Source organism: Tachypleus tridentatus, chromosome 8 (genome assembly GCF_004210375.1).
Source record: "Tachypleus tridentatus isolate NWPU-2018 chromosome 8, ASM421037v1, whole genome shotgun sequence".
NCBI lineage: Eukaryota > Metazoa > Arthropoda > Merostomata > Xiphosura > Limulidae > Tachypleus > Tachypleus tridentatus.
This window is the reverse complement of record NC_134832.1, coordinates 31,724,848-31,775,603: the sequence shown is the minus strand read 5'-3', so window position 1 is coordinate 31,775,603 and position 50,756 is coordinate 31,724,848. Positions and strand designations below refer to the sequence as shown.

At 32.8% G+C, this 50,756-nt stretch overlaps 1 protein-coding gene across 4 annotated transcripts; it reads left to right on the top strand.

Annotated features, from left to right (window-relative positions):
• The first annotated feature begins 459 nt into the window (after positions 1-459).
• LOC143222105 (protein saal1) lies at positions 460-45,089 on the top strand. 4 transcript variants are annotated; one of them, XM_076448050.1, is made up of 15 exons: positions 460-684; positions 2,064-2,164; positions 3,354-3,399; positions 5,308-5,366; positions 11,901-12,028; positions 23,128-23,289; positions 27,378-27,461; positions 29,006-29,085; positions 30,935-30,994; positions 32,344-32,459; positions 37,308-37,431; positions 39,879-39,964; positions 41,963-42,133; positions 42,721-43,001; positions 44,935-45,089. In XM_076448050.1, exons 4-15 carry the CDS (start codon positions 5,357-5,359, stop codon positions 45,028-45,030), a joined length of 1,398 nt encoding a protein of 465 aa, XP_076304165.1. In that variant the 5' UTR covers positions 460-684; positions 2,064-2,164; positions 3,354-3,399; positions 5,308-5,356; the 3' UTR covers positions 45,031-45,089. The 4 variants fall into 4 exon arrangements, with proteins under 4 accessions (XP_076304165.1, XP_076304166.1, XP_076304168.1 ...); XM_076448051.1 differs by lacking the exon at positions 3,354-3,399 and having other exon boundaries at positions 461-684; XM_076448053.1 differs by lacking the exon at positions 42,721-43,001 and having other exon boundaries at positions 461-684.
• The last annotated feature ends 5,667 nt before the right edge of the window (positions 45,090-50,756 follow it).

The window sequence follows — 50,756 nt, the reverse complement described above, 5'->3', positions numbered from 1 at the left end:
AACGTTTTGAAACTTTCTACTGTTAAATACTAAGTAAAGATTTGCTGATTTCTGAAAGCTTTCAATCTCCACTTTAGACACTGATCTCTGTATTCATTCTCGAAGGTTTTTTTTATTGAATAAAGATAAATTTCAATGTGTTTTACCTTGTGTGGAATCTGTTTTGCTACTCTAAACAGCCAAATGAAAATAGTTCGGTTTAATTAGATTTTCTTCTGAACTTCTATCGCAAAAAACAATTTACCGAATACAAAAAAATTAACATATATAGTTTATACAGAAGTACGCAAAGACATGATATTGTCAGTTTAATTGTATGACTTTTATAGTATGTGCACTGAATACGTGTATTTGTGAAAATTTTTTGTCAGTTTTGGTAAGCTAAAACTGTACACTTTGTTAAGTAAAATTAGATAAAACTAGTATTTTTCGAAATACCATGTGTGCTATTTACAGAATTACTCCCCAGGATAACAAGTAAAGAAATTTAAGATTTATGTATTTGTGTGAGTAGCACCCAAAAATACTGTAATATATCATATGTCAGTTTCTTTTAGTTTGGATATTCTTTTAAAAACATTTATGTTTTTCCTCTACATTTTTTATTGTCCAGATTCGTTTTTCGCATTTTACTTACTTCGAACTCCTTACAGTTTCTTTTTTTGAAACTTGACAACCCAATCGGTGAGTTTGTCACTGTTTAACAGAAATTTGAAAAGACATATAACTATTATAATATAAACTAATTACTGTTGTAATTCAATTTTACTTTTAGTGTATTTTTGAGGCAGTAACAATGTTGTTAAGTTTAAGTTGAAGCTTATGACTATGTAAATCTTTATTTTATTTAGTAATACAATTACTAGTAGTAATGCAAACAGTACATACGTTGATATATACATTATAGTATGTCATGCTTTCGTCTGCAGTTGTTAAACAATTTTTAAATACTGTTTTTTCTAATTTGTGTTTGTTTTATGGCATAGCAACTTTTAATTAATATACCAGTTACCATTATATTGAATTCAAACTAAGAAATAACTAGAAATTCTAGTAGAAGATAGAGGTATATTATTGTCGGTGCGATTCATTTAGCTTATGACTTGTAAGCTGTACACGTTAAAGGATGTGCTGATATAATAATGTTTCAAATGTTATGTAAAGTACAAACCTGTAATGTTTCATGTAGCTATCAGGTTATGAGGATGGGGAGAGGGGGATGCACTACTAGTATATCTTGAAATAATTTCTGAAAGGCTTAACTTTCTCAACCTTGTAAGACTGTTACTAACAATAGCAAGTAAAATTAATCAAGGGTTTAGATTTTTGTTGCTGTAATTAATTACAAATAGGTCTTGTTAACAAATAACATCAGCTTTCAGAAGGGTTCTTAAAATTTATAATTTTCATAAATCCATTTCAGGCTTTTTAATTTATAAACTCAAGTAAATCACAAAATTTCATTGCTAGTTGAGAGTATGAAAGTGATGGTTAAATATACTCATGCCATGCATGGTTACATGTTTTAATTTTTTGGTACATTGATTTATGATGGTAAATATTGTTTGTATTACTAATAATTGTGTTATACAAGATTTTGGTAATTAATTTACAAGGCTACTTTTAAATTACTTTGTTTCTGATCTTTATAATTAGCTTAATTTTGATCAGAAGGTCTTAATATCTTTTAAAAAATATTTTTGCATATAACTTTTTACAAGTGCATATTTTTTGTAGTAATAAAGTTTATATTAAAAAAATTGAAAATAAGTGGAGAACAAATTGGATGATTTTATATGTATGTGTATGTACAGTACTTCATTTTGAATGAGATAAAATATGGGCAACAAGGGACTATTTGATCTTTTTGGAAGACAATCACCCTGTTATAAAATTTAAACTGTTCTAGTTCGAAGTGAGACTGTCTTTTCAGAATTTTTTCTCTTTCTTACTATCTTTTAAATGTAGCACAAAGAAAGTACAAGCCTTTATCTTATTTATTCCTTGGATAATCTTGTAAACTTTGATCAATGAGATCATGTCTTACCTTTTGTTTTTTCAAGGAAAGAATAATAGATATAACCGTGTCACTATAAGGCAACCTCTCCATGCAGTAGTAATACTCCTCTGGACCTTTTCCACTCAGTCAGTAACATTTTTTTAGGTAAGAAGACTAAGATTGTATGTAATACTGTAAGTGAGATTTAACCAGTGAATTGAAGAAAGGTATCATTAATGTAAACAAAGAGTAAAGATCCAAGTATTTATCTTAGAGGTGATAAGTTATTAACAAGGGCTTAGTTTGATCAGACTCTATTATTAACAAATTTTTGTTTATTCTTATCCAACCAATCAGCAGTTCAATTTGCCAGTCTTTCTCAAAACACCTCCTTTGTGACTTTCTTAGCTAATCTTTTGTGTGATATCTTATTAAAATCACCAAGTCCATACCCATTCTGTCATCCAAATAACAAGTAAGAATTCTTGAAAAAAAAGAAAGAAGAAAAGAATACCAGATTGGTAAAGTGAGATTTCTCTTTGGTGAATTTATTCTGTTTTTTGTTTTGTTTTTGATGATACTGTATTTCATGAAAAACTTCTTTCATGAGACAAGTGTTTTACTTGGGATATGGACAATGCCTCACTCAAACATTTTTCATATAGTCCACATTTTAATTTAATTTTTATTAATTTTTAAAGACATTTTGAAAGTTTGTTTGCAATTTTAGGATTGTTTTTCTCCAAGAGAGAATTTAATTATGTCAGGAAATTTACTTCAAAAGAGTTTGTTTCCAAGTGAGAATCTCATCAGGTAGGTAATTTGGTAATTATATATAGCTTGTATTTTTCAAGATTAGAAATTACACATTCTTGCAAAAATATTTGGCACTTTGTTACACAAGATTGGCATCTCATTAGAAATAAATGGTTCTATCTCAATAATACATGTCAAACACATTTATCAGTTGAATAGAAGAGACCAAAAATGATTGGAAAGTACAAAATATACTTGTATGGAAAAAACAATTTTGTCTGAACACAGAACAGAAAATATGACAATTCAATTTATGTGAATAAAAACGTAGAACAATTGCCCACAATTGAAACATTCTTTAAAAAAAACTTCTTGAATGTTTATAAAGAATAGAGAAATTTTGGTGGTCAATTTGATTTCCTTACAGCATTCAAGTCATAATTTTTCATAAAATAAGCTATTGTGCTATTATGTATTGTAATGTCTTATAATCTGTGTTACTATGTGTGACATATCCTGTAATGTTATATAATTATTATTTTTGTGATGTATAATTCAAGAAATAAAGTAATAAAAGTATCTAATGTATTTCTGTAAGGTTTTGCTCTGGTGAGACATTGTCCTGGATCTGTTTAAATTTCTGAGTAAGCAAAACTAACTTATTAATAAAAAACTAACTTAATAAGTGACTTATTATTTCCTAGGCAATTCTTAAGTATTGTTATTCCTTTAAATGGACTGACATAATCAATTCTCCAATTGTTAGACACATGCCCACTGTATGTTTAGCTACCAAAAGTATAAAACAGATGCTTGCGTATTTGACCTCATTTAATCCTCTTCTGTCTGGCCTTGCTGTTTTATTTTTAATTTTTTATCTTGGTACCTGCCATTAAAGGATTAATATTTGCACCATACATGTCATGACCCATATTTACTACAGAATGCTCAGAGTTAGGAACATTAGTTTTTTTTTGGCTTTTTTTAGCGCAGATAGCCCTCGAGTAGCTTTGCGCAAAATAAAAAAAAACAAATTATATTTTTTTTAAGCAAAAGAGAAATTTTAAAACACAAATTGATATATTTTAGTCTTCAACAAAACGTTTGCCATCAGTATCCTTTAACAGCCTAATCTCATCTTACTGCATTGGTACATTTTACCTAATTCAGAAGATTAGTTTTTCAACATTATAAGTCATTTGTTTCAAGTAAACTCTTTTTGATTTTCCTAATCTCCCATTTTTTTTTAAATATGTAGCTTAGGTTTTATATTTATGGAATTTTTCCAACTTTTCTATCAGTTTAAACTTTTAATACTTATGGCACTTATCCCTGATTTTTCTCTTTCATGTATATAGGATTCACTTATATTTTTCCACTAACATCATATGTGGAAAAACAACAAGAGTAACCATTTCACAATTTTCAATCAAAGTCCTTCAATCTTTAGATTTTGTATTCTAACATTCAGTTGCCCTTTAACATACATAAAAAATGTAAATGATCTTAATAGGTTTTATTAGAAATAATTAGTTTGATTTCTTATCTGGAAATTGTTTTTAACTATTGACAATTAATTTCAAAGGTATAGATATTTGGCTGTTATAAAAGCTTCTACACTGAAAGTTGGTATTATAACCTATTGATCAAAGTATTAACACTTAATATCTTAATAGGCTTCTGAAAGGTATTATGTCTAATTGAAACAAACTGAAAATTTTTCATGGTAGTAATTTCAAGTAGCAAAATAATTAAACTATAAAGTCATACATGTTCAGCACCTTTAACATTTGTACATGTACTCCATTTTAACATTTATCATGCTACAAAATTGTTATTAAAAACACTGTTTAGTAACAGTGAATTGGTTTATCTTATGTTTTTATACACCAGTAATGAAATCATTTTTGGGGAAATTATAAGGTAATTTGTTTTGCCGTGAAGGAATATCTCATCTTCAATGATTTTTCAATAAGGAATATTCTAAATATTAATGGGAGAAAGATGAGATGTTCATTAAGGTGTTCTCCATTTGAAACATTGTGAAAAATATCATGAGATGTTCCCTTGTAATCCATGTGTCTTCTGGGGTTAGTTGTCATTAAACAATTTAATTTTAGGTGCTGGAGATTAGGGGCAGTGAAACAACTCTTAATTATTTGGTTGCATTCCTGATTTTTTAATTGTTTTATTGATTTTTTCTTTCTTAGTGAAATCTTACAGAAGGTTTTCTTTTTCTATCACTTGAAGCTCTTTCTTGATGACAAGAAACCCACTTGAAATAAAAATGTATCTCAGAACTTCTGGTATAGGTATTCACACTTTTACTGATAAGCAAAGATCAACATTTGTTAAACTTAAGATGACCTAGGAAGGTCAAAACGTTGTCCTCTAATTATCAATAAAAGTGTTAATACCTATACCAGCCATTCTGAGATACATTTGAAGCTCTCTGTAGTACTTGTTTTGCATTAAATAAGTTTCTTTAGTTTTTTTTAGCCATAATGTGTTTAATTAAATGGTACATTAACATGTGAATGTTTCATTTGCAGGTACATTTAGACTTCATGCAGCTCTTTTTATGTGTTGAGGGAAAAAAAAATGACTGAAGGTTAGTAATTAAGTTTTCCTTGACTACAAAAATATAAATTTGAAATTGGCATGTTAAATAGGTTTTTAAACCATTTTTGTGTATTTGTACATTAGAAATTATTAATTTCATTGCATTATTATGTATAACCTTGCAGAAATTCCACTTGAATTCGATAACAACTCAACTAAAAGTGAGAATTTGTCTTAAAATCTCACATATACTCTACTGTTCATTATTGGTGCAGTTACACAAAACTGAAAATTGTACATTCTGGACATAAAATATAGATATGTATCCCTATCTGTAGCATGGTGTGTTTGCAAGGTTTTTGTTTTATTATGTTCTTTAAATTTCATATAGAGGTAAAAGTGATACAAAAACATATTTCATGCAAAGTTTACATAACGCTTTTAAAAAACAATGTGTTTCTGATTCTTCAGGAGCTTTACTGCACTCTATAAACAACTTGGTGGATAATTAATAAAAATTAAGATTTTTAGGACCTAAGAACTAAGTGGTATTTTTGCTTCCATTTTCTATCTGTTAAAGTGTTTGACAGTTATTCAGGTTGCATTTTTAATTTTGGTGTTTGTATTTTATGGCTAGTGAAAGATTTAACATCAAGCAGGGGGGCATTTGTCCACCAGAATTTTTACCTATGTAGAGCGAATATAATGTGTATAACAAGAAAAATTCGGGACATATGTACTATCATTTTACTTGATTTTTAAATTTTGTTTTGTATACTAGATGTCCACCAGATACAATATTTTCATGTAAACAACCCACCCCCTGGTGTACATCATGCCTAGATAAAAAGTGGCTCTAAGAAACTTTTAGGCATTTATTACTTGCACTTATGTATAACTTGTAAACCAGTGACAGACAAATTTTGGAAGACAAAAAAAAAAATTAAAGAATTCCTTTACACTGTGGTAACACAGTAAAACCTTTGCTAAAGAGAGATTTCAGTTTAGAGGTGAGTAACCATTGGTTGAATCTACAGGAAGTATTTACACCAATCAGAAACAAGAATAAATTACCCAATCAGAATGCATCCTCCACAGTTCATCAGAATAATGTACAGACAGACAATACCATACCTGAAGACGAAAAGTGGAAACCTTTGAAACTTCGTTCTCTACACTTGTGTTTCTACCACCAGCAGTTGCTGTCTATTTAATTAAATTCATTGTGCTGACTTTTGAATTTTATATTAATTTATGAAGATTATTGTAAATATTATAAATTGATATAAAAATCAGTCATACAATGTTTGCTATCAACAATAAAAGAAAACATAAAAATTACATGGTTGAATGTAAACTGAAAGTTTCTTGTTATGGGAAGAACATAGCAGCAGAGAGGCCAGTTGTGTGTCTGAAGTGGACAATAAAGTATGTGTGAGAGTGGCAGAAACAAGAGCCAAAATTAAAAGAAATACCAAAAACTAAGTGAGCCATTAGGAAAGGATGTGCTGAGTGGCAAACATTGGAAGAAAATGTGATAGATGTTGGCCATTCAATATCCACAATTCTAATATGCTTTTGAGCACAGCAAATGACCAAGCAGCTGGGTATCATATGAAACAGACTATTTGTTGGATCTAGAACTACTATTGGCCAAAAGCTGCTTATGGATTGGGAAGTTAAATTGGAAAGCTTCTTGGAGTTTGTTGAAAAGCAGGAGACAGATTTGGATATCCATATGCAGTATTTGCCCTGTAACATGAACGAAGTGCCCAGCAGTTACGATGCAACAATGTCAAAGGCTGTTGAAACAAAACTCATAAACCATCAGCATCATAACTAAGGAACATGAAAAAATAAATTTCACTGCTGTACTGTCCTGCCTTGTTGTGGTCATCTTCAAAAAGAAAAGCACTGCCCAAAGAGAATTTCTCTACTGGCATTTTTGTGAGGGCAAAAAAAAAAAGGGCTGGATTAAATGGAAGGGTGGGCTAAAAACTGTTGGTGGTGGCATCTAGGGCCTTTTTCACCCTAAAGAAATTACTCCTAGTCCTTCTTGTCCTTGACTTATGTCAGTCCATAAGTGTGACTCACTCAAAAAGAAATAGAAAACAATATTGATGTTGAAATAGTTGTGATTCCTACAGAACTCAGAAAGAAACTACAACTACTTGACCTCACCATAAACAGTGTGTTCAAACTGTAACTCCTCAAATGTTGGGACAAATGGATGACAGACAGACATACAGCCTCTAGAAAATGAAGAAGGCCATCTGTACTAAAGTTCACTGTTGGGTCATAGAAGCATGGACTGTTGTCAAAGTATCAACCAATTTGGTTGCTTTTAAGTAAACTGAGCTGGTATCTGGAGAAGAGGAAGATGAGAGCTAGGACAATGTGGAATGCAACCTGTGAGCTTGCTCACTTAGAGCTGCTTCAGCTGTTTTCTAGCAAAACAAAAGATGGGGACATTGATGGCATTATGGAATGTGATTTATCTTTAAATGTGATTTAAATAAAACAGTGCCAGCTTGTGAACATACATTTGTATAGCTTCATTTGAAAGATGTAACTTTATTTCCCTCTATTTCTATCATCATTCAGAGAGAACTAAACTTCTTCTGGAAGAAACTGTAATGTTTATTATAGTAATTTAATTATTTCATATCAGATTAGGTATACATATATAACATATCCGAAGGAACCATTGTTAAAGACATTACAGTTAAATTTGCAAGAACATCTTGCATTTCATTGATATAAAATTTAACCTAATACCCTGTAGTTCTTTGTGCAAACTCTCTTTGTTAACCTTAAGATGACCAAAGATAGTTGAAACATACTTCTGTACTTTATTCTAATTAAAGTTTTAATACCCATACCAGCCATCTTGAGAATACCCTGTAGTTATGTCATGTGGTGAATCCAAATTGCAGGTTAAAGATTACTGTGATGCTATGGGACATGCTGAAAGTGAAACCTACTAGTATTGGAATATGTGAGCAATTAATTAAGTTGCAATTGTAACCTATTCAAATGCTGATAAATACAGTCAAAAGTATTTGTGTTTATACTTTGTCTTTTGACGAGAGAATAACAGGTCACAATTAGACGTACTTATTGGTTGATTGATGAATCATTCCATGTGTTTAACAAGAACAACATAAATAAATATTAGTAATGGAAAATTTGCAATTTCAGGCTTAAAAATGACAACAACAAAAATTCTGTATTACCTGCTCATGAGTATACTACCCGTGCAGTTGGCATTTTTGAAAATTAATTTCTTATTGCTACAGGTTACAGGTGAAAGGCCATGTCATTGTGTTTTTTGACTTGCATTCAAAATTGTATTGAATTACTATTTTATGAACTTATGCCAGTAAGTATGGTATCAAACTGTAGGTTACAATTCAAATTTTTGTATTATACATTACTCAATTTCTTATTTTGAAAGTAAATATTAAAAAAATACTTAAAACATCAATCTTTGTATGTCATGTGTTATGATAAATGTAGCACTGGCTAAAATGTTTTTGATGTCAAAATACAAAGTCTAGTTTTGTATTAATTAGGAACTCAAATTACTAAAATTAATAAGCTAGAATATAAAATAAGATCCTTCTATGTTTCCTATTTGCTGAGATATTGCTTATATACTGAATCAAACATAGTGGCCCTGCTTACCTCTTTTTGTTTTTGAAAATGATCCCTTGTATACATTTACTTGCATACATGGCATGTGAATAATCAATCAAAAGTTTAGAATATACCAATTGTGACTTTCTCAGCTATTTTCTGAAACCTGATTGGTTAGTGATATGATGGCACTGTTTTCATGAGTGACAAGTTCTCTGGAGTTCAACAGACAATGAGACAAATCATACCTCAAGCCATCTTCATTCAGTGTTTTGCTTATTGTCTTAATTTGGTAATTTTAGGAAGTGTGAAATCTGTTACTTCTGTGGCTGACATTTTCTCAGTGCTTCAGACTTGCTACAGTTATTTAAATGGTTTTAACATTCATGCACATTGGATTGCTTTCCAAAGAAAAAAAGATACACACTTAAATGAAATGCCTGTAGAATATAAAACAATGGGCTTGTCAGGTGCATTCTGTATGTTTTGTAGCAAAGTTTGATTGTTTTATTAACTTTCTGCAGCTTGTTGACATAAGTGACAGCAATCGAGACCATGCATTAAAGCCAAGACATCGAATGATGGTTCAGGTGTGACATTTGGAGCACTCAAAGGGTTTGCAGAAAATCTCAAGCCTATATGTATGGCTTTTACTGAACTTTACAACTTTATAATGATAGCCATTTGCACAGCTGACTGTGAAAGGAGCTTAAAACTAATATGTCAGATAAGACACTAAAGAGTGAAGTCTCACAGTAACAAGCTTATACAGAGAATGTGCTTTTTCCATTTAACTTAAGATGATGTTTATAGGTTTGTTGTTAAGATTTTAAATACATGGTTAATGTTGGATAAGAGAATCATTCTGATTGGTGTCTTGGCAAGTTCATGCTTTTGACCATTATTCATCAATCCACTTTCAGAGAGGCTTGTCCCCTCCCCCCAGAAAACAAAATAACAATAAACAAATTGCTAGATATGCTTCAATGGTCAAAACAATCTTTCAAAATTCAATACAAAATACTTGTTGAAACCCAAAGCTGGATGAACATACAGTATAATTTATGGGGAATAGTGAGTCTCTTTAGAATTACATGTGAGTGTAAGATGTCTTGTTTTGTCATCCCTTTAGTATAAATGCAAGTTTGGCTGGAGTAGGTAATATGAATGATTATTTCTTATTGAGTTCACTTATAACCTACATTGAATTGGAAGCAGTGAAGTATTATTTGATTTTGTTAATTAATAAGATCACTGTTGTTATTATTGTAAACTTAAACCATTTAGTAAATGTTTGTTAACTTCTAAGACTTTGGTCAGATAATGTTTTCATTGTTTTAAGTGTATACACTAGACTTTGTTCTCTTACTTTTTTTGAATAATGAAAAAGAACCTCTCTAACAATAGAAACTGTTAAAAATTATGACAATTGACAAAAACAAAAATAGATGTGTTACAGGAAAGATAACCCTAAACCTTTAATATTGGACTTAATTCATTAGGCCTGGACGGAAGTACTTAATTTAATGATGTATGTTCTATGAATCTTTTATTCACGGTACTTTTGGAAACATTTGCAACATATGGACTTTTAAAGGATGTATATTTTTGTTACTTATTAGGTATTGTAATATAACTTTGTTTTTATGGGTTTGGTTTTATGTACTTTACAGCTGTAATAATTTTATATCTTTTAACAACTGCTTTCAGTACAGTCAACTTAGAATTGTTTTTCCAAAACCTTTCAATTTTTAAGCAAGCATTTTAGAAATAATGACATAAGCTGTACTTGCAGTTTTGTAAATGCCATAATCCCCAAATTTTATCTTAGAACAAAATTAATTGTATATATTGGTTTCTTTATTTATGGCTTGGAACCTAAGTTGGACAATTCCCAAGACTGCAGTATTTATATGGAACTATTTCCTTAACTTGACTATTTGTTGTTTGGTTTGATTTATTGAAAACCATGTTTATTGTCTGGTTGTATCTTTTGTATTTTTTAAATTACATGAAGGTTATTCCATTTCTAGTTGTATTTCTTATGCATACATGTACAAATGTATCTGTGTATATTTGGGTGGTTAACACGTGTGTGCTATTAGTGTTAAGATCCAATGTATTTTATTGAGGCAAAATTAAAACTGCATGTCTTGTTTAAACCTTGCAGATCACCATTTGTTGTTATCAAAACAAGCAGAATTATTAAAATAATTTCTTTGGCAAGCTACATGACAATATAAAATTATTGTGAAATATATCTGACTGGAAGAATGAAACTGACAATAAAAGTTTGGGGTAAAATAATTACATAGTTTGTTTGTTGTCTAGTATTACTTGCCTGTCATCATTCAAGATGCTTGACATTACACCAGTTGATAGTAAGATCTTGTACAGATAAGCCATAAAAAACAATCGAAATGTGAGAAACTGAAGACCTAACTTGAGTTAAGCCTGAAAATAAATGTTTAATATAATGTTCTGTGTCATCTATTTCAAGATAATGTATCAAGTGAACTGCATTTAAAAACCATCATTTTAAGTTTTTTAAATGTGTGTAGGTTTTCTTACACCAAGAGCAAGAACAGTTTTAAGCTGCAGCAGTTTATCTAATAGTTTAGAGTTTTTATGATATTTAAACAATTTATATATCTGTACAAGTAATTTCCAGTGTAAAAGGTGTATAAATTAATAAAGTGATAATGAAGATCTCTTCAAATCAGATTGGAAAATACTTTTTTCTATTTATTAAACATTAAAGTTTGTTATTGTTTTTTTTAGTAAGGTTCACAGAATTTATGGTTGTGATATGTATACTGTTTTATATGAACTAAAGATATTGGTTTAAGCTCTGTTTACTGCTTCCCCATTGAAATCATCTGAAGTTTTCAGCCTATTAAGGAATACATTGTTCTGATGTTTAGTTTTGTTTGCTATTCATCAGAATGTGATCGCAATCCATCACCACCTAAAGAACTTCTGGAGAGCAGTGATGATTTAGTTCCAGATAAGATTGGAGAAACAGTGTTTAGCAAGCACTGGGTCTTTCAATGTTTAATACATGTTATTCAGGTAAAGAGTTTTGATCATTCTAATTCATATATATTGTCTCGTGTGTAAGTGTGTGGTGTTTATTTACGTATGTGTATAATTAGTAATATAAATAAAAATAGAAACAGTATTTCATCATTTGTTTGAGGGAGAAATTTAAGACCCCATAACAATAAATAATTATAAATATTTATTTGTTGTTTAAATAAGTTAAATTGAACAATTAATTAAGATGACTAATTAATAATAATTAAAATCCCCAATTACCATTTCTCATTCTCTTATTAACTGCCTGCATTGGTGGTTAAACATGGACAGCACAGTGAAGAGATTACCACTTCCTTGGATTTGCATTGAATCACAGATGATTCTCTCCAAAGTTGGGGAATGTTAATGTTGTCTGTTAGCAAGAAGATTTTGGGCAATAGTCTCAGATTGTAATATTTTACAATTTCAATATCTTGGATATTATAGTGGTACAGTGTGCTTTGTTTCATTTTATTATATTGGTACAGTACCAACACATCATGTTTCATTTCTTGCAGTTCCACCATTTTGACCTATTTCAATCAATATGGTGGCAGTTCATGTTCCTTTTGTGGTCAAACATTAGACCTTCTTTATTTGGACTACACAGTGCACATAAGTCTTCTTGTGTGTTATGTTCTGGGTGTTTTTCATCTTATGGCAAATCACTTTTATAATTCCAACCAGTTTTATCTCATGGAGTGGATTTTTGGCCCTCAGGTGTTCAGGTGGTTATGCAATTAGTGGAGTATTTCTCATCTAGATGTTTGTGCCACTTCACTCCAACACCAGGTTATATCTTTTTTGGTTTCCAGTTTATTATCCTCAGACCATGGCAGTGGCTTTTCTCAGTCACAACTGGAATTTCTGGTTTCATTTATGCTCCCTCCAGAATCAGCGACCTTTTTGTCCAGCATGTCTGTTCATTGATCCAGTAGTTGCATGACTTCCTTTAGTGGTTTTCATTTTTATCTTTTCATTACTTGCTAACGTTCATCTGTACGTGTCTTTTACTCTTATATTTTGGGATTGTCAACTACTTCTATTGATCTATTCCTCCCTGTCTTTTAATTCCCAAATTCTGTTCCATGTGTCTTTGCTTAAGATCAGGTACCATCCATTTTGTTTGGAGTCTCACACCATTTTCCACTGGAGGAGACTGTTCAGTTAGACATGTAGTCTATTCCTTGTGTGTTCATCTCCCACTGTCTTCATTGGGTAGCTATTTCTTCCTTACCTTCATGCTGCTTTTTGTTGTCACCTTTCAAACTTCAGAGAAACTGTAACTGGTTAAGGTATCTTATATATTTTTCCCCTTCAAGGGCATGCCCCATATAGGACTTGGATATTTGGATCAGTGGTAAATATTTCTTGTCCATATATGCTTCCTATATTTCAAATCTGCACTGTACAACTAAACAATATACCCGTGGCCAATAATGCACACTGTTGAGACGAGGTGTTGTACAAAATTGGTAGTAGATGTTTCCCCATAATATCAGGTCATCCCTTAAGTAATGTCCTATTTTAGGTTCAGAAAAATATAAAAGATTTCAAATGCTTTTAATGTTATTTAATCAACAATGTACATTCCATTATTATTAATTATTTCTTGCCAATGATTCACAAGCTTCTGAATGCCACTTCTATAAAATTCTTGGGGTTTGGAGGAAAAGAATGTAGAGGGGGTAGTTTTGACATCTTCATGTGTTCCAAGCTCTTTTCCATCAAGATACTTTTGCACACTTCAGAATAGATTATAATCAGATGGGGCAAGGTCTGGAAAATAAGGAGGATGTGGAAGTTTTTCCCAGTCTAGCTCTTCAATTTTTGCTTATGTGATATTTGCTGTATGGGGCCATGCATTATTTTGGTGTAACATAATACCTTTAGGAAAGAAAAGGCTTCTTTTCTTTCATTGCAACATTCAAGTGCTCTAATTGTTGACAGTAGAAGTCTGATGTAATCATTACGTTCAGTTGCAGCAACTCAGTGATCACACCAACAATATCCCACTAAATGCTTAACAAGGCTTTTCTAGGGTGGAGGTCCATTTTGGGCTGTGCTTTAGCCAGTTTACCTGCACTGAGCCATTGTCTGTGGCACTTAACATTTTTATAATATATCCGTTTTTTGTCTTCAGTCACTAAACTGTCCAAAAAAAGGTGAGTTAAGTTCACGAGAATGCAGAGAAATAAAAATGTCCACTCTTACTCTAAGGTTGGCTTCTGTCAAATCATGGGGGACCCATTTTCCAAGTTTTGACACCTTTCCAAGCTGTTCCAGATGACAGTGAACTGTTGAATGGGTTGAATTAAGCTTCTGTGCTAGTTCTTCAATTGTTACAGCATAATCTTCATCAAGTTGAGTCAGCAGCAAGTCATCATTAAACTCGACAGGATGACTTGAACATAGTTCATTTTTGCACCATAAACACCTTGAATGCTTCTTGTAGTTTCTACTGCACTATTGCCCTTTTTAAACTCATAAAGCATTATATGCCTAATGTGCTCTTCAGACACATCCACTTTCATAAGGGTTTATTTGATTAATGATCTGAAAAAGTGGAGTTGGGTTAGTTTCTTTTATTTATCTGAACATTTTTATACATGCTCGACTACACATTTTAGTCATTAAAGCCTTCTACAAAAATAGAAATGATGATGTGCTTTCTGTTATAAAGTTTCAGACATTACTTATTGGGTGGCCTCATGTATTTGCTTTATTAATATGCCTGTTCTCAACTGTACTAAACATGGACTTGCATGTGTAAAGCAAAAGGGGATAAATGCTTATTCCTTCTATCTCTTCAGTTGAATAAATTGGGAGCAGTCTGCTTTCTAGTATGTAGTTTTGTGGCCACCTGTTGCATTGTCTCCATTATTGGTTTTCCTTCGGACTTTTCACAGTGTCTTATTCCTGTTGTTTTTATATTGGAATATGAGAGTTCTTACCACTTACCAGTCCTGAATTGCTGGGCTGGTGGACCTTGGAGGAGTCCTCCTGAATTTGTTTGCTTCTATTCAGTGTTCTGCTGGTGTAGATGACATGTGATCCGCCAGTCAAATGCAGCACCTCCATGTGGTGTGTACAGGAGATTGATGTTGCTTCTAGATACTATGCAGTTTTACCCAGAGTGTGAGGTTGCTTATATTTTCTAGATGTGATTCACTTCCATGCAGTGGGACACAGAGGATGATATTGCTTTGGAGTACATCTGTCACATTTCAGTTCATCCCATGATTAGGATTTATCATCCTACTGTCACTTGGATGTCAGTTTAAAGTGAGTGGTAGGTAGGTAGGTATTCAATGTTTATTGGCACAAAGCTACAAGGCTATCTGTGCCAGACAAGATGTGGTACAGTATAGGTATAGAGCAATTAAGGTAAAAAGTAAAATATGTAAAATTAGGAACTGCCAGGAAGACTGAAGCAAGAAGTACACCCTTGCTGTCAGTCACCTGAAGTTGGCCTTTTTAGTCCTGGGTTCAGTTCAAAAGAAAAAGAAAAACTAAAATGGGTAGAATTAAGACTTGCCAGGAAGACTGAAGCATAAAGATCGAATTTGCAGTCAGTCATCTGAAGTTGGCCTTTCCAGTCTTGGGTTCAAGTCAAAATAAAAATTGAAATGTGTAAAAGAAATCATGTTAAAACACTATATAGTCCAATAAAAAACCTTAAGTTAAGTGTAAAAGACCAATGGCTCTTAAAAGTGTAAAAACATGAATGAGATGGACATTATCACCTATAACATGGGCCAAAGTCAAGGGCAAACCTGCCTTACAAATATCTTTAAAATGGTGTCATCGTTCTAGGTTGTAATGACGGCATGATAATAAAATGTGGATGATTGTAATCTGAGTGCCACATAGACTACACATTGGTGCAGCAGTACCAGATAAAAGGAAGTGGTGGGTTAAAAAACTGTGACTAATGTGTAGCCTTGCCAAAACAACCTCCTCTCTTCAATCCTTACAGAAGCAAGAGGGCCAAAGACCTAGAGAAGGTTTGATTTGAAAAAGCTTGTTATTGTGTTGCTCATTCCAGGTTGCCTGCCATCTGGTGTAAGTCTGGATTTGATAACTGGACCATAGTCCATATATGGAATGGGCACTGGGATGATAGATCCAGAACAGACAGACTTTGCTGCTCTGTTGGCCAGCTCATTCCCACAAATACCAACATGACCTAGCATCCAAAAGAATTGGACAGAGACAGACGAGAGAGAAAGATGGTCCAGTTTGTTTTTGATAGTGATGAGAACAGGGTAGTGACTATCATGGAATGATTCCAGGGCTAATAGACAGCTGAGTGAGTTTGTATATATTGTACAATTTGTATATTGCATTATTTCAATATGATTTAGGGCAAGAGAGATGGCATACAATTCAGCAGTGAAAACAGAAACTGTAGGTGGGAGTCTCTGTGCCACAATCGAACTGTCACAAACCATGGCAGAGCCCACTGAGTAACTTAATTTGGAACCATCTGTATATATAGGAATGGATGGATCATATGAAAAATGTTCAGCAAAGAAAGAGTGATATTTCCAAACAGGTGTATCTGTTTTCCTCAGATGACTCAAAGATAGGTTACAATTGAGGACAGTAATCTGTTATGGTGGAATAGGCTGATTTGAAGAAACTGCAATGCTATACAAGAATAAATTCAATTCTTCTAATTGTGCCTGGATATGGATATTAAAATGAACAATGGCAGATTTTCTGTTATTAAAAAATGTGGTCCATTGTGGTTGGAAAACACAACTCCAGGTAGGATGCTGTAGTAAGGATCGAAGTTTGGAAGCATACGTTAGAGACAGTTGCAAATGGTGAATATATAGAGGGGGTTCATGAGATTACACATACAGACTTTGCATGGGAGAAATACAAAAAGTTCCAATGCAAAGCTGAAGCCCCTGGTGATGGACAGGATCCAACATTTTCAGTGCTGAGGTTCTGGAAGAAACATAAACCACAGACCCATAGTCAAGTTTGGATTGGATGAGGGCACGATAAATTTTGAGTATGGAGTATCGATCTGCTCCCCAAGAAGTAGAAGAGAGGACACAGAGAATGTTCAATGCTTTTAGACATTTGATATGAAGTTGCTTGATGTGTGATATAAAATTTAATTTACAATCAAATATAAGATGTAAGAACTTTGCTTCAGGGACGACAGGAAGTACAACGTCATCAAGAAGGAGTTCTGGATCTGGGTGAATTCTCCATTTGTGGCAGAAATGTATACAAACAGTTTTAGAGAGTGAAAGTTTAAAACCATTTGCCGTGGTCCACTTCAGTATCTGATTGATTGCAGTTTGTAGCTGCTGCTCAATAAACCTCATGTTTGATGACTGACATGAGATGTGAAAGTCATCAACAAAAAGACCATTTGCAACTGTAGGGGATTGCTGTTTACTGATGGCATTAAACTTTATAATGAAAAGTGTGACACTCAGAATACAGCCCTGAGGGACTCAAGGTTCCTGTAGGAAAAAATGAGAAAGTGTAGAGCCCACACAGACTTGGAATCTGCACTTCATTAAGAATTGCTGAATGAAAAGGGTAAGTTGCCAGGCAATCCATATGAGTGAAGGTCTCGTAACATGCCATATCTCCATGTTGTATTGTAAGCTTTTTCTAAATAAAAAAACAGTAACAAAATGTTGTCACCTTAAAAAGGCTTCTCTGATTGATGTTTTAAGGCGAATTAAGTGGTCTATCATAGGGTGTTGTCTTCGGAACCCACACTGAGTAGGTGTGAGGAGGTTGTTTGATTCAAGAAACTAAACGAGATGGGCATTGATTATCCTCTCTAAGATCTTACTGAGACAACTTGTCAGAGCAATGGGACAGTAATTCAAAGGAATCGTTGGATCTTTCCCAGGCTTCAGAATTGGGAGTATGATAGCTTGTTGCCAAGTATCTGGATAGACTTTTTCCTGCCATATCTGATTAAAGACAGCTAGGAGAATAGTAAGAGAGTTCTGGGAAAGGTGGCTTAACATTTCATAATGTATATTATCAGGTCCGACTGATGTATTGCCAGACCGATGAATTGCAAGAGGGCGATTGTAGTCATAGGAATGGTCAGTTGAAAAGGAAAGAGGCAGATGCTCTGCCTGTGTTTTAATAGCTAAAAAGGAAGGGGATAAGTTCAAAGAGCTAGATACACAAGAGAAGAAGTCCCCAAGGGTATTGGCAATGCTCTGTGCATCTGCAACTTTGTGGCCATCAGATATTAAAGTAGAGAGGGAGGCAGAAGTATATCTTCCACTCACTCTCTGGATCTTATCCCATATAACTTTTGTGCTGGTGGTTGAAGAAATGCTGAAGAAATCCAAAATTTCTTCTGGCTTTGACGTCTAACTTGCCGAGCATGTGTACAGGCTTGCTGAAATGCAATGCGGTTTGAGAGCGTGGGGTATCTTCGAAATTTATCTCAAGCACGATTCTGAGTTTTCCATGTTATAGAACAGATAGAATTTCACCAAGGGTGGGGATGCCGTAGAGAACATAGAGGTTTTAGGGATGCATCGAGTAGCAGCTTGTATAATACTGTTGGTTACTGCTGCTATACAATTATCTATGGATGATTTATATAAGATGGCAGGATCAAGTTTCAGAGAGTAGTGAAAGAAGGCCAGTTGGCCTAGACCAACTTCCACTGAGGTACATGGGTCAAGTGGTACTGACCTAGGCCAATCTTTTGTAAGATGATGGGAAAATGATTGCTACCTCATGGATTGATGTCAACCTCCCAGGAAAAGTGAATGAATAGCAAAGGGGAACAGACAGAAAGATCTATAGCTGTAAATGACTGACTAGGTGCATGAAATTATGTGTAAGAGCCAGTATTGAATAGAGCTAGCTTGTGGTTCAGGAGCATATGCTCTATGGTGCCTCCTCTCATATCAGTACAGGAGCCACTCCAGAGGGGATTATGCCCATTGAAATCTCCCAAGATTAAAATGAGGGTAGGCAGTTGCTCAATGAGGGTATGGAGGTCTGATTGATTACAATGCGTTTCAGGTGTAAGGTATAGAGAGCAACTAGTGATGGTACAACCCAAAGAGACACCGATGGCTACAGCCTCCAAGAGTATGGTCAATGACAGGGATTGGGTGGGCACATGCTGATCAACCAGCAGTGCAACTCCCCCCATGTCTCTGTCCTACATATAGCCTGTCGTTTTGGTATAATGAATAGTGTCAGATAGTAACCGTGTTTGTAGGCTGTAGAAATGTTTCCTGCAAAGAAAGACATATGGGATGATATCAATCAGATCTTTGATATCAGTCACATTTGGTTGGAAAACTTGACAGTTCTATTGGATTAGTGTGGCCATGTGTAATTACTTCAGAGGAGAAGACTGTAAAGAGCCCTTCTGCTTATGACCGTGTTTTTTTTCTTTATTGAATGTGGGTCTGTCGCCCTCTATGGATCCTGCTCTAGCTTGAATGGTCGGGTCTGAATTTATCGGTACACGTACTAATGACTGAGGGCACAGACGAGTGGTTTGTTTAATTTTTGGGGTATCAGGAGAGTGAGACCCCATGGAAACATCTTGACTTGAAGAAGGTGAAGTTTGGCAATGACTGGAAGGTGTAGTCAGGACAGAGATGGAAGGAGACACTAATTCGTGAACTGTGTTGATTTTGGGAAGTGTTTCATTAATATTTGCTGGTGAAGATTGTGTAGGGGATAGGATAAGGTCTGTTTGGACTCCTACTGTATTAGTAGAACGGGTTACAGCAGCATAAGTTTTGGACGGAAGAGGTAATAATAATTTTCGAGCCTCTGTGTAAGTGAGATTGTTAACTGTCTTGAGATGTTGTACTTTTTTTTCTTCTACCCATTTAGGGCAAGAGGTAAAATAAGAAGGATGCGTACCAGTACAGTTTATACAATGTGGTTCGAGTTGGCATTCGGTGGCATAATGTTTTTTACCACCACTTCGGGCACAGGTCAAGGAACCGTGGCAAGATTGTTTTGAATGACCAAATCATTGACAATGGAAATATCGTACAGGATTTGGAATATAAGGTCGCACCTTACAATTCAGATATCCTGCTTTTATTGTGGTGGGAGGACGTGGTACAGTAAATGTTAGTATTAGAACATTTGTTAGTTCCAGAATTCCATCTTTTCGAGTGAAGATTTGGCATACTGCTGTGACACCTTGGCTGGTGAGACCTGCGAGGATCTTCAATTTGGGGACAATCCTTAAATCTCTTTCAACTATGACTCCTCTGGAAGTATTCAAAGTGGAATGAGGAGTAACTTCAATGTGTATGTCCCCCAGGGCCTTTGATGTTAGGAGGAGTTTGGAATGCTGTGATGAAGATGTTTCCAGTAAGATGTCTCTCGAACGTAGCTTTTTTACCGATTTAGGGGAGCCAGCAAGCCCTTCTTAGCTCTTCTGAATAAAAAATGGGGACATTGCCCTAGAGGTTTGTCACTTAAGGAGTGCAAAATTAGAAATAACAGGACAGATTCAAGTGGTGAGTTAGGCTGTACAGATTCATCAATGCGTGGTCGTTTTTCAGTAGGCTGGTTTTTCTCGATGGTTTCAAGTTGTGTTATTTTTCTTTGTTTTAAGATTATCCATAAGAAATAGAAAATTTTTCAGTGCCCACTGCCCCAACCACCATGGAGCCCTACAAGGGGATGCACTACAGTGCCTTAAGGGCACTTCAGCAATACCAGGGTTTTGTGAGCACTATACCTGAACACCAGTGTCAGACACAATGTCCACAACACCTTTTGTGGATGTCCTGTGCTGGTACTTAGCTGACCCTGGCCCAAATTGACTAGCTGATTGATCCTGGAGGGGCCATCCCAAAACTGCCCATTTACAGGAATTCAAGGCCAAAGTGGTGTGTTGGAGTTGGATCCCTCAACCACCAGGATTCTCTCCTCCCCTTCATGGGTTACCATGCACGGCAAACATGCAGGTGGATGTTTAGATCCCAAAGGAGGTAAACTGTAAGAACAGAGCCTTCTCTGGGAGGTCCCCTCACCATGTACAGGAATCCACATCGAGGGGTTAAAGTGAGTGATTTTTAGATTAGAGCTGAACCAATCAATATAAATCCTCATTTGTTGGTTGTGTTGCCTTTTCCTTGCTCAGTTTGCCCAATAATCTCCACTTTCATGCAATATGTCTCTTAGATTGATGTTGCACTCAACTTCTGTGTAGCTCTGCTCACAGTATGAGGTTGTTGTACATTTCTCAAGATGATCCACTTCCATGCAGTGGGACCTAGAAAGTGGCATTGCATTCTGGCTTCTGTGTAGATTTATGTGGAAGATGATATTTATTGGGGCAATAGTTCATCATTTGAAGCTCTACCTAAGGGTGTTTTCACTACTTAGGGTAGTTGTTGTCCAGTGGAATGTTTGCCTGATTGAGTTCAAGTTTGATATGACCTGCCACATGGGCACATTTCCTATCATCATTCAGATGTTGGGTTCCTGAATGTGAGGTTGTTGATTTTGTATTTGTGCATAGGGCTTCATGCCATAGATCAGTTTGTACATTATATCCTTCCATTCTTCTTAATTTGAGGTGAAGGTGGTGTGGGTCTTCCACCTGCCATACTTGGTTTTGGAGTGGAGTTAACCAGTCATTTATGTTCCATCATTCCCTAGCCACTCTGAACCTTTTATTTTAGGTTTTCTTATATTCCTGTCTGTAGATAGTTCTTTTATGGTCTTCTTTTCAATGGGAATGACCTACCATCATGCTGTAATTAAGATTCTAACCCAGTTGGTTCTCTTTTCCATTTTGGTTGTGCTCCTATTTACACACTGGGCACAGAGTATACCTGGTGTGAAAGTGGTGCAGTTCTTCTCCCAACTGGGATCACACTTCATTAGTGGTATTTAGAGGTTTTTGAAATATACTTATTTTCCATCTCTATTTAATGTGGGATTCTAGTTGTACATGTAAGAGGAGGTAATGTACTGTATTGGAAGTTATTATTTACTGATATTAAAACTATATTTCTATTAAGTACTCATCTGTACTCATATTTCCCACCGTTCCTCCTCACTAAAAACTGGTGCTTTTTTTTTTCTGCCTAATCTCAAGGTGATAGTTCAGTAGCATTGAAGAGGGAGTTACATGCATCAGAGGGTGTGTTGTACTCCTATTGGTTGAGGGCTGTAGCTTGATGATTTACATGTGAAACACATTAAATATGGTGTACATGGGAATTCAAGACCTATGGCATGTAAAAAGAAATGCATATAGAGGGCAGCACTGAACAAGAATACCTACATATCTGAGAAACATATTTTCACCAAGAAAAGTAATAACATTCAACTTGCTTTAGCTAGAAGGTGAATTAGTGCCTTAATATAACTAAAAATTCATAATTGAACTAAACAACAGTATGAATAATAAATGAACAGAAAACAAAGTCATAACAAAATAAAAGCAGAATTTGCTATCTCACCATTATTTATAAAGCATTTAAGCATTCATAGAAAACCCAGAATATATTGTGCTTTAATGTGTAGTAATTCTAATTTTTTTATATATAATGTAAAATCACAATGTCTGTCAAACGTAATGAATGGTGTTGTCACTTTGAAAAGTGAGATCCATGGTCAGTTTTTTTTATGTATTTTTATGAGTATCCAAACCTAGAAGTGACTACTGCAGTTGGGAGAATACAGTATCAAAGTAAAAGTGAATTTCACAACCAGAAAAATGATAGAAATACAAAATCATTTTTTTAAAAACTGAAAAAAACATTATGTTTGAAAAATAGAATATTTTATGCATTGTGAGAGGGGAATTCAAATTAGAAGATATCAGTGAAACACTTTTATTCTGGAAAAGGATAAACAATATTAATTTTAATGTTACTTACAATATTTTAAAACTCTCATTCAAAGTTCTTTGATATTTATGCCATTAAGCTTACCAAATTTGTTTTCACCACTTCTGAAAAAGCCCCGAATCTTTTGAGCTATATAGTATTAGTACACAGAGTAATTTTGAAAGCAGTATTAAACTTCGGTGTAACATAGTGAAGTTTTTATCAAGCTAGACATAAAGCACTCTGACTGTTCTTCAGGCTGTGGAGAAAGAGGATGAGAAGCCAGAAGCAAGTAGTGAGAAAGAACAAAATGAAACAAATAATTCTGGTAAAGAAGAAGGTGATAAAACTGAAGTTCTTGAGCTAAATAAAGAACTTGAAGAAGAGCTCTGCACCTTATGGGATATGTCGGCAAACAATGTGAGTAAAGACGACAACTTTGTTCCAAACATTCCCATGCTTATGTGCAGTAACATGTCTGAAAAAATAATTGATGGTTTTAACAGATAGTAATGATTACTTTTGAGTAATTATAAGTCAGTAATACACCATGCTATTTTTTATATAATTACTGACTTATAATGGAGTAGGACTAGATGAAGAGTTCAGGATGTTCAGAGCATTCCACTCATTCTTGTCTGAAATTAATTTTAAAAAACCAAACATCTAGCTGTCCTTCAATTAGCATATGATATCAAAAACAAACATTTGATGATGGTGTTTTCATTTGGTTAGTTTATATATTACCAAAAAAAGCTTTGTTTTCTTTTTTTGTTTTCTTCAGGTTTTGCATAATTAGCACAACTGGAGTCTACAACAAAGCAGTTATGGTCTCAGTCAGTAACTGATTATTTTTAAGTTAATACAATGATAAGAATGTCAACTAAACATTGCCATGGTAAATTTTCATGTTCTAGGCAGTGTGTAGGCTTTAGAGATTTGTTTTAATCAAAGACACTATTGTTTAAGACAACTACAAACTCTTTTACTTGTTACAGGATTGATTTTCCATGGTGTTGAAAGCAGAACTGTTATGAGAAGGATTTTTTTGTTTATGGTAAATTTCCAAAATAAAGAAATATGCACATGATATGACTGTACATGTAATGATTTTGGAAAAAAAAGGAAAGGGTTATGAAAACGGGCATTCTGTTTACATATTCTGAAACGTGAATTCTGATATGATAAGCTACCTCCTCATACAGAAATACTATTTCCCTTGTGCATCTGCTCATTAATTTTGCATGACACAAGCCTTCAGCTAACTCCCACTGATGTGCATAACATGAACTGCAATGGTGTGTGAAGAAGTCTTCATGTGATTATAGCTCTTTACCAGTAAAACTGATTAGTGAAACTGATGTTATGTAATTGTACTTTGTTGTTCTTGTTATTTAATAATTATTCCATTTTGGGTTTCATTCTTTATAAGGTAAGAGCATGATAATTGAAACTTTTATATTACAGAATATATTAATGTTGTCTTAACTTTGCTTCACATATTTAGATTACTTTATGGGTGTGTCATCAGTATAGATTGACATTAATTAGTCCAAAATAATATAGTGGAAGGTTTTCTTCTTTTATGTAAAACAATAATGCAACTTTATTTATGGTGTTACATGACTAACTTCAAAAATTTAGTTGGTTTCACACTATAATTGTGAAAATAAAACATAACTGTGGCTAACATGGAGGTGTTACACGTTCTTTGTTAACACAGTAATACTGTTTTTTTATGAAAATGCTTTCTGATTTTAGTCTTATTCATTCCATTACAGTTTTCAAATTTTGCAAGATAGAGTTATTTCACCAATTAATTGATGTTGTTTTAATTTTTATTTTGCTTAATAATTTTAACTTTAGGATATTTTTAGAGTTTCCAAAACTATCAAGGTTTTACTTTGGCTAAGTACTTGTTTCACTTATAAATAAAATGACTCATGTTGTTACAAAGTACTTGATTAACTGCCTAGCCGTAAATATGACACTTAATGCTCTAGTGTTGTTGTAAACACTCTTATAAACATATATAACAATACTGAATTGTCTGGGGTAATAAATCCAAAGTGTACAAAGTACTGTGTATATATATTAAAGATTTCTATTCTTTTTCATGAGATGTGAAATTGAAAAGAGAATCTGTTATGTTGAATTTTAATGCATTTTTTGATTGGCCATATTCTCTGTTGTGGACTGTAGTTTTGTCTGTTCAAGGCTCATCAGTACAGGCTGTGTTAAATGTATAATATCAAATAATGTATTTGACAAAATGTACTGTTATTCACATTCCTAAATTAATATAGGTTTTTTTATGATGAAGTGAAATACCCCACTGATATTGTACGCAATATTATTGTAACAGGTAACTGAATAAATCTGTTATTGTTTCTTAATGTTAAAGGATACAGTTACATAACCTGTGTTTTTGTGTGCAGTAATTTAAAGTAAAATAAAAAGTAAATTGTTTTGCATGAAGTGTGAAGTACTTTTAGCTTGAAAAAAAAATTAATATTTTAATTTTTGCACAGTTGCAAACAGGTTTTGCCCATAAATAATGGAGTTTTTTTTTAAAACATTTCTGCTGACCCAAGAGGATAATATTATTGCTAATAAACTACCATCTTTTTGGAATATATTTTCCATTTTTTTGGTCAAATGTTTCACTTAGTTTTTGTGTGGACCTTGGTTGAGATTTTGCTATGGTACTGCAACGAGTAGTTTGGTCATTTAGTAATGAAATACGGGTTTGAAATTAGCTATAAAAAAATTTAAATATGATTTGGTGTAGCAAGAATTAGGCTATTATCTCATAGTATAGTAAATATATAGATTTTCTTTAATCATTTTTGTGTTTATGAATTGTGAAAATACTTGTGTGTGAAATTATTTATGTTTAAAACCTACAGAAATTTTCTTCAATGAGATGTCAGATAACTTTAGACAAGGTAAGCTCATACAACTTGGAGATTGATTGAATAGGTAATTGAGAAAGCTCAGTAGACAGTAACTAGCATATGGTGTTTGAAGAAGGTTTTATTATTATCAGATACAAGTGGTTTACCTAGACACAGGAACATATATGAAAAAAAAAGAAGTTACAGGACTGGAAACTATGTAACCCTTTCACTGTCCTGTACATTGCTTCAATCACAGGACAATATTGAAGTGTCTGAGTGTCATATGTGATACACAGCTACATTTATTTAATATACAGTTAATGTTAAATGTGTCAGTAAAGAACTGGCTGCTATGGTTCATTGTACAAGATTAGAAGGAAAATCGTGATTATGAGATGTAATCCTTATATGTGATTTTCAAGCCTTTGAATAATAATCAAATTGTGACACATTTGAGAGTCGTATATGATACACAGAATTTTTAATTATTAAAATTCTCTACTTCACTCTCTTCCAGTAATATAAGAAGGATATACTTCACTCATAATAATTGAATAATAAACATATCCATAAGAAATGTTAAATGACCTAAAACAGGGAAAAGGCTAAGGCTTATTAAAGATATATTATTTGTTTGAAATGTCAATGCTTTTTAGTAGATAGTTTTTTTATATAATGGCAGTGTTTGCAAACACTGCAGTTTTTGAATGTTTCTGGGAAACAAGGTCACTCGGATGACTGTTTCTGAAACATAATGCTGCTGTTTGTTCCATCGGTGGTGCTGTGAACTTGTACCCATTTTATAAAGTTTTTAAAGAATCCAGAATAATGTAGAACCTTCCAGAATTATTTAAAATAACCTTTGACATTCTAGGATATTCAGAGTATGCAAATATGTTGTGATTCACATATTAAAATGTCAAGTACTTAAATGTCATTGAAGATGGAAAAATGTTTGTAAACATATATTTATATATTCAAACAAAATTGGGGTGGGGTGGGGTGTGGTGAATATGATGTAAATATGAAGGTGATAAAATAAAGAAACTAGACTTTTGGAGGTAAATCACCTTATGAACTATGGTTCTGTTTTCTTGATGCTTTTGAGTAAGTGCTTTTTTTCAAGACAGTAATAAGCCTATCAGTTAGTGTATGTAATTCAGTAATTTTTACATGTTTACACTTATTGTAAGTTGTGCTATGTATACTGAGTATTATAAACTAAATTATGACATATTAAATAGATTAAAGTATATCTAGGACATTTCTCAATATCAAATACATATTTTTACACAGACACACTTCTACTGTATATGACATATTTATATTTGTATTGTTTACTGGGCTTTGGGTTTCAAAATGTACATATCTATGTGTGTATATATGAAATACCTTAGACTGCATTAGAAAATAACAAGTTTGTGTCTAAACACTTAACATTGTGAACTTGTAACCATGGTATAAAGTTATTAAACAAATAAAAAAAAGTTATTATATTTGATGATTTAGATAACAAGGAGTACTTCCTATTATAGCCATGATTCTTTAGTTTTTGAAGACCAATACTGTTACCTTTCTTATAGATGTGTATAATCTGTTTTTGTGTAGGATGTAGCACATTTTCTTCATGAGTTTAAAGCGAGCAATATTTTCCTGGGTGTGATAGAGAAAACAAAGGCTCCAAGATTAGCAGTAAGTTTTGAAGTCTTAAATCTTTTTTTTGTGATGAGTTTATGCCCTTAAATATTAATTTAGATAATGCTTAAAAGTTTCATGCACAGAAACTTAGAGAATGGCAAATTAAGGTGGGGAAAAATTTATAGTTTATTTTCAAATGAGACATGTGGAGAAATTTGATTATATCTCATATAATTCAATAATAAACACATTTTTATGTGTCTGAATGCATAATAAAGCGTGAATTTAATATTCAGTCACTCAGAAATAAATATTAAATAATATTGAGTCTGTAATTCTAGCTGTATTGTGCATTCAAAAATTGTTCATAACTGAAGAAACTAAATAAACCATACAGAATACCAGCAGTTTATCGTAATCTCCAATCTCTTTATTTTCTACATTACATTTGTTTGTTGGATAAATGTGCATTAACCCTCAAGCTACAAACTTTTTATTAAATAGTTCACTATTATTTGGGTGCAGATATTGAATAATTGTTAGATTTTGTCTCTTGTAACACTAAACATAAATAACCGAGTCAGAATAATTGGGTCAATTCATTTACTGTCTAAGTAAAATACATAGGAGACTTAAGCAGTAACTAGTGGGATTGATTATATCATTGATCTGCTTTTGTTTAAAAAGTTGTTTGTGTTGTTATTTCATTAGGGATCCTGTAACTGATATAGTCTTAGTCACACAAGCAATTTGATGCATAAGTAGTTTAGAAAGATGTGTGTAAAAGTAGGTGCCACTTTTTACCCCATTGGTAAGTCTAAGGATAAAAGCTGTTTTATAATGATTTAAAATGCAATGGTCAATAGCAGTAGCTGTCTTAAGTGTAGGTAATTGTCTTTGAAATTTATGGATAGTTTTTATGAAGTGCAAGTTCCAGGTAATTTACATAAGAAATTCTGCTATAAAAAATATAATAATCTTGGTTTGCCATCACTTTTATCTCATTATCTGTTATGTGGCTAAAATATACTTTTTCTTTGCACGTGTTAAACAAAACTGTGTATATTTTTTTATGTTATAGAAATTTTTGATAATGTATATATGTTGTAGTAAATTTTTATTGAATAGTTTTTAAGCCATAAGGCATCTAAAGATTTGAGAAAACTTAATGGTTGTTCATCTGCTATGCCAGCTGGTAAAGTTGAATATTTCATGCTTGGAGTGACTTTGTCTGTTATAACTGGAATATATTTGTAAGTTGACATTTAGTATTTTAACAAATTACGTTTTCAGTAGGTATTCATTTTATGTTTTTTGTTTCACTATCGAGTGCTATTGGAACAATCTAAGTAGGTGAAAAGTAACATTGTGACTAAGGTTTGAATGCAAGCTTTGTTGCTGTGAGGATGATGCTATATATGAACAGCTTTTTCCACATAGTTTAGTAATATTGTTAATAAACTATTACTGAAGTTAAGTAATTGAAAAACAATCAAATTTCTTTCAAGTTTTTTATAATATATTTATTTCTGTCACTATCTTATCATGTTATAAAAATTAAATTAACATGTTTGCATTATTATATTTTGACTTTTCAGGAAATAGCTGTTGGTATCTTAGGAAACATGATGTTTTTCAATGATATATGTGAGGATGTGTCTAAAAATGAAGAACTAGTGTAAGTTTCTTTGATTTTTAATCAAAGCTCAATTTTGCTTTTATTCAGGAACTGTTCAATTGAGATTGTTCATTTATTTAAGACACAATTTACTGTGATATGTTGTACTAGTAGTGGATTGTAACCATGAACATATTTAATTTTGTATGTATACATTCAGTAATGTCCTCCACTGATACAGCAGTAAGTCTATGGATTTACAACACTACAATCATGGGTTTGATTCCCTTTGGTGTACTCAGCAGACAGCTTAATGTAATTTTCCTATAAGACAACACACAGCACGCAAATCTCGAGTAATCATATGACCTTTCTACTGGGAAATGTAGATGTTCAATAAATAAAGTAATTATTTAACTCTCTAGACACAGAATGTCCCCATTATGCATTGTGATTACTTTCTGGAAAGTGAGTCGTAATCTGAAACAAACAACACAATCTCTACGTGCATTACAGGGAGTTTGTGTTCCTGAATAGGTTTGGTACACTCTTGAATACTTTTATTAAAGGTTAATAAAACATGTTTTTTTTTAACCACAGTATACAAAAGGTGCATGCGAACATAACATTTACATTCTCTGCCATCTTGACAAAACAACATTCAGTAAAGAAATTTATGTTTAGAGATTTCGAAACATAATTTCTCTCCTTTTTTATCCTCTTATGTTTTTAATTATATTAGTTGTAAAATATGCTTTTCCATGCATTTGAATATTGCTTTTTGTAAGTATTGACATTTATATTTATTACTTCTGTAGGGTCTTCACACACATGCACGTGTACACTAAATGTTACATTTTAGAATTTACTTTATTATTTGTTGGGTTCATTGTAGCACTGTGTAAAAAAGCTTATTTGTGTAAATGCTTATTCTCATGTGAGTGGAAATTTTTGTTTTGGATGTGTAGAAAACACATACAAAGAATTTTTGTGTCATTGATAACATTGTTTTATAGTTGTAAGATATAAATGACTGTTTCAATTTAAGTGTAATGTAGCTGTGTAAGGTATGTAGCTTGAGTGATAAATTTAGTTGTTTTTGCAAGCAATAATTAATTGTGGGTTAGTTTACATAACTTTGTATGATTTGTATGTTGTATAGTTTAATTGGAAATCATTATATTATTTCATCATAATATCTTGTAACGTGTAGAGCATTCTAAGACTTTGTTGGGCTATAAAAAAGTATCCAAAATATATTTTGTTATAGTTAGATAGATCTAGACTGTGTTATTGTGAGTTTGGGCATAAAAGCATATTGTGGCAATTTCTATAGCAAAATTATCACAGTTTATGTTTTAATACCAATCAGTTGTGTTTTAAATTAACTGAACCAACCGTTGTGGACTTTGATGAAAAGAGACAATAATTTAGAGGTCAGGATACAACTGTTACATTGATCAATCAGTAAGAAAATTTGTGTATATGTTTGACTTGTTTATATATATATGTATATATTATTTTAAAAGAATTGGATTGTGTGCTGTTTGTTTATTGTTGAAATTTAGCACCAACATGTTACAGACATACTATAAGGAATCTGGCCTACCCATACATATAAAACTTGACAATAGTAGCTTCCCATTGTTTTATTAAGACACTTGTCAGAAACAGAAATTTCTTCCCATTAAAAATTCTTTACACCACAACATATATTATTTCTTTTTAAATCCCCAAACAGATAAATAATATGTTTTTGATCAGGTTACTAAGCTACCCTTATCACAGTTTCTAATTATTGATAATATATAGTTTGAATTAAATCATAGCACAGTTTTGGGGAATATTTTTGTGTTTACATAATAACTTATAAATGTTTGGCATTTGTTGAATGTTCTTTGTTTTTCAGGAAAGTCCTTTTACTTCTTTTGAACAGCTCTGACTCACCAACTCTTGTACAAGTGGTAAGGTTTGTATAACATTTTCAACTCTTATTTTGTAAGTGTACATGCTTTGTGTGTTAGGTAACATTAAAGTTTGCTGTAACTAATATGATTACAGAATATTCAACTTCCATTAATTTATAGTAGTTAAATTACAACTAAGTGATTAACAGAAGAGGGTGTAAGATCTCTATCTGTATTCCTTGTAAAATCTCAATTTTACTGAAAGGCTAAGAAAATATTATGTAGTTGCATATATGCACATTTTCATTGTATGTGACCTGTATTTAAATGACACAACAATCTTACAGATGGATGAACTTTGTTATGAAAAATTTATTGATAGCTTTATTGTCTACAACTGTATTTGCACAAAAAAATAGGTTAGTGTGATGCATGACGTAAGTACGATTTACTTATAAAGACTGGTGTAATTCTTCTCATAATGTGAAAGTTAATAGAAAACTGTCTCTTATATTCCATATATTCATAGTGTAATTCTTCTCATAATCTGAAGGTTAACAGAGCAGTATGCCTCTGATATTGCACACATTCAGTCCTCTTGAATATTGTTGTAATATTTTAATGTTGTGATATAATTTGTTACAGCAAGTTTCAGCCATGTTTTTATTTTACATACATACAGTAGTCAGATGATAAAAATGGCTGATTACGGGAAGGGTGGTGAGGACATTAACATCTTTAAGATTAGGTTATTATAAATGGAAGTGATTTTTTATTTTACTTTCCAACATTAGTGTTGTTACTGTAATGAAAAGTTATATGTGATAATTCATTGATATTTGATATCACACTCACCTGAATGTAAACAGAATAACAACTGTAAAGTAGGTTTCAGAAAAGGTTTCATATAGAATCATCTTCAAAAATAAATTCTATGTCTTTGAGTTTATATATCTGTAATCAAGCTTTTATTCAAACAAACTTGCTGTGAAATGTAAAGTTGGGATTATTACTAAAGAAAATATGAGTTTAATACTCTTGTGTGAATTTCTGGTTTACAGTACTCGGAACTTTGTCAATAATGCAGATGATTTGTACCGTTATTTCAGAACAGTTTTGAAAATACTAGACCAGAATTTTTGCACCTTCCCCTCTAGTCTTACAATGCTAAATTAAGGATGGCTAGCACAGATAGCCCTTGCATAGTTTTGTGCAAAATTCAAACACAAACAAAGTCAGAGTTATTACCTTTATTCAAGGTGGCAGCTTTTTTCTTTTAAATTTAATTAAAAGATATGTTTTACTTACAGAAAGAAAATATTTACACAGATGTAAATATGGTGTTGGGTAGTATAGGAATTGAAATGTTTTAGAGGTTTCTTTTATTTCTAACAAAAACTTTTATTTTCAGATTGGTGCATGTTTGTGTTGTTAACAAGAAAGCAAGAAGAACATGGTTAAACTCTTTCAAAGAAATTGGTAGTTTTGTGAAAACTCTGCAGTTTATTTTGGGAAATTCTTTAAATGGTGTGTACACATTTTTGTTTCTTCTTAGTATACTGAGAACTGTATAGTTTTAGTAAGACATTAAGAGAATGTAGTTCATAATAATTATGATTTCAGGGATATAGATTCCCTGTTTAAGAAGTCCTCTTATTTGTATGACTTATTAATACTTCACCATTTCATGTTACTTTGGATCATTAAAATTACTGAATACTGAAATGTGCACAGAAAAGCTCAGTTAGCACTGTAATATATGCTCATTATTGAGTGATTTTGAAAACAATTACTGGGTACTTTAGTTGTTTTTTTTAAGTAATATATGGACATGTGTACACAGTGTGTTCATGATTTAGTCATTGCAATTTTTCTGCTAGTGTAACTATGAAATAACAGAAATTATTTATCAACAGCAGAGACAGAAATTTTTTTAAAGTGATTTATGTGAAGTGCAAATATTGGACCATTTTTACCTTATTGCTTGTGGAGTAATTGCTATGTAGATTTTGTGATTTAGCACTTTTAAATGGTCATAAACAGTACATTTTTCTTGATGATGGGAGACCTACTTGAAATAAAAATTTATCTCAGAATGGCTGGTTTGGGTATTAACACTTTTATTGATAAGTAGAGAACAATGTTTCAACCCTCCGAGGTCATCTTCAGGTTAACAAAAGTTGTTCTCTGCTTACTGATAAAAGTGTTAATACCCATACCAGCTGCTCTGAGATCCAATACTCTTTATTGTTAAAGTATTCAACACTGTAAACAGTAACTAGTGATAAGTTATTTGAAAATAGAATTTTCTAATTTTAAAAATTGGGGAATGAAACTATACCAGAGGGGAAAAAAAATTCCTTTTTGGAAACATAATTTTAAATAACAATTTGATATATTAAAATATAATTTTCATTGCAAAACTAATATTTTGTTGAAACTGAATCACCCTTTGGTTGTTAAAAATGGTGATTTGTGTGTGTATAAAATATTTGTACTCTGCAGATGTGGTAATATTGCAGTATTTTGCCTAAGGCTAAGAAATTACACAAAGCTTTGTTTTGTTGTATTTTTAGCTAAAATGTGTTTAGAGTGTGACAAAGAGTGTTGTTATAGGAAGAATTAGCTACATTTAAAAGTATTTGTATGCTGTTTCCTGCTCCTTTGTCTGTAATACATTCCTGAAGACAAGGGTCAGTCACTGTGCATAGTGTGCCAAGCTGCAGATTTGAGTGGCAATATGATTCATGCTTCCATTTTTATGTGTGTTATAAGTGTGGCAGTCAATCTTTCTGTGCAGTTAATAGTATTTTTTGCAGGAAAACCTCATTCTGATCAGCAGTTAAAAATTAACAATGGCTATGCCTGAACCTTGAGGACTTTGAACCTGATTGTTTAACCTCATGTGTAGCATAAGTGTAGCAAATACCAAATATAAATCTTACAAATGAAAGAAAGAATTTCAGGTGAAGAACTGTATAGAAATGATTTGATTAAGAGAATTTATAGATTTAATAGATTGACAAAGAGATGTCTGGGTTATGACATTACAACAGTAGACATACTTAGATGAATAGATTTTAGAAAATCAAAAATTAGGTATATCATAATTCATTAATTTTGATAAGAGTTGTGCCAGGATTACCAGTTTTGTTTTTTAATTGATATTGTATTTGGTGATATTACTCGATGTTTAAACTAAAGTTTTATCTCATCTTATGATTCTCTCACCAGAGTTATGAGTTTGTGCATATGCATTTCAGAATGTAAACACAGTTCTTTTTCTGTACTGTCAGAATATCAGTTGTTATTTGATAATGTATCTATACCTTTACATTAATAAGTAGAATCAAGTGTTTAATAATTTGATTTAATGAAGTTATAGAAAGTATGCATTCATATTTATCCACTAAAGTACTTTTAGTGGCTTATGGAACAGCTTTGAGTTTATTGTTGTTGTTGTTTTTTTCTTTTCAAATACAAACTTTTTAACTGACAGCTAAATCATCTCTTGATGTATTTGAAATCTGATTGTGGTTTTGGAATCAAAATGTCAAATGTCAAACCCTTTTGAATGATATCCTTGACCCACACCCAAGGTCTCATAGATTAATTTACTTTAATCCTTCCTAAAGTAATTTCAGTTTGAGAGTGGGCTCAAAGAGGTCCTGATGAGTAATAACATTGAACTGGTATACATGTGCTCCACACTTTGTATGGCTGGGAAGAAGAAAAAGAGAAAAACATCACACACACAATAAATATATATATATATAATAAAAAGGAGAAAAAATGTCATTGATTAATTTATTCTGTTCTTGCCTAAAAGAATTTCAAATGTCTTATTTTCTTAAAACATACTGCAGCTCTTATTTTGTACATTGTTTTCAGGATTAAGAAACTTTTTCCCTCTGCTCAGTGTGTTTTAGTTTTTAATATTGTTTTCTTTATTTGTTCATGACATCTTCTGCAGTGATGAATTAGTATAGAAATTGAGCAATAAATATAAAATAAAAATTGTCATCTTGATCTTCGTGATCTTTGTTTGGTTTGTCTTCTGACCATTGGTTTGAGGAATTTCCATGTTTCTGATCCTCTACTACTGGCTGCAAACTTGATGTCATTGTATCAACAGCAACACTGTATCACATGGAAACCAACAATTATGAAATGAAGGTACATTGAAATTGAATGATACTCTCCTGTTTCCAATTGGTTTTGAGTTGGTTTCTGTTATGATGCTGTACAACAGTTCTAATAACTGAAGTGACTATCAAACTGGATCCGTTACACTATGTAACACAAATTTTGTTCTTGGATAGTATGTGTTATCTCTTAATTGCTTATGTTGTAAAAGTACAGAAAATGACCAATATTCCCTTCAAACTTTGCTTTTGTTGCTTGGATAATGAAATTTAGAAATTAACCTATTTTCTCCATAAAAACAGTCAAATTTGCACATTTTCATCTGCATAAGGTCTGAAGTTATACAAAAATGATTAGAAGTGAGTAATGTTTTGAGATTTGCAATTGTAATGTAAATCAATTTCATGTATCAGCCCCCAAATATAGTCTTGGCATCCAACTTTGTTAGACCAAGATCTCTGATCAAGTCATTGAGGTCTCTTTGGCTGGGGTAGTATGGGTTTCTCTCACCAGCTGCACCTCTAAAATTGTAATCTGGATGTTTAATGTCTTCCTCCTCTTTTGATTTGCTACTCTCTTCTGCTGATGGTTGCTTTCTCTCTGGCAGAGTGGGTACAGGGAGTTCAGGGCTGTGTGGCACTGGGGCAATGGATGATGGAAGGTCTGGATACACAATAGCAGATGCATTCTTGCCAGCCCGATGTTTGGAAGTGTCCACCATGCAGAAGAAGCAATTCTTTGAGTTGTCAGTGAGTTCACACCAAATTCTTGGAATAGCAAACTTCATGGCTCTCTTTTCCCCTCTGTACCATCCTGCAAAAGAGCAAAATAAAATTATTATGAAGAATAAATTTATTTCATCCACAACTAATGGAAATTAAAAAAAAATTAAAAGATATTTAAATTTTAAAAGGTCTAAAATTTGTATAATATAAAATCTTACTATTCAAGCAAGCAAAAATTGTCCATCTTACCTTCTAGAGTTTTGTTACAGTGCTCACAGGTAAAATAAGGTGCCCAGGGTTTGTCTTGATCCCTGACAGGCATGCTGAAATATGACTTGTAGGCTTCACACATTTTAGCAGATGCTGTCACAGAACACTTTTTTGCTCTTATCTTGATAAGTTGGCCACATGCATAGCAGAATGTGTCTGAAGAATGCTTGCAGGTTCTTGATGCCATATGTGATAAAATCAGATAGGTCTATGTGTTCACTTAGGCAGCTAGAACTAAACTGAAGTGGTGAGCCCCTGTATATATTACTGTGGAAAGTTCTAGAAAATTCTTGTAAGTTCTACAACATTCGAGAAAGTTCTTGTAAGTTTGAGAAAATTCTCTATTAGCTAGCTACTCAGCACTAAATCTACCTGGAATTTTCTGGAAAATGGGTAAATTTGAAAATTTTATTACCCTGGTCACAAAAGCAAAGTTTGAAGAGAAAAATATGTCTTTCCCTTTACTTTAGGCATAAGCTATTGGGAAATATAACTTTCTGCCCAGGAACAAGAAAAAGTAAAAATTTTGTTACATACTGTTATGATTTATTATCCACTTTGGAGTCCTCCAGGGCTTTTCACAGTGGCTTCTGATGTCAGGATACCAAGTTATATGTGTATATATATATATAGTTTTAAATGATATCAATATCTTAAAACTGATTTCTAAAATTATCTTATAAAAAGCCAAGTGTTTACCTCAAGCATTGTTAGCTTCATGTCAGCAGTAAATTTCAGTTCTTATATTAGTTCTAATAAATCTTATCTAAAAATAACACTAAATAAACCTGAAACATAGGTTAATAAAGAGGAATGTGACCTTATTATGTTCATTAGTTATTACAGTATTAAATCTTTAATGATATTCCTAAGAGTGCATTCATTTGACTCTTGATTCCCTTCAATAAAAGAGGAAAGTTTGGTAAAAATGTTTGTTGTATAATGGATTGAATTTCTCATTTAATTTTTTTCAAAATATTGAGAAGGTAATAACTATTCCTTAGTATAAATAAATCAAGGTTGTTTATTGAAGAAACACATTATAGAAACACAAGAATAGATTATGATGTTTCAAGAGTCTCCACCTTGTGTCTTCAGGTGTAAGGCTTTTGACATGTCATCCTCTGCACTTGTGCTTGTACAATGAGCAGTTATCATCCATTCATATAGCTTCATCATAAGTACTCTGCTTAAAGAATCTGTCAAAGTGTGATTACCTTTTGTTTTTCAACAGTTGACTTACTGAAAGGAACACTACAAGTGGTTTATTATATTCTTCATGCATCTGAGGATTTTTCCTTACAATTTGGCTCATCAGAGTTTGTTACAGCTATAACAGCAGCAGCTGAACAGCTACGGTGAGTAAGGATCTTGGTATGTTTAAGACTGTAGAACTGTTATGTTAGAGCTCTAGATATTTCATGATGTGCATGAACCTGTTTAGAATAGAGGGTGATTATAAAGAGTTTCACAGTATAGTGAGGTATTAATAGTATAGCATACACAGGTGAAATCGCACAGTGGTATTAATTAAGGGTATCATGTTGATGCAAGAACATCAGTTGTTACTTATTGCTACCATGGGTGGCAGTTTGATCATTCATGTTTAGCTGTTCAAAATGTACACCTCTACTGCATGTGAATGACATTGGGTATTACTCCAACAACTTGCTGTATCTCATCTAGTGTGTTAGATGCTTCCTGGACAATTGCATCCTTGATGTCTGGAATTGTGAGGGGCTTTCATGGTACCTGCTTAATGTCAGGTATCTTAAGAGCCAGATATCAGTTGATGTTAGGTCCAGTGAACATGGTGGCCATTCACAAGACAACCAGTGTGAAATGATTGTCCTGAAAGTGCATTCACAAGGTGTATGAGGTGTTTCTCCTACTTGTTAATATGCAGAGGATTGCCATACTGCATAAAAACATTAGCTGCTATCATGTTTTGTTGCTGCAGCATGAAAATCATGCTGGCTGTTACCTTTGCATGGTGTCAGGCAACACTGATTGTGCATGATTTGCAGTCTATGAGCTAATCATTCTTCAAAGACAGATAGTCCAAAACACATGGCTGTGGAACCACACCACATCGTTGCCTAAAGTCATGGAAATGCTTAGAAACAGTTACATATGAGTGAGTTTATGATTAGATAATGTAGTTACGTACATTTACACTTCCACAAAGAGTAATGTATGTTTCATTAGTCCATAAGATATTAGCAGGCAGCTGGTTGTCGACTTTCAGACTTGCTCAGAACTCCAATGTGCAAAATCAATGCATTGAATTAATTACATCTCTTTCAGTGCTTGAGCTTGATTCATCTAGTAAGGAAAACAATTACAAAAGTGACCAAAGAACCATATGAACAGTTGAAATTGGAAAATACAGACAATGGGTAATGCAATGGGCATGCTGCACCCATGTGCTGTTGTTTAGTTATGGCATAGCCACCTTCAATGGTAGTTTTAGTTGGTGTCAGTTGTGTGCCTGTACATGGCTTGTGACAAGAGCAACCTGTCTCCTTAACTTGTTTTCATGAATTTATGACTAGCAAAACTAGAACAAGGCCATATACAGGTGTTGAAGGTCAAACTACCTATTGTTGATATGTTTTGGACAATGCCTTTCTTTCGGTGTCACTAACTGAACAATAAATCTGTAAACAAAAATATTTTCAATCTAAAGTTTACAGACAATGTAACAAAGGAACATGCATAACAATGCTTACAAATACTTGAAAACATAGGAAGATGTACAAACACACGTTCACACACACATACATCCAGAAATATACATGCATCCATATGCATAGTTATGCACATTCATTTGTTACATTGTCACACAACCTTCAAATTAGAATGTTTTCAGTTATTGATTTACTGTTCAGTTAGTGATACCTGAAGAAGGGATATTTCCCAAAACTTTGTATCAACAGTACTATATATATAGTTAACTTCTTAATGGTTTGACTTTTATCTCTCTCAACAGTTACTACATATAACATTCTACATAGTTTTATACCATGTGCTGATGCTGTTTAGCCTATTGGTACTCCTAGAGATCAGTCTTAGCATTACATCTTTTGTTGTAATAAAGTTTCACAACTTTAGTTTCATGTTAGATGAATGAGCTGTAAATGTTGTGGATGGATCTGTTGGTTCCTAGTGGAAGTACACAAGAAGAATCACTATGGTGCTGCTGGTGGCAAAAGGCTTTTTTTTTCAAATGCTACTTTTAGCAGTCCTACACAGTTTCATCTCCCTATGCTATATGGTTTGTGAGATATGATCTATTGAACTCTGACACTTTCTTTGTGATCGCTCTGTATTAAGTAAAGAAGTTACATCATAAACAGAAGTTAGTAAGATAAAAGGAAACTTTTTAAGTGTTTCAGTGATATTTTGTTCTGTTAAGTTTATATTTTGAGCTTACCTTGCACTGTTTTTTAAACTAGGGCTTGACTTGGTCTGTTGGTCAGTGCATTTGATTCACAGTCTATGAGTTGTTTGTCCTGTCATGGAACATGTTCACTTTTTCAGCTATGAGGGCATTGCAATATTATGGTCAGTTCCATTACTTTGTTGTGGTAAAAGAGTATCCCAAAGAGTTGATGGTGGGTGATGTTGACTGGCTGCCTATCCTTTTGTTTATCTCTTTAAAGTTGGGGACTATGAATGTTGATAAACCCTATGAAAAAAAAATTTTTTTCTTTAACCAGGATTTATGAAAAATCACATTGATAATTGTGCTTCACGTGAAAACAATATTCACTTTTTTCTTTTTTTATCACTGATCCTGTAGTTTGAAAGAAGCTTTTGAAGCTCTTGATGAGTACTGGCATGTTATTCATCTTTTATCACTGAATGAAGACAATTTAAAGATATTAGGTAAGTATGAGTTCATATATAAATGGAAATGATGTCTCAAAAATGAGTTTTCCTAACAAATGATAGTTTTAGTGTTGATTAAAGGTAAAAACTTGTCAGTTACACAGAGGTACGCACAACTAGAAGTCGCATTAAGTTGTATTTCCATTAAATAAATGTAGGATCGTTTTACACTAATGTAATACTTAAATAGTAAGCAAGAAAAAGAGTTCTCTTATGAGTGAAAAAAGTATGACCAGATGGAAAATGATTACAGCATATATTCTGAAATAGCAAAAAATACTGTAACAATATATTTTTTATCATGTAATCTGAAATGAAGGTATATTTGTGGTATGTACCAAATGAAGACTTGAAATGCCAACAGTACTAATTTTTATAACTTGATGATAATGTCTTTATAACTACTAGTTTATATTGTATTGATAAACCTTTTGTTTTAAAAGTAATCCATATAAATAATTAAAGTAAAATGTGTACATGTATTTAACAATATGTTATATAGAACAGTAATCTATGTTTTTTGTAAAATTTTAAATATAAATAAAACTTGCAAATTGTTTAGGTACACACATTTTATGTTGCATACCCTGGTTAGTTAACTTAAGGTAAAAAGTGTGACAATTTCACTTGTCTTGGAAGTGTGAAACTATACATGTTATAACTCTGAATTTGTTATGTGCATCTCTACAAACTTTGACAAGCTTTTATGAAACATTGTATTTTCTTGTATAAACGAAATTGGATTTTTTTAAGAAGTATTTCTCCAAAGATTTGTCAGTGAATTTATGAAGCCTTCAACAAGGCAGTCAGATTGAAAGGTGATTTTAATGTTAAGGCTAAAAATAGTTCATTTTCATTGTATACTTTCATATTTCACTTGTCTAACCTCTAAAACTTCCTAAATGGATATCAGAAGTTTTTTCTGTTAATATATATATTTATTTTCTCTAATGTCCAATTTAACAAATTCTACAGGAAAGTTGAGAAACTGAAATAGGATGAATAGTTTTCTTTTTCTTCTTTCAAAATGTCATTTGTTCCCAGATCTTTAGTTATTTTTATAATTTCTACTGTTAAGCTTTTCACATTTGTTTTTGTTTAATTTTCTTTTATTATTGCACTCCATTTCAAGTAAGTTGATTATTAATCTGTGATAAATAAATCACAGAATGAATCTATATTTATTTTTCCATCACAGACAAAGTTGCACATAATTTGAACTTATGAGTTTCAATTCCTAAGCTCATAACGTTTTTTTTTATTTTTGTAACTTAATGTGAGAAATGTTTAATATTTACATTGCAATTACTTGTTGAGTATATGAATTGCAGGGTTAAAGTGACTTAGCTAAGCCTACCTCATTCTGATCTATGGAAAACATATCTTCATGCTGTAGGATTGTAATTTAAATGAAGATGATGTGAAACATTTTGTAACCTTTAAAAATAGCCAAGACTTGTTATAATGAAACTAGTTTATAAACATCGTTTCCTATAGCAACATATCACTAAACTAAAATGTTGTTACACTTTTCCAATCTCTACACAAATCTCCACTGAACTGGAACTATGTTAGCTTACATGATTGAAAAGGATAAAAATATGGCTTTCATTATATACTTAGAACACTATATTACAACATCTGAAAGCTGAGATTTAGGCAATTTAAGAACCACACCAGGAGAGCAGAGATTGAGAAACAGTTATTTGCTAAAGTTGATAAAAATATACCTGTATTGAAGTTATGAAGTGAGACTTGTATTAGCACTATGTTGTTCAAACCTGTTTTCCTCTTAATGTTTTCATTTGGAAGTATGTGCAAGTGAACACACACTAAAAATATAGGTAGCTATAAGGAGCACACAATAGGGCAAATAAATAAGTTAGTCATTGCACATTTACAGGTGTAGTTCATCTTTAAATTTTTATGATGTACCATGAAATAATTAATGTAGTGATTTGATTACATAAAAGTAGATGGGAATTTTTATTTCAGGTGAATGTTTTCATTCCATATACAAGCTTCTTCATGTCTATGTAAGTAAACTGTGTGATAATGAAGACGTGGTTCCTTCATACGAAAGAATTGGAGCTCTCACAGGAGGTTTTGCTACTCTTGTAGCACTTTTGACACCAGAGAGATTGGACGAGGAATTGTTTGACAGGGGTATGTTATGTGATCTTGATTAAAAAACAGACTTCTCTATGATAACTTAGTAATTTTTATTTTAATGTTTTGAAAGACAAGATTTTCTTGACTTTTCTCTATCTTAGGATAAACATTTTACTATATTCCTTAGCTTGAAAGTTTATAGGCCTACATTTAAAATTCCTGTTTGGATTTTAACTTTTCCATTTGATATTGGAAAAAGAAGGGGTGAATGTTTGACAGATGTGGTATATAAATATTGTAGATCAAATAAAAGTATTCTTTCTTACTAGGTTTGTACAGTATTTCATTTTAAATAACACCTAACTACCAAATATATACGTGTTTTCAGTTCTGTCAAAGGATAAGAAAACTGAAACTTTTTTTTTCCAACTTTTAATAATTGTATCAGTTGTTGAAGAAGTGGAAACAAAACAATAACTGTGTGTCCACTGTGTGCATTTGTGAAGTATAATTAGTTAGATTTCAGGTGCTTGTTTAACATACCTGTACCATGGAATAGCAAAGTTGTATACATAATTTATACATTTATTAATTATACATAATTTACTAAAATATAATTTAATGTTTATTAATATTTTCAGACAGAGATTTCCTGTCCTGTCTAAAAACAATGTTGAAGTCTGTCCAGAAAAAGATTCTTGTTTATAAAAAGCAAACTTTGCATGAAGAGTCAGAAAGTAGGGCCATGTCACAGAAAGATTCAGAGGGTGATATAAATGAAAATGTCAAAGAATCTAAGAATACCAAGAACAGTAGTAATGAAAAAACTGATGCACAAAGTACAGATATTACAAGTTCTTTAGAAATTCTAGAAGATTCTTTATCTCATCTGTGTTTCATTATAATACCTTCAATTAAACAAGTAAGAATTTTATTTAATTAATATTTTCACCAAAACTGAAACTTATCTTTCAGTGAAATGTACAGCCACTTGAAAAGCTAAGAGTTATGAGCAGTTTAATGGCATAGATTTTTAGGTTGGTTTTATTAAGTTTTATGGATTGAACCACTTAAATACACATTCTCTTTCTTTGTTGTACCTAGTATTGATGCATGTATATATGACCTGGTGATTAGAGTTCAAAGTTCAGATCCTTCCCCAAATATTCTTGTCTTCTCAGCCATGAGGTTATAATAATATGACAGTCATTCCTACGTTTTATTTGTATAACAGCAGTTCAAGAGTTGACAATGGTATTGTTGAGTAGCTGTGTGTGAAATTCAATAAATATGCAAATATATATATGTATGTAAAATCTAGATTGGAGATTATGTTTGATTCACTTTTGTTTTACAGTATTTTATGAAAGAAAAAACTGTTATCAAATATATTAGGGTATTTCAACATTTGTGATGTTAAAATAATCAGTAGATATATATTTCTCTTTAAATAAATAACAGGAACATCATTGATTAAAAATGGTCCATCATAGATCATAATTTGTTGAGCTGGGAAAGAGATGTTTAGTCATCAGAATTAGTTATTAAGTGTAATAAAACAAACAAACAAACAGTCCATAATATTTAAAGAGAAAAACTTGATAAACAGTATAGCTGTTAATGAAACATGTTTAATGCTTTGTCTTTAAATTTTGAAAAAAAACACTGCAGTTTTTTGAGTCTTAAAATTTAAACAGAACAATGTAATAAAAAACAATTAATGAAAAACAGTTAAACTAGATTATAATCTCTTAACCTAATTCCAATAAGTTTCAATTAAAAATAAAGAATTTATAAATTCTTCCATCTTACACCAAGGTGTGAGTACAGATATTTTCATCTTGTGGTTTGTTATTTCTTTGTTTGTGTTTGATCTAAAAAAAATACAGTTAAAATACTTTGCATGCAAAAGTACCAGTATACATATGCATGTGATTCAAATGTTGTAATTATAAGCACATGTTGAAATTTTTAAACAAACTTAAACTGCTGAATCAAATATCTATTATCATATTTTTTAAAGATACTCTCTTAAATTTGGGATACTTGTATTATCGCTATTTGTTTAACGAGGGAAATATCTAAATAAAGGAAACAGCAATAATGGAATACTGAATAATTTTACCAACATTATTCAAATTCATACAGGGTTTGACTCAATAATATGTCTGTGAATGTTTAAGTTTTGTTCATTCTTTTTTTGTAGTATATTTGTTTAGTCAGTTCATTACAATAAAACATACTGTGATGAACATATAGATTTTTGGAAAGTATCAGAAAATTCATTCTTAATTGAATATTTATTCTTCAGGGATGAAATTAACTTTATATAAAAATACTGCTTATAATTTCAGGTTAATGTGCCACATTTGTAAGAATACTTGTATTTTGGTAAACTACTGAGCTAGTTTTATAACTTCTGGAAACTAGAAAACTAAATTAATGCCTTAAAGCTTTCACTCCTGGTAAACTTTTGTAAAGTTACATCTTAAGTTTAGAATTTGAGAATTCTTATATTGTTGAAAAATGTTATTATTTCAACAGAAATAATGCAAGATTACCAGTGTTTTCTTAAATAACAGTTATGAAGACATTGAGGTTTATGTAGTATCAAATAAAGCAGTTTTTAACAGAAATGCAGTCAGGTTTTAAGTGTAATTTTGTTACGTCAAATAATGGGCAAACATCCCATGAACATAAAAGATTTTCTAAAGGCCCTGGTTACAGAACCATAAATTATTTAATCCAAATATTTATGTACTGTTTATATATATTTCTTTTCCATGTCTATATACAAAAATTTCATCTTTATTTGTTAGTTTTCATAAATTATTTCTTTTTTCACCTATTTACAGGAAGATGAAGTTAAAAAAGCTCTATTGGAAGCATTAAAAGATTGCAGAAAATCAAGTCAAGGTGCTTGTTCCAAAAACCTCTCACCTTCAGTGTAGTTACTGGTTTTCTGTATTTTGTAAGACATGAAATTCTTAGTAAAATGTTTCCAGTTTTCTCCAGTTGTCCTGTTATTACTATTTATTGCAGGTTTTGTAACATGTGTGTATGATAAAATATATTAGTGAACAAACTTCTTTGGTGCCATCACAGTTAGCAACTGTAGTAAGATAGTACATGAATAAATAGTTCCACTGTCATTCGATGATACATGTACAACATAGATTGTTAAAGTGTAGGTCTGAGAAGAAATAATATTGCTGTTGTTTGCAAATTTGTAAAACCAACTGAAGGTTTAATTCATCAGACTTGTGGATATTGAGATATTCTTGGTTGTAATCAGGTTGATAATTATATTGTTTTTAAAAAGAAGCCTTCTGCACTGGTCAGAGACAAGTTTACAAACTTACAGCTTTAAAATCTCGTTTTATTTCTTACGGTAGACAAAGTGCATAGCCCACTGGGTAAACTTTCATGCAAATAAACTGACCAGAAAGCCCAGCTTACAGGGTAACTAATTTGGGTAAAGAAAGATTGTACAGTTGGCCAGACACCTTTTGGTTTGGTAGTAAATAATTTCTAACTGACCATGACCCATAAAACATTTGCAGTAGTCTTTATGCCCTTTACTTGAATTTTCCTTGTTCTATCATATTCATGGCATTTGAGATATGCCTTCTTGCAGGCCTTGTGTGTTAAATAGATAAATTATGATAATATTTATAATAGTATTCAGGGAATGAAATAGTTCTAAGCATTCAGTATAAGACATGGATTTAGGAGTTGATACAAAGAAACTCACAGAAACAAAGAATAAAACCCATAGTAAAGAGAAAGTAAGTAGAAAACCCTAGTAGCCATCTCTGAAATGAACTGAAACTAAATTATTGAAAAGTAAATCAATTGTAAAGTTGTAACGAAGGCGAATTTAGCTGAATATGCAGAAAGGTCTGAATGTGTGTTCATGAAATTGTTTTGGACGAACTGTGCATGAGTACTTTACAACTAAATAAATGGAGAAAACCCATATAAATTATATTTAGTGTAATATTCATTTTTTTCATGAAATTACACGTAGGTTAAGTGTCGTTTATAATAAATACTTTACAAGTAAAAGAACTGAAGTTGAAATCGAAGTCAGTCATAACATGACACCAACAACATTGTGCCGTCATGTAGCATACTCGTTGCATTTAAAAATTTGACCAAGCAAACAGGTAAGGTGCTTTTGAATTAAAAAGTCAATATGCAACCTGGACTACTTGGACAAAGAAAACCCTTTCTGATGATATAAAACATGTAGCGTTTGATCGATAATTATATAAAAAAAGTTTTGGATAGAAAAATGCTAGTCTGTTATGCATATAGATTGTAGTGATAGTTAATCCTGTTGGGACTGGAGACATGTTATCGATATTCTTTAATTTTGTTTCGGATCTATATTTTTCATTTTTGTAACTTTTTGTATGCAGTGAAATTTGTAGTTTTTTTTTAATGTAGCCATTGTGTTTTTTTATTGCAAAGTCTCATCGGGCTATCTGCTGAGTCCACTGAGGTAATGTAGCCTAGCATGATCAAGTGGCTGGGGCGCTTGACTCATAATTTGATGGTCGTAGATTCGAATCTCCATCCCATCAAACGTGCTTGTTCTTTTCAGGCATGGTTGCGTTGTAGTTTTACCATTTGTTGGTTTAAGAGTAACTCAAAGAGTTGGCGGTAGGTGGTGATGACTAGCTGATACCCTCATGTAGCTTTGCATGTGTTAAAAAAGCAAACAAAGGTTATTTTTAATGCTGGCTGTTAAATATTATGGCTTAGCCTATTGAAGTTGATTTGGAGTTAACCTATTCGTTATGGTTAACGAAGCCATAATAAATTGCCGTATTATGACATTTTGGACTTTTTGCTTTATCTTTGTAAATAGAATTATGTGGAAAAGAAAAATATTATTGTTGTTTGTTTCTTTAAAATTAAGCACAAAGCTACACAATGGGCTATCTGTGCATTGCCCAACACGGGTATCGAAACCCGGTTTCAAACGGTTTGAGTCTTTAGACATGCCGCTGTGCCACTAGGGGACGCGCCAAGTTGTCGTGCAAAACATGTGTAGCAGTAGTTTCAGAGCAATAACTTTCAGATTCTTACTTGACCTGTCCAAGTCCTCGGTTCCAACAGTTGGATAAACTCGATCACACCAACGGACAGAAAGTGATACTGAATGTAGGTAACTCGCATATGATTTTTTTTCGTGTTAGTTGGGGGATGCTCCTGCAAATGTTTTTTACAATTCTAACAAATGGACCTTTACCACATTCTAATAGCAGTTTTACCTTTTATCCAACATGTATAGTGAAACCGACTGATGTTCTTATTGCATATCAGTTCTAGAAGGCCCACTTGTTAACATTATGAAAAAGTTTAAGTAGTATTTTTACAACAGATTCACAGTAAGTTTTCTACATTCAATGTGACCGTATGTGAAAATCTCCGATGTCTGTCCAACTTTTCATGAATGTATTTTGGAAGGGCTGTGACATGACTACTTTATTCCCCTTCAAAAACAACATTTTACTCAAAGTCTAACCCGCTGAAGTTGCAACAGTTCGTTACATTTTTTTAAAAATAAGAGATATTCGTTCAGTTTCAAAATGAAACTAAATGTTTGTCTGATGGTAAGCAGGTGAGCTAACTTTAAAAGATTCTCGATGTAATGCAAGTTAAAATTTATGTCGTAAGCATGTGTCTTACACGTATAGACATTTCGAAATGCAAACAGATATCAAAGAACGTTTTTGATTAATGTGCCGGTGTGTTTATCTAAAGGATTGGTTTAGTTTGTTTTGAATCTCGCGCAAAGCTACACGAGTGTTATCTGGGCTAGCCGCCCCTAATTCAGCAGTGTTAGACTAGAGGGAAGGCAACTAGTCATCACCGTCCACCCCAACTCTTGGGCTACTCTTTTACCAACGAATAGTGAGATTTACCGCACATTATAACGACCCCACGGCTGAAAGGGCGAGCATGTCTGATGCGACGGGGATTTGAATTACCTGTAGGAAGAATACTCATAACAACAACATATTTAATAGGAGTACTACCTAATTTTAGCAATACCAATGTTTTAAAATAATCTACCTGGATTTTCAAAAGTCAAACTTATTATTTGTGGACATCTGTAGCTGTGGGGCGTGCCTTCTTGAGGGGGTAAAACTGTGACTTGAGGACTATTAATTATATCTGAAAGTACAAATTTAAAAGATAAAGAACTTTAAAACTACAGTAAAATATTGCTTTTAAGTAATATAGCAACAATTAACATGGGAAAAATTAGGTGTATAGTATATATATATATATATATATACACACACACACACACACACACAAATACGTTGTACTGTGTTGGGGGCGCAATAAAATTCATGTTTAGAAAGGAGCGCCGTAAAAAAAATCTACGCTTCATTGATCTGGAGGGTTAACTCCAAAGGTTAGGAGTCCGGTATGGCCAGGTGGCTAGGGCACTTGACTTGTGATCTTAGGGCCGTAGATTCAAATCCATGTCAAACCAAACATGCTCGCCTTTTCAGCTATTAGAGTGTTGTTATAATGTGATAGTCAATTTCATTCTTTGTGAAAGACTAGCCAACAACTAGCGGTGGGTGGTAATAACTGCTTTCCCTTTAGTATTGTCCCCTGCTGGTACAAGGGTAAGTCTACGGCAGGGGTGTGCAACAGGCGGCCCGCGGGCCACAACCCGGCCCGCCAAGCCATTTAGTGTGGCCCTAGTTGTTGTAATCTAACCATGTGGCCTGATCTGTAATCCAACGCAAATGGAATATTTTTAAAAGCATCGATCCTACGGGATTCCCAGGCTTCGACTCGACAAACTTCTAAAATTATCTTTGCTAGAGAGGAGCAGGCCGAATTCGATTGGTCGGCCTCCTTAGGGCATGAATAGGTGACGTGCACTAGCACTATTGTCTACGACTCAACGTCATGTCCTGAACCTCGCCTTCGCCCGCTGGCGACAATTTTCCCTAACCTCTGCTGTCCGTCATTCATTATTGGTGAAAATTTTATTACCTTTTACAGTTACTACAAGAGATTGAAGGTAAATTGATTATTATTTAGCATATTGTTGTGACTTTACTGAATTTATTAAAATTTTTGCTTTCAGATGCATCTGATTCTATGTACAGTGTGACCTCGTTATTCGCGGGGTTACGTTCTTTACCCTCCCGCGAATAGCGAAAAACCGCGAATATTGGATGTAGTTTTAAAACGTATATGTATGCGATTATATACTATATGAAATGCTTCCCAAACACTAATGATACTTATACTCATTGATGCAGTAATAATGTAGCAATATTGCATACTGTTATGTATTTCACTAAATTGTACCGTGCGTTACCGGGCTGTGCTTTGCCGTTTGCGTTGTTGGGGAAGCTGAGGCAGTCAGCCAATAGCAGTCCAATCTTGTTTGGTGAAGACGACAGTTGATAAAACGGCTTGATTGAGTAAATACAACAGAAATCTCCTCGAAAAGCCCTTTCAGTCTCTGTGACCTACAAAAACGCAGTTCGCGCATAACCCGCGAATATGCGGGGCCGCGAATGGCGAACCGCGAATAGGCGAGGTCACACTGTATTTTGCTATTCTCAATTAATTTAAGTACCGGAAGGCTATGATCGGGATGCCAATTTAGAAACATGTGTTTCTGTCCATAAGAGGTTCCATGTGTAAATAAATTCTATGTTTTTTTCTACTTTGCTATTTTCGTGAGAATAATTTTTGTTTTGATTTCAGGGCTAGTAAAATGTCAGCAGTTAAGAAACGAAAAATTGATGATTGATTGAGGAAAGGTTATTCAACAGTGAATGGTGCACAAAATATCTTGTTGTCCCACATAATCAAGGTGTTGTCTGCCTCGTCTGTCAAACTACAATTGCAGTCATGAAAGAGTACAATATTAAGCGACATTACGCAACTAAGCACTCTCCCAGTTTGATGAAATTGTTGGTCAGGCACGAAAGGACAAAATTGAACATTTAAAACATCCATTGAAAAGCAACAAGGTGTTTTACCACTTTCAAGAAAAATTCAGAACTGGTGACAAAACTGAGTTTTAAGCTTTGTGAATGTATGGCAGAAAAGGAAAGCCTTTCAGTGATGGAGAATTTATTAAAAATTGTTTAACAATATTCACAGAATATGCATGTCCAGAGAAAAAATATTTGGTGGAGCAAACTAGCCTTTCCCGCTTTACTGTCTCACGCAGGACAAAAGATCTTTCAGAGGACATCAAAGAAACTTTGAAAGAGAGATTGAATTCGTGTGAAGCTTTCAGTCTGGCTTTGGATGAAAGCACTGATATCAATGACACATCCCAACTTGTCATTTTCATCAGAGCTGTTACTGCAGGCTTTGATGTTTTCGAAGAGTTTTAGATATGGCAAGCCTTTCCTCCACAACCACAGGACAGGATATTTGTGAACAAGTGCTTAAGGTTGTAGAAAAGTTTGAACTGAATCCTTATAAATTATGTGGTGTTACAACAGATGGTGCTCCTTCCATGACAGGTAGGACAAATGGATTCACCAAGAAATTTCTAACTGCAATTGGAGCACAAGACGTAGTTGTAAGCCATTGCATTATTCACCAAGAGAGCTTGTGCACCAAAGTTCTGGATTTTGCAGAAGTCATGAAAAATGTCGTCCAATGCGTA

Coding starts and splice junctions, on each gene's coding strand:
- LOC143222105 (XM_076448050.1), top strand. Junction 12,029..23,127: donor GTTTAATACATGTTATTCAG/GTAAAGAGTTTT, acceptor ACTGTTCTTCAG/GCTGTGGAGAAAGAGGATGA. Junction 30,995..32,343: donor ACTCTTGTACAAGTGGTAAG/GTTTGTATAACA, acceptor TTTTATTTTCAG/ATTGGTGCATGTTTGTGTTG.